The 72,089-nt window shown below is 41.0% G+C and overlaps 3 protein-coding genes and 1 pseudogene across 3 annotated transcripts; 3 read left to right on the forward strand and 1 right to left on the reverse strand.

Annotated features, from left to right (window-relative positions):
• Positions 1–7,484: 7,484 nt before the first annotated feature.
• Positions 7,485–10,626, reverse strand: LOC120433573 (annotated as a pseudogene).
• Positions 10,627–36,534: 25,908 nt separating this feature from the next.
• LOC120439180 (putative C-type lectin domain family 20 member A) lies at positions 36,535–50,335 on the forward strand. The gene is made up of 5 exons (XM_039609941.1): positions 36,535–36,581; positions 47,277–47,317; positions 47,539–47,910; positions 48,066–48,419; positions 48,869–50,335. The coding sequence occupies exons 1-5, from the start codon at positions 36,538–36,540 to the stop codon at positions 49,213–49,215; spliced, it is 1,158 nt and encodes a 385-aa protein (XP_039465875.1). The 5' UTR covers positions 36,535–36,537; the 3' UTR covers positions 49,216–50,335.
• A 1,341-nt stretch (positions 50,336–51,676) lies between these two features.
• Positions 51,677–57,637, forward strand: LOC120439181 (putative C-type lectin domain family 20 member A). The gene is made up of 5 exons (XM_039609942.1): positions 51,677–51,698; positions 54,854–54,894; positions 55,060–55,434; positions 55,582–55,941; positions 56,243–57,637. Exons 2-5 carry the CDS (start codon positions 54,861–54,863, stop codon positions 56,587–56,589), a joined length of 1,116 nt encoding a protein of 371 aa, XP_039465876.1. The 5' UTR covers positions 51,677–51,698; positions 54,854–54,860; the 3' UTR covers positions 56,590–57,637.
• A 3,435-nt stretch (positions 57,638–61,072) lies between these two features.
• On the forward strand, positions 61,073–66,606 carry LOC116310100 (macrophage mannose receptor 1-like). Its single transcript, XM_031726834.2, has 5 exons — positions 61,073–61,094; positions 64,381–64,421; positions 64,800–65,183; positions 65,332–65,679; positions 65,806–66,606. The coding sequence occupies exons 2-5, from the start codon at positions 64,388–64,390 to the stop codon at positions 66,150–66,152; spliced, it is 1,113 nt and encodes a 370-aa protein (XP_031582694.2). The 5' UTR covers positions 61,073–61,094; positions 64,381–64,387; the 3' UTR covers positions 66,153–66,606.
• The last annotated feature ends 5,483 nt before the right edge of the window (positions 66,607–72,089 follow it).

Raw genomic sequence — 72,089 nt, forward strand, 5'->3', positions numbered from 1 at the left:
GAACTGAGAAAAGTCAAGCGTGCAGCTGCCAAGATGCCACTTGCCACCAGTTTGGCCATATTTCAGAGCTGCAACATCACTGGAGTGCCCAAAAGCACAAGGTGTGCAATACTCAGAGACATGGCCAAGGTAAGAAAGGCTGAAAGACGACCACCACTGAACAAGACACACAAGCTGAAACGTCAAGACTGGGCCAAGAAATATCTCAAGACTGATTTTTCTAAGGTTTTATGGTCTGATGAAATGAGAGTGAGTCTTGATGGGCCAGATGGATGGGCCCGTGGCTGGATTGGTAAAGGGCAGAGAGCTCCAGTCCGACTCAGGCGCCAGCAAGGTGGAGGTGGAGTACTGGTTTGGGCTGGTATCATCAAAGATGAGCTTGTGGGGCCTTTTCGGGTTGAGGATGGAGTCAGGCTCAACTCCCAGTCCTACTGCCAGTTTCTGGAAGACACCTTCTTCAAGCAGTGGTACAGGAAGAAGTCTGCATCCTTCAAGAAAAACATGATTTTCATGCAGGACAATGCTCCATCACTGCGCGTCCAAGTACTCCACAGCGTGGCTGGCAAGAAAGGGTATAAAAGAAGAAAAACTAATGACATGGCCTCCTTGTTCACCTGATCTGAACCCCATTGAGAACCTGTGGTCCATCATCAAATGTGAGATTTACAAGGAGGGGAAAACAGTACACCTCTCTGAACAGTGTCTGGGAGGCTGTGGTTGCTGCTGCACGCAATGTTGATGGTGAACAGATCAAAACACTGACAGAATCCATGGATGGCAGGCTTTTGAGTGTCCTTGCAAAGAAAGGTGGCTATATTGGTCGCTGATTTGTTTTGTTTTGTTTTTGAATGTCAGAAATGTATATTTGTGAATGTGGAGATGTTATATTGGTTTCACTGGTAAAATAAATAATTGAAATGGGTATATATTTGTTTTTGTTAAGTTGCCTAATAATTATGCACAGTAATAGTCACCTGAACACACAGATATCCCCCTAAAATAGCTAAAACTAAAACAAACTAAAAACTACTTCCAAAAACATTCAGCTTTGATATTAATGAGTTTTTGGGTTCATTGAGAACATGGTTGTTGTTCAATAATAAAATTATTCCTCAAAAATACAACTTGCCTAATAATTCTGCACTCCCTGTAACAATACAAATCTAACATACTCAGCTTTATAACCTGGTAAAAGAAATATATTATTGTGTTTTTTTATGTGCAAAGATATTTACTCAGTCGTTTTATGAACACAATGTCTCCAAGTTGTGTAATTTTTGTAAATTTAAGTTTTCCCTGTGGATCAATGAAACCTAGCAGACATTTAAAGACACAGAAAAGTTTGTTTTAGATGGATGAAATGTAGATAAAAATACTAAAATGATAAAAAATAATGTAAAAGCAGAGTGATTATTGAAATACTGAGAAATGTAAATACTGCTAATTTAAAAGGAAAATATAAATTAACAAAAGAGGAAGTGATGTGGACGTGAAGACAGACATCATTAGGTGGAAAGGTCTGTCATGATCCCCGAGTCTTGGACTGTTTTTAAATTTTCTCTATTTTTGCTGAACTTTGGATTATGGTTGTGTTTTCTGGGTTGTTGATATTTAGCTTCCTATTATTTCCATTTTATTTTCTTTATAAATGATACAAATGTCTTTGAGATTATTTGATGTCTTTAATTCTGAGCTTCTTTTCCAAAGATCTTTAGATTCATTCAGTGGTTTGTGGGTTTATGACTTCCTCGTGGTTTTAGGTTTGTTGATCTCCTTTTGTGCTCCATTCTGTTCCGTCAGTCTCATGTTTGTCTTCTGACTCTGTCAACTTCATATCTTTCAGTCATGGTGTCAGTGTTTGTTATTTCCTGCACTGTAAAATGTAATATTGTGTTTAATTAAAAATATTAAATAGGCTGAACTCAATTTTTATCAATTTGTTATTAGAACTCAATTTAAATAAGTTACCAGTACTTTTTATGCAAAAACGCTGATAAACTCCATTTATTTGAGTTGTCTTAACTTAGAAAAACTAAGTCAGCTGGAAGTTTTGCTTCTCAGGGCGGAAGGATGAAAGATGTGTTTTGAAAATGCCACGTGACTACCGTCCTCCTCCCTCTCGGATCAGTCCACATGTTCACGGTGCATTTTTTTATGGAATATGTTGAGCAAACCTGGAGAAGCGTCAGCTCAAGATATTATTGTTGTCATTGCTGTGGATCTTTACCTGATACACTGACTTGGTGAGTAAATGTTTACTCTTATTCAAACTGATTTTGTGGCTTCTCTTAGTTTAGCACCAGGTTTAAAATCTTGCTAGCTAGTTAGTGTTAGCCTAGCGTTGCTGCTGCCGCTGGGCTCATGTTACTTAAAATTAACACCACAGCCTTAAAAACCTTATATAAAACTATGTCTGTGAAATTTTCTGTTGATTGTTTGAAATAAATAAGTGAGATAAGAGCCCAGACAAAATTCTTCGGGAGGTGCAGCCGTTAGGGGTGGGGTAGGTGTGGGATGTGGGGGTGGATAACAGAGCTCTCCAGCGTGGAAGCAGTTTTGCAAATATGTGATATTTTGATAAATTAAGTAGATATTTGAGCATTACATAGCTACATTGTCGCCTGAAAATATCTTAAAAGGTTTTTTGTGACCCAGAAAGGGTAGTCTGGGGAAAAGGAGGATCGCATTTGTCGGCCACGGTTGTCGGAGCCTGTGCGTGCTTGTAAGCGCGGCAATGGCGGAGGCGCCGCTGAAAAACTTATTACTTTTTCTGGGTCACAAAATAAACTTTTAAGATATTTTCAGGTGAGAATGTAGCTGTGTAAATTTCAAATATCTGCTCGATTTATCAAGACATCACATATTTGCAAAAATGCGCCGACGTTTCGGAGACATCTATTTTTTTTTTTCATGCTTTGTGGCAGCTTTAGAACATCTGTGGCATCTATTAATGTCAAATCTAGCCTTTATTTAACAACATAAGCAAACTCTATGTTACAATGATTGCACAGCCATTAAGGATCAAATCAGTTTCTGAAAAATGTTCTGTTTTTCTCCTCTGCTTGCTTCTTACTGTCTTTGAGGCTCGGGACCAGCACTCCTGTTGTTGGACAGAAAGACATCAGTAAGTATTTTGGTTTTCCAATATATTAGCAACTGTCAGTGACATTTATATTAATCAGGCTGAACTTTAATCATACTTTAGATCAGCCTGTTTTACTTATTGTTTTATTTGTGCTTTGGTTTGGGGAAGTTGTTTCTTTACTGATCTTTTCCTGTCTTCTGTTATTAGACTTGAGATATGACTGCACTATGCTGTTGCTGGTGACTCCAGTTAATTCTACAAGACATGCTGTGTAAGTAAACAAACAACAACAGTTTGGTCTGCATTTTGTTACGGGTTCAGAATTGGTGGAGAGTACAAAGGCAAGACAGTCCAGAAGATTTGGGTTAAGCGATCTTTATTGAAGTATTCGCGCGGGAAGACAGTCACTGCACATGTCAGCAAGGGTCTTCACCAAAATTATACTTCAGACTGCTTTTATAGCATCAGGGTATTATAACGCCCCTTCTAGCGTTTACAAGCACATAATTTGCATGTACAGAACATTCATGTATTTTAAGCATAAAGTGCAACATCGAGGTTCCTCTTTTTGGCATCTTCTTCCAAAAAAGGCAATGGACTCTGGCCTCTGCAGTCTCCAGGGGCTGGTCCTCTCCACGCGTCATCTGTTGTCAAGAAAGCTCAAGTGCAACATGTTTGCTCAGTACATTCAGGCCTATGGTTAAATCTAGTTCTAGGTTATATGTGATATATGTGTGTTTTGTAAGCATGTGTGCAAACTTTCCTAAGCTCCCGGCTTTTTAACCAATGTGTCACCCAGACAGTCACGCTGAATGAAGCTTGAGACCTCTAATTACCTGGGAAAGCTTCAACTCCTTATGAGCACAGGACTGCAATGTGTGTATAAAGACATAGTAATACTGAAAGTGATTATGCTGCACCTGTGATAAGGATTAATGTGGTGTCAGCGTGTTAAATGATTACTCTGGTGTTCGTGTATTAACTGTCATCTGACCAGTTTAAAGCTATACGAGATAATATTAATGCTGATTAATATGCTATCTAATATATTGTAGCAGTAGAGCAATTTCCCTCTTCCACAATCCTCCTTTTGACCTCTTGACCACAAGAGGTCACATACACCGTGTGCTGTGTCACTCCTCGGCCCACTCAGTCGTTTCCATCTCCATCAATGGCATCATGGACACCGGGGTCACTGCCCGGGATCCACTGCCCTCGTAATTACCTTTTCCAACAATCCTCTGACACAAGGAATGAGACAGCATCCACAGGTGACCAAAATCCCTAAAAAGCAGATATAGAAAGCATTGCAGACATCACTAACCCTTTCCACTGCCCGAACACGGATGTCAGCCAACCCTCAAAGGGATTCTCAATCCCTGAGTCTTCATGCATGGTCCTGGACAGAGTTTTAAGGCCCTCCAGCGCTCGAGTAACTGAGCCATCTGGGGCAGTATTGTTTGGGATGAAGGTACAGCACATGTCGCCAAACATAGCACAAACTCCGCCCCTTTCTGCGAGAACCATGTCGAGAGCTAGTCTGTTCTGGACCCCATTAGTGAGGTCGGACCCAACTGTTCTACTACTCCCACGAAGGCATCCCGGGTTAGGTTTGAGAGTCTCAGCACATTGTAATGAACGTAGTTTATCCTGTCCACATTCTTGTTTGGGGTCACTGGAAAAGAGCAGAGATTATTGGTAAGTTTTCAAAACCGGCTGCTATTGGGTCTACCAGTTTATACTGTTTGGGACTCCCCTGGGCACTCCTATGCAGTCAATCCATGTGGGTGAATCCATTCTGGGATCGTATACATGTGTTCCCTGAGTGCTTCTTTTACTCAATATGTGTCTCTTACGTCTGGCTGCCAATGTGCGTGTGTTTCTTTCGGGCATGACTTTCACTTTGTTGCCGATTAATGTCAGTGGAGCTCCCAACCTTACCATTGCACACGTCCCAACACTTCCCAGAGGAACACGGACCAAGAGAGTTCTCTGCCCACAATAATAATATAGCCCACTTCTTGCCCAATTGCCTATTAATGTATTTGAATGGTTTTTCATATTGGTGGTTCTCCTGTGAGTGTCACAGAGCACCAACTAGGGTCAATATCTCCCAGCGTGTATCTCACTTTGTCTGTAGAAAACTTAAAGCACGTGTAGTTGTCCTTTCTGGGTCTGAATGGTCCTACCTGTGTCTGCTTGTCAATTGGTGGGAAGAGGCTGGCCAGGATTGAACAGTTGCCAGTACTCACTGCTTCTCTCGTAAGTCGCAGCATACACTCGCACCCCCCATTTGTCCTCTGGATACAGTGGAGCGGGCTCTGTAAACAAACGCGGCCTAGCTGAGGCACAAGCAACACAGTTAGACACTTGTTGTTCTTTAGCATTTTGGGCCACCCAGTCCAGCCAGAGGTTACTGTCACTGAACCCGGTGGCACGCTCGATTAAATCCTGGGGCTTCAGCCTAGTGTAATCGACCGTCAACACTCGTCTACCTTTTGGTTCATGTTCCTCTGGTGTAGCGGTTGGCAACCCGTCCCCTCCTTTTCCTGTAATATTCGTACCAAAATTTGTGACATTATTAGACATGGGATTCACTAAGTTTATCCTAATTAATCCGATCGGATCTGTCCCGAGACATCTGCCCGATTACCAGGTAGAACACGTTTCCTGGGCTCTGTGACCTGGGCAGGGTGTCCCAGGGACCCAGAGAAAGTGTGATAGGGTTTTGGGCAGTAGAAAAATCCTCTGAATGGCTATTCCTTCAACCCCTCCGGCACCTGTGGCTGCCACCCTACTCCTGTCCAACTTACCACGTTCCCCAGCCAGGGCGCACCACTGTGCCGCTGTGTATGACGCCAGCACAGGGCGGATTCCCGGCTGGAGTGAGGATTCCCTCCCTGGTGCAAAGCGTAAGGGTGGCTGCACATCCACACATCATATCCTCCAGCTGCTGTTTGCTCCTTCACAGTTAATCACTTCGCATAGATCGAACGTGTATGAGCTTGTGGACCCTTTAACGTAGTCCAGTTCCATGCCATTATATGCGCTGAGACAATCATCCCTTTTACCTGACACCTCACGCTTGGGTCTTTTCATCGGCCACATTTCGGTATTCGGTTTTTCAGTCAGAGTTGGGCTGGGCTGACCTCCGTGCTCAGGTGGGCTACGCCGTGCTATCTGCCAAAAATACAGAAAAGACAAATACCCAAAACTAATACTATCTTATATAAAAGCCATGTGGTTGTGAGAAGCATTTTACCAATCCCTCTCCTCACGCTTCTTTCTGCGTGCCTGCAAGTCAAATTTGTGCATGGTGTCGTGTGAAATGTGTATTGCTGACATACAGATTCCTTTGTTTTCTTTTTTTTTTTTTTTTTACTTTGTTACCACTCCTTTGCGTTGGCGTGGGGATCTCCTCTTTGGCTGTTCTTCTTGCTTCGGCCTCCCAGGTAGACTGCTGGTCGGCCCGTTGCACGGGTGAGAGGATTTATTTTGCCTCTGGCTGTCGTCAGCACCCGTGTTCGGTGGAGCTGGGTTGTCGTCACCAAGCTCTCGTCCGCTGCAGCACACACTGCGTCCAATGGAACCAGGTGTCGCCTTTCCCTCTCAGTCGGACCGCTGTGTTCGTCCTGGCGGTTACCTCATACGGACCTGTCCAGCGAGGCTCTTTCCACTTCCGCTTGATGACTTTCAGCCACACTGCTTTTGCGTCTGGGACCTCCCCTCCTGCTGTGGGTCTTCCAGAGGTAACCTGTTTTGTGAAACTGGACACAAGAGCTTTCAACTCATTAAAATATTCAGCATGGGACCTGTTACTTTTTCTGGGCTGCTCCACGGGACCGCTGTCCAGGGGCCGGAAACGGCCGTCCTGTCAGCAGCTCGCACGGCGTGAAACCTGTGGATTGGTTAACAGAGCATCTTATGGTCATCAAAGCAATGGGCAGGGCTGCCAGCCAATTCAGCCCTGTCTGTGCACATATTTTAGCTAGTTTGTTCTTCAAGTTTAGGTTCATTCTTTCTACTTTCCCTTGCGATTGGGGGTGGTACACTGTCCCGAATTTATGCTGAACCCCCAACATTCTCTCCACCTCGGCTAAATCCTGATTTCTAAAGTGGGTACCGTTATCTGATCTAATTCTCTTAGGAAACCCATGCCTTGGAATGTAGTGGTTAATCAAACATTTAATCACACTCTTTGCATCCTCTCTTTTAGTCGCCCATGCCTCTGGCCAGCCGGTCAGAGCATCCACACATACCAACAAATATCTGACTCCCCCTGGACCTGGATCTACCATATCGGTGAAATCAATCACAATTTCTTCTCCTGGTCTCTCTGGCATGAGAAACTTACCTGTTTCTGGCTTTACCGCTGGCTTTGGATTGTGTGCCCCACAAATTAAACAGGTTCGGCTCTCTCTTTTATCATGTTTCTCAGATCTGGGTGCCACCAGTGACACAAGTTTCTCTCCATCTGTGTCACTCCTACGTGGCCAAGTCCATGCGCCTCGCATACTTTCTTTTCAGCCAGCTTAGCTGTCAGAACCGGTCGCCCGTGGGGTCCTCGCCACAGACCTTTTTCTTTTCGGGCTCCTCGGCTCTCCCACACCTCCTTTTCCTCCTGGGTGGCTTCTTCTTGAGCCTGTCTGGCTTCCTCTAAGACATCAATGTTTGGTTCCTCGTCTGCAGTAACCTCCACCATTTGCCTTCTTCCTCTGTAGCCTGCAGCTTCTTTTTGCGGCTTCATCTGCTTTCTGGTTCCCTTTGGCCACCATTGTGTTTTCTTGAGAGTGTCCTTTGCATTTTATGATACTTACCTCGCCTGGGTCGTTCAGAGCTTCTTCTAGTTCTTCCATTTCCCTCTTATGGCATATTGGGGCATTAGTTGCTGTTCTGAAACCTGCTCTCTTCCATTGAGCAAGTTCCACGTGAGCTGCTCCAAACGCATAAGCTGAATCAGTATAAATGTTCACCTTCATGTCCTTGGCCAGTCTGAGGGCTCGAGTCAGAGCTATTACTTCAGCTCTCTGTGCTGACTGTTGGCCCTCAATTCTTCCAGCTTCTTTCACTTCATAGTCTTGTCCTCTTCTGCAAACCACAGCGTAGCCTGCTTTCAGTCCTTCTTCATCACGGTGACAGCAGCCATCTGTAAACCAGTCTTCAGCTCCGGGGATGGGCTCCGCTTTCAGATCTTCTCTAACTTTCTCTTCAGCTTCAGCTCTTTTGGCGCAGTCGTGTGGTTCCCCTGACCCCATCAAGTCCGCCATGTTTATTCCCTCATGTGTAAATGTCAGATTTGGAGCGTCTAGGACTTTGCTCAACCTCTGTTGTGTCAGTGGTGTCATAGTGAAGGCTTGTGAGTTCACGTATGCTACTACACTATGTGTGGTGAGCACTTTAAGTGGATGTTCTCTCACTACATGTGCTGTTTTCTGGATGATTTTTGCTACCCCAGCTGCGTGTTGTGTGCACGTGGGATGCCTGGCCTCTGTTGGGTTTAGTCTTATGCTAACATACATAAGCACATCTCTACCTCCTCCTTTTTTCTGAAACAACACCCCATTCACCACCCACTTGTTTCAGAAACATCAAGATAAAATGGTTCATCATAGTTGGGCGTGGCCAGGTCTGTGGCCCTTGACAGGTCTTGTTTCAGTGAAATGAACGCTGTTTCTGTGGCTGGCGTCCAGGGCAATTCAGCCTTAAGGTTTCGAACACCCACCTTTTTTATCAGGTCCCTTAAAGGGGCCGTTTTGCCTGCATAGTTAGGAATGAACTGTCTGCTGTAACCTGTCAGGCCCAGAAAGGAGAGGAGCTCCTTTACAGTTCGTGGTTTTGGGTGTGTCAGAATCTGGTCTCTGTGTGTGTTCATCAAACCCACTGACCTGTGTGCGATGACTCGGCCCAGAAACGTTACTTCCGGTCGGACCAACTGCAGTTTTTCTTTACTTACTTTGAACCCACATTCTGCCAATCGGTTCAGAACCACAAGCGAGGCTGCTGTACAGGCCGATGCTGACGGGGCCGCAATGAGAAGGTCATCAACATACTGAATTAATGTACAACCTTCAGGCAGGTGGCATGGTGACAATGCATCTTTCAGCACCTGATTGAAAATGCCTGGGGACAGTGCAAAGCCTTGTGGCAGGCGGCGTGTATCTGTATTTCTGGCCTCTGTATGTGAATGAAAAAACATCCCTCAGTGACTCATGCAAAGGGAGACAAAAGAAAGCATTAGCCAGATCGATGCATGTAAACCACTTTTGGTCCCATGAGATGGCGGTTAAAGCCGTGTATGGGTTTGGCACCGGCACAGTGTCAGTGCGCAGTATGGCATTAATGGCCCTCAGATCATGCGCCATCCTGTATTTCCCTGTCCCTTGCTTCTCCACCGGCAAGATAGGTGTGTTCCAAAATGACTGTGAAGGCTCAAGCACACCTACTTCCAACAGCCCTTCAATAGTTTCTGCAATTCCCTCTTCCGCTTCTGGTCTGTGTCTGTACTGTGGTCTGTTGATTGGTGCCTCCGACTTCAGCCGAAACAGGACGGGCGAACAATTAGCCAGGCCAACGTCCGTGGGCCCTGTTGACCACAAACTGTCAGGGAGCTGTGAAAGCGCTGCGACTGCGTCAGGGTGGTCTGTTTTTTCCCTGCCGTGTGTTCTTGAAATTTCTTTGTGTTCTACAACCACCGCGTCATTAGACAAGCAGGTGATGCGATAGGTTTTGCACTTGGGTGCGTACCAAACGTTTGGAATTTGAGTACTTTGCCACGAGCCGTTCTCCAGGGCCCGCTTGACCATCGGTCCCATTTCTCTAGCCTGATGACCTATGTGGACCGCCAATGTGACATGGGGAGCTGAATCGGAACCCATCTCGTACCAAGGCAGTTGTTCTTCCGTTAATTTCACCGCAGCTGCTACTCCTTCCGGCCCAACATAAATGTTGTGGCAACGCACGTTCCAAATTTGACCTTCGAGGTCAGATTCAAATTGTTCTCGGTATGTGTCATCGTCGTCCCTATCATAAAACAGAGTGACGTGGTAAGGGTCACGCGGCGGGGTGTAGACGGCCAGGCTCATGATCCAGGGTCTCCACAGCTCATATTGTCTGAGAATGCCGTCTTCCACCAGCCTTCCCCAGTAAATGTCAGCGGTAGCTTGTTCAGAGTCTTGGATCAGATATTGAGTCTTTGAATGTGTCCCCAGGCACGGGAACTGTCTGCCTCCCGGAAGAGTAACTGTGAGTCCATCTGTAGAACACATTATGGTGGCTCCCAGTTTCACGAGCAGGTCCCTGCCCATGAGATTTACAGGTACTTGTGGTGACACTACATATCTGTGTTTCAAAGTCTGTTTCCCCAGCTTGGTCAGTGCTGGATCAGTTAGTGGCAGAGTCATGGGAACCCCAGAGAAACCAACCACGCTCACAGTGTGGTCTGAGAGTGTTGCACTGTTTGGTGTGGATATAAGCGTTGAGTAGGTCGCTCCAGTGTCCACCAGGAAGGTCAGTGGTGTTCCTTCCACAGTCATAGACAGCATGGGATCTGCCAGTCCCACACCGTCCGGTTTCTCAGGGCCCCGTCAATATTGCTCACCCTCCCAGCCCCAGTCTGCCACTGGATACTGGGCGACTGGCGCCGCGCCTGGGTTGGGAGCTTGGTGTCCGCCTCTGTATGCACCTCTTCCTCTGGGAGCTCCACGTGCCTGGGGTTGGTAACCTCGCCCACGGTAGTTCAGGGGTGGTTCTGGGCAGTCTCTCGCCCAATGTCCTTCTGCTCCGCATCTCAGACAGGCATTCCATGACGTGGAGCTGGGATTCCCCGTACCCCGCGCCCTTTGTCCTCTCCCGGCGTAACCACCACGCCCTCTGTATGGTCTCGCCGCCCCCCAATTTCCCGCGGGTTGTCTCTGCCTTGGTGCATTGACGGGCCAACGGTCATCAGGATACAGGTTGGGGTCCAGATCTGGCCACTCAGGCACGGGATCAGGCTGTGGCTTTGCCACCATCATTTTCTTTGTGGCTTCCTTATTTTCCTTCTTCTTTTCGCTGGCTTTATCTCTCGCCTCTATCAACTGCAGTTTCAAGAGCAGCGCCTGCGCTTCCTCTAGCTCCCTCTTCTGTTTGTTCACCTCATCCTGCTCCAACGTCAGCCGATGGGTTAAATGCCTCTCCCACTGGGTGGAGTCCGCGACCGCAAAGTCTGGATTTTTCTCTAAATCAGTTCTCACCTGCTTAGGCAGCCCTGCCAACACCGCAGCCCTAAACCAAGCTCGTGATTCCCCTTCTTGGCCAGGATGTATCCCTGTCTCTGACAGCCACTGCTCTTTTGCTCTCGCTAGAAACTCTAGGGGTGTGTGTTGTGGATCCCAAACTATTTTAGGAATGGCTCCAGTATTTGGGGTCGGTGCTTCTCACGCACTGCGTTCGCTAGGGCATTTCGCACTTCGCGGTATGGCCTGTTGTTGGCGTAGCTGGTGGTTCCTGCCATTTCCTCCACGTCCGCCAGCCCACATGCAATCATCGCCCTCCCCGCTAGGGCGCGGAAGTCACCAATGGCGATTTCCTCTCCTTCCGTCAACGCATCCAGTTTCCTCAGCCATCTTGCTCCTCCCTCAGTGACAGGTGGCAGTTGTCTGGCCAGTGCTTCCAGATCCCTTACCTTGTATGCCCGGTAGATCGGTTCATGTTTGGGGCCCACTATTAGCGGCAAGCTCCAGCCTGCTCTCTCAACTGCATCCTCAGCGTCCGCTTCCCTGCTCTTGCTGGTCTTCCCCGGTCATTGGGGCGTCAAACACTGATTTGCGTTCCGCTCTGGCGTCGCACTTCAATTTTTAGTTGGATGTCTGTGCACCGTTCTACTGCGCAAGTTCAGGTTTTTGTCCGGGTCACAGCCGTCTTTTCCTTGTATTTCCTCCTCTTCTTCATCCATGTCATCTTCCGATGAAGTCTTGCCCCCTTCCATGTCAACCTCCACAATTGTCTTAAGGGGCTTATGCCCTTTGGATGAAGTCTTCAGGTGCTTTAGTTCCTCTTCCATGAGTTCCTTCAGGGCGTTCTGCTTTACCACGGTCAGCGTTTCTACTACTGCCAGTAGAGCGCCTCGATCCCCCGTGCATCTGCCCATAAACCTGCCCATCCCACCTATTCTGCCTGTTAGTAATCTGCTTGCTTGCTTGGTGGTGTGTCTGTCTTTCCTGGTTCGGCGGCTCGACCAATTCTGACCTCCCGTCTTCCTCATCCTGCGAGGACCCCTCTTCAGTCCGAACAGCAGGTGAGGCTTCGGTATGAGGCACCCCCGACCCTGCTGCTTCTCCCAGTGAGTCTGGCGTCGTCCAGGCCCGGCTACACGATGTCAAACCGTGACCCGTGGCACAGGCCGTCTGCGTCCCTGCATTCTCCCTGTTGTGTGGTTCCACCACCGTCATTTCTGCACGTTGGGTTGGCCTAGTCGTGCCTGGGTACTCGACGTTTACGAGTCCTCCTGTCACAATGCCCGTCTGTCCATCAGGGCCCTGCACCTGTCCTCCGTCTAAGGACATCACTGGCATCACATAAGGGGGAGGAGTCCCTGCTCCACCCAGCTGCAGCGGGGCGCTGGGAAGTTGTGGGATCCACGGGTATATTGCTGGTGTGTGAGGGTTATTTACTTCTTCTCCCTTCAACGTGAGTTTTGCCATTTTGTCCTCCAGCTTTTCATTGTCTTCCTGTAATTTCTGCAGTAATTTCATCATACTCACCGTGTCCTCTTCCTTTGCTGGCTCAGGCTGTTCCACTTTGTCTTTCATCCAGGATGATACTGCATTGCACATCATCATCCACTTGCAGCAGTTGCCATGCATTGCCTTCAAAGCAGTCATTTCCTTTTTTATTTTCCGGTTGACTGAGCGGCCTCCTGATTCATCCTGTAAGTTTTTAGTTTCTTCTCACATCTCTCTCCTCTGTTCTAAGCACAACCTCCAGAGCTGTCCTGTCATCTGTCCCTTTGTGTTGTAAGTCAAAAATTTTGCTTACCTCTGCTTCCATGGCTCGGCACTCCTTTTCGGCTGCTTTAGGCGTACCTGTGCAGGCCATCCTTATGGCCTTTTTCAGCTCCACTACCTGATCCTTCAATGTCTTGTAACGTCTCTGTCCGTTGGCCGAGGTGTCCGCCATTTTGTGATTTCCTGCAAGACAGCACGTACCTCTTCAAAATGGCTGCTGTCGGCTCCTCCCTGCCAGTCACCCTCCGGCACTTCCCCTTTTCCGCCTCAGAGCTCGCTCTCTCCGCTCTAGCAGTCACTTCCCTTTTAATTCTGCTTGGTGACACAGAGAACAGTGAACTCAGGCCTCACCACACAATATTGTCTGCTCAGTCAACCCCTGAGCAACAACCCAGTTCCGTCGATGACATAAACCTGAAAATGATCCCCACCAATAAACTTAATAACTTTTATTTTAGTGTCTTGCCTCTAGTTTCATGTTTAACAATATTCACAAACCTTTACAGCCCTCAAGGGACCCTGGTGTGCCTGTCAGGAAACAGAGCTGCTGGCTTTCACGCTTTAGTGAACAAACAGGAACCACACCCTAGCTCTCCAGGGACCAAGCATTTCTCCAGCAAATGTCATCTAATATCCACCACTGTCTAACAGAAGCATGTATGGAGTAACTCCAAATGCATAGCTATTGTAACACAACATGAACATTCCTACATGTCTTCTCCACCCCTCGCATGGAGAGGCCCAGTGTACAGTATCGACCTCCTCGCACAGGTCTACCATTGTACTAAACAATGCAAAGCTCGTGGTCAACCACCATGCTGTTTGTGATTCTGTGATAGTGGTCGCGACTTCAATTTCAATTGGGTCGTCTGGTGCGTCCGCACGTTCTCCCCGAAACACACGACTGGCTCTGAACCGGCCCTCTCCCAGGGGAGTAATTGTTATTCTGCAGTGCCCAAAAGTCAGCATGTCACTGCGTTAATGTGGGCGCTGTAAGCAGTAAGATTGTATCAGATGAAACACAAGAGCAAATTTAGGTATGCACACGACAGCTACGTGGCACACCAAAAGCAAATACAATAAAATACAAAACAGGAAATGGGAAATGTTGCACAAACGTATAAGAGAAAATGTTTATCAGTTTATAGTTCTGCGGCCTCCTCACTATTCTCTTCCACAATCTCACGTAGTGTTGTTACCAAGCGCAAACACTCATGTAATAACAGGGGGAATTCTGTTTCAGTCAAGTTCACAATTAAAGTGTAGTCACGCTCCGTGAGCCCTACTTCACAGCAAACCCGCACTTCTGTCTCCACCCACCATGTTTGTCCGTCCGTTACTGGAGTCAACACAAGACTGAAAGTAAAGCCGGTGACATCCCTGCGCCCTTCTCCCAAAACCGTGTGGTATCTTTCAGCCATTAAATCTACACGGCAGTGCACATCAGTGTATTTACAAAACAAAGTTGTCTCGAGCAAAATCAAGCCGAAATACAAAGCAATCTATCTGGTCCACTGAAAATCAATATCAAAACCCCGAAAGGCGGAAGCACAAAAGGCGGGAAAGTCCCGTTCGGCGTCAGTGGGAGTGGGACCTCTGTCGGGATGACAGTATAAATCCAGCACCGAAATATAATAAGACTACGGCGGTAAAGTCTAATAACACTTGTGGCGAAGGCCTTACTACCGCAGTTACTGTGAAGCCATACTCAATGTTAGAAAACTCAGCGTTACAGCGACAAGCGACGTTAACAACGTCTCCTGTCCTGGTACACTCAACCACACAAGAACCGTTATCGAACATGCGAGCAAAAGGAGACAAGCAATTATCCTTGCCACTCGAACATAATGTCAAAATCCCTGAAAGCAATTCCACAAAAGGCCAAAAAGTCCTGCTCGGCGTCCGTGGGGTTTAAATTTCTCTGCTGTCTACAGTATAATGCCAACGCCCGAAAGATAACAAGACTACTACATGCAAAATCAACCAGAGTTTCCTCTGACGACCCTGTTACTGCAGTAACTGAAAAGGCATACGGAATCCCTAAAGTCACAACGCGACATCGACTGGTTACGACATAAAAATCCCCTGTCCGTGTGTATTCAAGTAAACAATATCCCGAATCTGACATGTGTATGTGCAGAAGCTTTACCGCAATATTAAAAGAGTGTCAGTATAGACAATCAAAAACAGAAGTCATATGAACTTCAGCAAGTGTTCTATCACTCAAGAATGAGTAAAACAAAACACACAGGATAGATCATTCATTATTTGTAACAAAATGGAAATCAAAGCAAATCTTCCCTGATAACCCCAACACACGTCTTGCTTAACCCAGGTTCTGCAGTCAGTCATTACTCGCTCATTAGTAAACAGGAAATATCAGTCTAAATCAGTCAGGCACCTCATTTACATAGACACAGACACCTCCTTAAAATAACCAGGCTGCTGCAGTGCCTGTCACAGACAGGGCTTACACACAAACAAAGAAATTATAACACAGAGACGTCTGATAAATGAAACAATATTTACAAGGCCTTAACACAACCTACATAATTTAGACAAAATTTAATTAACCCTCCAAGGGAGAAACTCCAAGTTTTTGATCATCAATGACAGTCTCAGTTCTAAACTGTATCTGCTCTAATCCCTAAATATACTAAGTGAATTTTAAAAGCGTCCAACGCCCAAGCTCCAAGCTTTGCTACCCAAAAAAGTGCATAAACCGTTCCAAACGGTGAAGTGGTCCAACCACTGGCTATTTAGGAGCGTCGTTGTTCTCCACACTTGCCAAGTGAACTATCCCTCCCAGAGGAAGATGTCGATCGTCACCGACAAATTGGAAGCGTTACCTTCCGACAATGCACTTCCTGGAACATCCCACAGTTCCGTTCTACAGAATTTTACTACTATTTTAAAGACATCCTAAACGACCACCAAACCAACTTTAATGATGTCCAAGCCCAGCTTTGTATTCAATTATAACTGTATGACCATATACAGATTTCAAATGACCTATGTCCTAAATTCAGTAGTCCAACTACTTTAACTTATCTATTTCCTATTTCCGTTACTTTTACCTTTTCCTATTCAATGTGCACACTACAAAACATGAGATCATAACCACACAAACAGTCACCAGTAATCTAATGAGTAGACATTAATTTAAACATCCAATTCGGCACACTTCGGAACAATTCAACAGGTAGTGCCTACCTTTTGAGATGGGCTGCCCGTTTGTCCACTCACTTCGATAACTGGATCCCGTCTATGGACCCTCTTGGACGTCCACAATGCCAACAGCGTCTCTCCCTTCCAATCGCGGCCAATGCACCAATTGTTACGGGTTCAGAATTGGTGGAGAGTACAAAGGCAAGACAGTCCAGAAGATTTGGGTTAAAGCGATCTTTATTGAAGTATTCGCGCGGGAAGACAGTCACTGCACATGTCAGCAAGGGTCTTCACCAAAATTATACTTCAGACTGCTTTTATAGCATCAGGGTATTATAACGCCCCTTCTAGCGTTTACAAGCACATAATTTGCATGTACAGAACATTCATGTATTTTAAGCATAAAGTGCAACATCGAGGTTCCTCTTTTTGGCATCTTCTTCCAAAAAAGGCAATGGACTCTGGCCTCTGCAGTCTCCAGGGGCTGGTCCTCTCCACGCGTCATCTGTTGTCAAGAAAGCTCAAGTGCAACATGTTTGCTCAGTACATTCAGGCCTATGGTTAAATCTAGTTCTAGGTTATATGTGATATATGTGTGTTTTGTAAGCATGTGTGCAAACTTTCCTAAGCTCCCGGCTTTTAACCAATGTGTCACCCAGACAGTCACGCTGAATGAAGCTTGAGACCTCTAATTACCTGGGAAAGCTTCAACTCCTTATGAGCACAGGACTGCAATGTGTATATAAAGACATAGTAATACTGAAAGTGATTATGCTGCACCTGTGATAAGGATTAATGTGGTGTCAGCGTGTTAAATGATTACTCTGGTGTTCGTGTATTAACTGTCATCTGACCAGTTTAAAGCTATACGAGATAATATTAATGCTGATTAATATGCTATCTAATATATTGTAGCAGTAGAGCAATTTCCCCTCTTCCACAATTTCTTGAAAGATCACATCCCCCAAACTTAGTTTAGAGGGTCTACACTGTATATAGTGAAGTCTGCAAGTTTTCTAACAGCAAAATCTGTTTTGTGCCCAAAATCATTTTGCACATCATTAGAATGAAAGTTATTGGCCATGTTTGCATAGCCCTTTTTTAAAATGATGCTTTCATGACATTATTGTGTGTTGGGTGGTGGTCAGGGCTATCCAGACTGACAATTGGGACATTGAATGTCACCTGTCCGGTGGGGGGGGGGCTGAGATTGTCTAAATTGGAGTCTGTTCTATACCAAATGCAGAAAAAAATGTTTTAAGAAAGTTCATGTTCCAAAAATATGATTGTTTGCTTGCAGGACAACAGGAGAGATGAGTCCTCCGTCACAGATGGTGTGGTCAGTGAAGATGGTCGCCTGCAGGTTCAAGCTCATTGCATCTCCAACCCACATCCACTGCCACTGTACTTAGGGAAGTTAAAGACTTTCTTCTGCACCTACATTTGGATCACCTCGATCCATGACAGTCATTCAGGCAGTAATGCCTGGACTGGAAACAAGCATCCTTAAAATAATACAACATTCCAGCTCCTGTGTTGGAATGAAAAACAAATGTGTTGTTTAAATTAGAGACTGCACTTGTGACAGAACAATAAATATTTTATTTTGATTATATAAGTAATGTAAGTACAAAACAAACTTGTGGTAGGCCTAAACTTATTTTCAGAATAATTACATCTGAGACTTTGTTTCATTGTATGATTATAACAGTGATGGCAATATAATTGTTTGTTGTTCAGCAGAACAGTGTCCAGTATGTTGGCTGTTATACTTTGTTGTTTGAAAATAAAAGTTGGGCTCATTTTAACATCATTACAAAAATTGTTGTTAATTATTTTTAATCATAATCAGGTTAACACCAATTGTTTTTTCATTTAGTTGAACTTAACATGTTTGTCAGTAGATAAACAATTAGTATTGTACAGTCAGAAATATCAAGTTATTGTTAATACTGCAGACTTGCAATGTATAAGTCGTCCTAACAGTCATCTTAAGTAAGCTTTACTTAGTTTTTTTGAGGCAACGAGTTTCCATAATTTTTTTGAGTTCTGGGAACTAACACGGCTGTACAGTGTACTCAAAATGAGTAAGTTGCCCTAACTTGGTCATCTTACGTAAACTTGATCCAATTTTTTTGAGTTCTGGGAACAAATGAGCTTGTACAGAGTACTCAAAATAAATAAGTTGTCCTAACTTAGTCATTTTAGCTAAGCTTTACTCAATTTTTTGAGGCAACGAGTTTCCATAATTTTTTTGAGTTCTGGGAATTAATTAGATTTTACAGTGTGTTTTATTTTGATGTTCTGTTGTCACTTGTGTTTTGTGTTTAGTTCTACTTCTCCTGTCTCATCCTCTGTGATTAGTTTCAGCTGTCCTGACCTGTTTCCTCTCCCTTCATTATCTGCTGTGTATTATTGTCTCAGTCTCTCCTTGTCCTTTTTTTTTTTGGAAGAGTTATTGTTTTGGATTCTTTGTGTCTGCTCTGTGGGGGGTTTGTATCTTATGAAAACTTATCATTAAAGATGCTTAAGTTTATATCACTCTCCTGAGTCCTGCATTTGGGTCCACACAGTTTTGACAAAGTTACAGAATCCAGTACACTGCTGATTGATGTGCAGCTGCGTTAATTACTGGCCTGCAGGTGGCTGCAATGAGTGACTTATGACTATTAAGGCCTTTCAGCAATTCACTTTGTCACCAGTGGCGTCTCTAGAAAATTTTTGTTGGGGGGGCCAGGTAGGGGCACAGATTTGGAGAAGGGTGGCAGATGTAATTGGCAGATAATGTTTAAAAAAAAAAATCTACCAACCGTTAACCATAATTCAATAACCCTATAAACCTAATAACCGAATACGCTTTTGACTCTTATTAGAATGAGGTTTTAACCACTACGGTGCAAAGTTTTTAGATACTGCATTGATAAAGTACAAGAGATACAATCAGTGCTTTGTCAGTGTTTATTCAGCATTCAAGGACAGCAATATTTGCATAGTATTTTTACTGACATATAATGCACATATGTTTTGGGCAAAAACATTTTTGAATATTAAAATACGAACATTTTTAACATACAATTGGCAAATTAGCCAATGCAAAACTTTATCTGCCTATTAAAAAAAGAAGATAATCTTCTCACAAACTGGTGTTTGATTTTGAAACAGGAAAAAAGTAGGGAAACAAATGAAAAGACTAACATTTGAATGAAACCTGAAAGCAAGTAAATACTTTCTATGCTGCCTTATGGTAAACTTTGGTAATATTGAAGAACAACACTGGCTGATGATGAAATACAGTCAGCTGGCATGGTGACACTGCCAGTATTAACCTGCAGGGCTGGACTGGGACAAAAAAATTGGGCATTTTGACTACAGACCGGCCCACCAGGTATTAAAGCCATAAAGCCTTTGAATGAAAACAAACGCTGTTGTGACAGTGATGTACACTGTCTTGTTGGTATATGTATGATCTCTATACATTTTACGTCAGATAAAAACTTTGTTCGCAAGATTCAGATAATTATTTAATAACAGCTAGACATTTTAAATGACAATAATAAAGAAAAGTATTTCTTTGTGCCCCCCTTTCCCTGTTAATGTCCTACCTGCCCCCCTGGCAAAACTTTGCTAGATCCGCCCCTGCACAGTTACCAGCTGTCAGCTACATAGAAAAGGATCCTGGTGTTATTTGTCTCTCAGAAACAGTTCATAACTTCCCTTCAACTCATTCATGTCACCTAAAAGGTAAACCTGTTTCTCCATCACCTGTTCAGCTCTGATGATTCAGTAAGGACATCTCCTGGTTTCATCTTCATGTTTCCCTCTCACCAGATAACCAAACCGATATCATGACCAGCAGCTTTACAGCTGTGGCTCCAGCAAACATCAGCTGATACTAGAAAGTAATATTAAATAAATTCTAACAACAGCTGATCAAGCTTAAACGTGCTGCTGTTGTTTAGCACGATATCTGCTGGTTTCCTCTTTCTGGCACAAAGTGGGCGATAAACAAACGAGAGAGAAAAGCCGATCAGCTGATCATTGATCAGTTTCATGATTGAAGTAGCAACAGGAGAGGGAGGGGAGAGAATGAGAGAAGAAGAGGCAGCTGTGCAGCGTAACGACAGAATAACTCCAGCTTTGTGTCTTTGTTTCATTATAGCTAAAGTACGGGACAAACTGCGTCTCTTCTCAGCTTAATACGAAACACGTAATATTTTCTCTGAATGAGGGACCATTCCATTTTTTTATGGGACGGTTGGCAACTCTACTAACTAACCTTAAGAATAAAATAAAGTTCAACATCAGTAACATCACAGCACCCACCCAGCTGTATATAAACTCCGTCATGCTAGCTAGCACGCAGTACGAGTTATTGTAACTGACTGTAAAAAGTCAGCACAACGAAAATAAACTCCACCTAAACTTGGTTTATATCTGACCCAGATAGACTGCAGGTCATAACTTCTTACCTGAAGTTCAGTTCACCTGACACTCGGACTGGCGGCTGCCTCGGGTCTCTCCTCCTCCTGCCTCCCCTTCCCTCATCCACCTGCTGGCCTCTGTGGAAGCTCCGCCATAGCCACCACCAAACAACTGAGTTATTTTTACACATCGACCAGAATCTGGCCAATCCACCACCTCTCATTGTTCATGCCGTTACAAAAAAAATAAATAAATAAGTCATCAGCCCACTGGGCAAAGGCCCGGTATGCCCGATGGCCAGTCCAGCTATGTTAACCTGCAACCAAATCTGCAGCTCCATACAGCATTGTTACGACTTAGATTATATCTTATAACTCATAACTCTTATGCTAGCTCCCCCCAGTAGCCTACTGTCTGAAATATTCGATGGCTGCAATAATTCTTTAAGTGTTATTTTTTCCTTGGTATTATAATTTCACCGAAGTTTACTAAACTCAACAAACTTAATATTACTTACCGGGACATTTATTCTGTCCTCATTTTCTTTCACCGAAAAATAGTTTTCTGCGGTGCTGTCTTTCTCCTACCTTTGCTAACGTGATGCACATAGTGCAGAAGCCGATGCCGCATTCACTTACACTCGGATATCTGAGCTTCACGGTGAAAACATAATCGTACATTTGATATTTGATTGAATTTTATTGTTTTAGCTTTGGGGTGGCACCTCGGGTGGCCAGTCTGGTTGGGACACGCCACTGTTTGTCACTATTGGTGACAAAGTGAATTTTACTTATTTAGAAAAGATCTTTAGGTAGAGCAGGACAAAGAACAAGTAAGAAGGCTCCTCACATCCCAGACATGAATTGTTCATACCTGCCCTGTCAGGTGCCTACTCATCTTTAGATATTCAATCTCTTTGTTCACATAAAATCCATGTTACCAAGCCAGGCCCTATGATCCTCTCCATCTCCAACCATTGTCTTGATCCGGGTGAGTGACTGGAAAATTCCACTAGCTTCCTTAGTCTCCTTGGTATCCGCCCCTGGCAGGTAGTGATGGCGTATTTGCAGCTGAAGCTCTGCTCGTGTGTGAAAAAAAAAAAAAAATCAACACACTGCTTCAGAAACACTTTGCAGAGGCTCGGTTCGTCTGAGCAGAGTCACGTGATAAGCGACATCCGAAGCTTTATTCAGCACGTCACTGCTTTAGTAATTTAGCGGGATTTGTGCTGTGTTTTGGTGATTTTGTGCGAGAGATAGCGAGATAATTGTGTGTGAGATAATTAGAGACATCTAACAGGCTCTGCCTATTCCTGAATAAAAACCATTTCATCAGCAATTTGGCTCGCTGGTCAGAAATAAGAAATAATGTATAATTATAGAAGTTATTTTATTATACATAAACATTTCTATTATTAAAAAACATCAAGAAGTAACAACCAAAAGGAATAAACACAGTGGTACATGTTTCAACAAGGGTGGTTTATTCATCTAAGGGATTTAATATGAAAACAGACATAACACAACAACACCCCCCCCCGCCAAAAATGAAATTAAAAAACAAAACAAAACACACATACAAAGCACCATATCAGCCTAATATCAATCTAGGTTGTACATTCAAGCTGCTCTTCATATTATGGGCCACCAGAGGTCACCAAAGAGGACTGTGTTGACAAGCTTTGAGTAATGAACCATTTTTCAATACATGCTTCAATGCTTCAGAAAGCTTAATTTGGCCATGACTACTAAAAGGCTTACCATTATGCCTATCCATTGAATAATTAATTTCCATTAAACACAACAAGCGGAGGCTTCACATTGGATAATGTCACAACAATAAAACAATAAAGAGAGCACAATCATTCATGATCAAGCAACAATAATTTGAATTGGGAAAACGTTCCTTCTCGAGTAATTTCTTTTTCCAGTCGAGTATTCACATCAACTATGACAGTCTAACAGTGCCGTCTAGTGGCTATACAGGTTAGCAGCAGCGTAAACATGTATTACATTTCTAATGTGACTACAGATTTGACTGTTACACTTTATCTACAGCAAATACACATAACACACAACACTAATGTGATTTTAGAGGTATCTACTACAGACCACCACAATGTCTTAAAAGTTTAGAAGGAAACAACTGAAGTCTACTGAATGCTGATGTACAAGCAAACAGACAGTTTATTCTCTATGCTTCATACACATTTGCTGCTGTGAGAGAGGTCAGGAGAGAGCAGTCAGATTGTTGGAGCTGACTGAAAATCAAACAGGACTTTTTGGAACTGTGCTGAAACACGTTTAAGTGTGAGGCTGACGGGACCAAAGTTATTATAATCAAACAAAACTATAATATAAACCTAGATTTGGGGGAAAAAAAATAAAAATAAAAAAATGAAAAAAATTATCCCTCCTTCTTCTCCCACATGTCCTTTTCAGGGCCCTGTGTGGTGCTAAAGGTGATCCCACTTGCTGTGGGGCGAGAGTGCAGCATATCTGAGTACTGTTGCTGACAAGCTGCTTCCTGTTGTCTCCATATTTTTGATTTCTGTATTAAAATTCTTTTGTAGATGTAGAATGGGAAAAGTAAAGCATGAATGTCTCAATTTAGAGTTTATTTTCATGTACGTGGACATTTTCATGGGTTTTCAATGTCTATCATTTTATTTTATGTCCTTGATGTCTCTGTATTTCATACTGAACCAGTCTTATATTTTATTTTTGAACCTATGATTTCTGTGCTCTAAGGGAGAGTTAATTTTATGTGTTTTGTTTTCAGTTTCCAGTTCAGTCATGTTTAGAATTTACTGTCCTTACATTTTCTGTTAATTGTCCTCGTGTCTCAGCAATTAACAGAAAAATCTAACAGTGTGTTAAAATCTCCCAATTCTTTTAATCTTTGGGCTGAAGGAAGGACAATACTCGGTGTATAAATGCTCAATCAACAATATTTTATTTCCATATAATTCAACACTTAAGAGCATAAGAACCATCATGATGGGGAGACCTGCCTGCAGAGGGTCACAGCAAGTCTCAAAATGGTGACGGGTTACTCAGCCTTTTATAGCCCCTAGTGGCCCCCACCTAGTCGTAAAAAGCCTAAACATTCACATGTTTTTCTCTCTTACGGCGCCCTAAGTTATGACCTCGGCTCCTTGTTTTCTGCTCTCCGTAAAGGTGGGGGTATGGAATGTGGTCTTTCTCTTCTATTATAGGCACAAGGTCTTCTGCACACAACATTCTCTTCATGATTCAGCAGTATGAAATGTCAAGAAACAGTGTAACACATTCAACAGTGTCGAGTAATACAGGTCACTCCAATAGATCTAATGATTTTCACACTCTTTTAAGTCAGAAGTATAATGCAAACTAAAACTACATACTGATCACACACTCTATATTAAGGGGTATAATATGATCTACAGCAGTATCATAATTCAACTACTTTGATTACATATATAAGGTAACATATGATAACAGAATAATCTCACAATTCCCCTTTTGATCTCTTAAAAGAGATCACTTATAACATACACTCCAGCGTTACAAGGTCCAGTTCTTCTTGGTCCTGGCCCTCTGTCCCCTTTACTTGGTGGACCATATGTGGGATGACCTCTGTGTTTACGCAGTTCAGATGCAAGAAAAACTGTGATTACAACAACAAAGTACAGATGACACTCCCATTACTCTCCAGTTCTCCCACAGCTTTATTTTGGTGCTACAGTTTCCCACTCCCATTTTTGGTGCCACCTTATACCTTTCAAATGTACTTAGACTAGAACCTCTGTCTAAGGAGCTTTTAACCTTATTTTTATTGCTGCAGCTACCAGTATCTTCCAGTTGGGTGATTCTCAGCTTCTTTCTTCGACCTCCGGGTTAGACCACCCTTTAGTCGTTGCACAGATCAGGGATTATTCTGCCCCTATTTCAAACAAAGATCTGTGTATTTTGGGGTCACCGCCGTGTCCCCTTTTACCAAGAGCCTCTCGAACCTCGTTGGTCTGGTGTTCCTAGATTTTGGCCAACCCTTCATGGTTATTGCTGTGTTTATGGGATCCATCTTCTCAAGGAGCCCAAACGCCATGACACTTGACCCCAGTTGCTGTCTCGGCAGTCCCTACATCTGTCTCTGCTGTGAAGGGTCCTCATATCTCTGTGTCCCCGTCTGGTGTCTGTTCCTTTCTCTGCAAGAGACAGAAAACCAAAACACCTCTCTCCCTACCCTTGATAATCTAATGTTGTTATCCATTGTTCTTCCGGTGATGCAAATTTGGTTTAAAATATTATGTTCAGGACTCTCTGACCCAGGGACTTATTCTAATCATAATTTATGTGTGTGTAAGCGTGTTGGCATTTAGCCCTCTGCACTCAAAGTCAATACCTACAATTTATCAGTCCGGACAGTCATGCCGAACGAAGCTTATGACCTTCAAAAGACTGAGTGTCAACTCATTATGAGCACATTTGCAATGTGTTTATGAAAGTGATTATAACCACTTAGTTTAGTCAAGAAATCAAAAACAAAAACAAATTAACCATTTTTTTTTTATTCTAACACATTATAAGCTTACCATACCTAAATTATTAACCACACAAATAAAGTCATAAAAATTTTTATATAACCATTGTTTGATGTTCAAACTCAACTTCCATTGTTTGATGTTCAAACTCAACTTCCACTCCCCCCTTTTTGACACACTCCCATGTGTCAATTCACCGGAGCTAGAAAATTAAAAAGGTTAGTGACATCATATCTCAGAAAGCGTCATAAATTCTCCTCTCCCGTATTGTTGCCCCAGCCTTCTATCCTGTGTTGGGGAATGAAATCAGTTTAGTTATTATGTTATTATGTTAATTCGAGTGCTTAAACATCAAGTAGACTGCATCCACAGTAAGTCAATACAACTGTAAATGTGGCCAATTATCAGTCAATTAACATTCAATCAGAAAATGGTTATTTTATGCATACTTTAGTCAACCACTCACCCTGAGGATCTTCAATCCCAGAAAATTCCCTTCTCCTCATGTAATAAAGTCTGTCATCCTTCCATGCCCTGGTAACTGATCCATCCAGAGCTGTATCATTTTGAAATATACATACAACAAGCCAAACCACACCTTGGTCACACCAACTCTCTTCCATCGTGAGGATGTCCAACGCCATCCCATTCCGGACTGTCAAAGGTGGCTTTAACGCCGACTGTTCTGACAATCCTCTTTATCCCACTTATGGTGATACTCTTCCCTCGAATATTCGCAATTACCCTCCTTTGGTGGCGAAAACTGTTGGTGTGTTCAAGTGGGTGCTATAGGAAACAAAAGCTCAGGACAGAACAGTTATCAGTCATGTACTTTATACAAAACCTGCATGTTTTATTTCATATTGATTCTCTAAGTTTAATGGTACATTTTAATTTGAATTTAATTTTGAATGTGGCAAGACATTCATAAATATTGTTAAAGTTTTGGTACTTTTCCTTTATAAACCTTAATTAACTTTTTACAGTGGCCTGCTATGGTTAATAGTAACATATTCCAGTCATGAGTGATATCAAAAGTTTTCCCCACTGTAGCATTTGGCATTCCCAATAATATAACATAATAGCGTAATCAAAACACAGCTAACAAAGCACAGTTTTTCTTAATGCAAACATCAGTAACTCAAAATTAGCAACCAAAGGGTTAAATCTGCAGTTCCACACTCTCATGTGAAGCTACCGTCTCCTCCTCCAGTCTCTCTTATCCTCCTGCTCCTGCAAAAACAAAACAAAACAAAGCGAAGCATCCACCCTTCTCTTGCCGGCTAGGTGAATTGTTTGTTGGCATTTACTAATCCTAAAGTTGGTGCAGTCATTGTCTCAGTATCAAGTCAGTCAAAACTTTTAGTCCGTCCATCACAGTCCAGTCACATGCATACATTCACACACCTTCATACCAGATGTTGCTGATAATGGAATCTCACGCGCGACCTATTCGAGCATCCATCACCAGCAAGATGACGTCATCATTTTAAAAAGAAAACAATTCTTTGTTCCTCCTGTATCCGAGGTTCGACTAGCGGACGAACTCTCCTTTCCAGCACCCTGGCATAGACTTTCCCAGGGAGGCTGAGGAGTGTGATCCCCCTGTAGTTGGAACACACCCTCCGGTCTCCCTTCTTAAAGATGGGGACCACCACCCCGGTCTGCCAATCCAGGGGTACTGCCCCTGATCTCCACGCAACATTGTAGAGGCGTGTCAACCAGGACAGCCTGGGGTGTCCTGTGGGAGGTGTTGCGGGAGTATGGGGTGTCTGGCCCATTGCTACGGGCCATTCGATCCCTATACAACCGTTGCAAGAGCTTGGTTCGCATTGCCGGCAATAAGTCGGACTTGTTCCCGGTGGGTGATGGGCTCCGCCAGGGCTGCCCTTTGTCACCGGTTCTGTCCATAATTTTTATGGACAGGATTTCTAAGCGCAGCCAAGTGGCGGAGGGCTTCGCGCCCGGTGGCCTCAGAATCTCATCTCTGCTTTTTTGCGGATGATGTGGTTCTGTTGGCTTCATCAGGTGAAGGCCTCCAGCTCGCACTGGAACGGTTCGCAGCCGGCGTGAAGCAGCGGGAATGAGGATCAGCACCTCCAAATCTGAGGCCATGGTTCTCAGCCGGAAAGGGTGGAGTGCCCACTCCGGTCGGGATGAGTTCCTGCCCCAAGTGGAGGAGTTCAAGTATCTCGGGGTCTTGTTCGCGAGTGATGGGAGAAGGGGCCGGAGATCGACAGACGGATTGGTGCTACGGCTGCAGTGATGCGGACACTGCACCGGTCCGTCGTGGTGAAGAGGGAGCTGAGTGTAAAAGCGAAGCTCTCAATTTACCGGTCGATCACGTCCCTACCTCACCTATGGCCACTGAGCTGTGGGTAGTGACCGAAAAGAACGAGATCGCGGATACAAGCGGCAGAAATGAGCTTCCTCCGAAGGGTGGCTGGCCTCTCCCTTAGAGATAGGGTGAGAAGTTGGCCATCCGGGAGGGGCTCAGAGTAGAGCCGCTGCTCCTCTACATCGAAAGGAGCCAGTTGAGGTGGTTCGGGCATCTGACAAGGATGCCTCCTGGGTGCCTCCTGGGTGAGGTGTTCCGGGCATGTCCCACGGGAGGAGGCCCAGGGGCAGACCCAGGACACGCTGGAGAGATTATATCTCTCGGCTGGCCTGGGAACGCCTTTGGTGTTCCCCGGATAAGCTGGAGGAGGTGGCTGGGGAGAGGGAGGTCTGAGCTTCTCTGCTTAGGCTGCTGCCCACGCGACCCGGCCTCGGATAAAGCGGATGAAGATGGATGGATGGATGGACAATTCTTTGTTTTTTGGACTGGATTGACTCGCTGCAATCCTTTTAGACTCAGGACTTCTCACGTGATCAGTGTCCCCCATAAGTGAATTTCTCTCAAGCCAATTACAATCATGGAGAAGCACACTTTGCAACTGTTTACAGTAATAATATTTTATAGCGCTTTAAATCTCAATCTTTCAGGCCTGGTTTAAAGAGCTGATTGTTAAATCATGAACTCACAAAATATCACCACCGGTGGATCACACCTCTCAGATTTTCTTATCTCAGTGCACTGTAACGAAAACGAAAACAGACGTAATCAACAAAATACTAATAAAAACAACACAAACTAGGGCCCGTTGCAGACATGTCCAAGCATAAAACTATCCCTCTCTCGCTTACGAGAAAGAACACAAGCCAAAGCTCACTGATAAAATCAAGCTAGCGCTAAGCAAAACAAAAAAATCAACCAGAAATTCACAGGAACGTTTTGCTTCCTGCCGGGACAATATTGTGTGGGAATGAGAACCTCAGGTGCCGTAACACCTTTTGTTCCTCCTTGAATTAAGTCTCAATCACAGAAAATGTGGCGCTCAGATATAAAACTTACACCGTTAGTTCATCATTTTCACTCTGTACCACTGTTCCTCATCAGGGCTGTGTGAAGCACAGCAAAGAATTCAGTCAAGGCCTTGAGCCATAAACAGATATCACGCACAGACATTGTTTTCATAACCAAACTGTTTCAGACCTTACCCCTAAAATCTACATAAATGTCCTCTGGGTGACATAAAACACATTTTAAGTAATCAATGGTAATCAATGGCTCCTCATAAAAATTATGTATTGGGATATTTGTGTGCAGCATTTTGCATATCAGCATAAGCATTTGTTAGCAAAGCATTCTTCATTGCATCAGCGTGTGTGTGTGTGCGCATCACTCTTCGTTGCACAAGCGTGTGCATGTGTATGTGTATGTGTATGTGTGTGGATCACTTCTCAGTGAATCAGCATTTCGATGTGTGTGTGTGTGTGTGTGTGTTCATCACTTTCCTGTTCTGGTGTTCTGGGTAAACCACAGCCTGAAGCGTGCCCTGGGGTCCTGCCCTCCTCCTTTTCAGTCTGTTTGCGACCATTGCTGCTGCTGCTGCTCAAAGTTCTGTCCATCCTGGTTCTGACCCCAATTGGGGCAGTCCTTTCTCCAATGTCCATGCTCACCGTAGGTGAAACCTGCATCTTCTTCTCCTATATTTTTGTCCATTCTGAGGTGCCTTCTGACCTCACTTGCTCCTCCTGTCTCGGCCACGCCCCTTTTGCTGCCCGATCATGCGTGTTGGTCCATCACTGTCCTGCACCGTGTTAATGCAGAGTTATCAAGATCAGCATTCTTTTGTTCGGCCTTACTTTTCATTCGGGCTTGGCGGGCGTCTCGTCACAGCTCTGTCAGCTGAAGCTGTCTGAGAATTTTCCCCCGTGTAGTGAAACGGGCCTTAGGTTTAGTGCTCTCCGTCTCTGCTGCATGAGATCCTTTTCCTACAGCACTGTTGACATTTTCAGGTTATTGTTGTGGGTCCAGCTGTTGCAGCATTTGGTCAGGGTCACGTAGAGGGGAGAGCAGGAGTCCAGGTCAGCCTCGGCTTTCAGGGCCGGCAAAGCCGACCAAGATGGCGGCGCGTGAACAACGCGAGGCTCAGTGTCTCTCCAGAATCTGCTATTTAGCGGTTTTTTATCTACTTTTAACCGGATTATTCATCCAGAATTGCTGTGCGTTGCTGACCTACAGCAGACAAGAGATTCTGGACATCTGGACTCATAACTCCAACAGTTTTATCGCCGATCTCCGACTCATCCCAGAGATCTCCAGAACACCGAGGCTGCCCACTCTCCCGGCCGGGCGGAAGTGCACGCAGACGGCGCCGAGAACGTAAACAAAGGCGAGGTAGGCGCGGAGGGCTACGGGCTAAGCTAAAGCTAACACCACATCGGCTGCCTTTACCCAGTATTTTCCTCGCCAATGTCCGTTCTCTGGCAAACAAAATGGATGAGATACGGCTCTCCATCACTAACAACAGACGGATTATGGACTGAAATGTCATGTTTTTCACCGAAACATGGTTGAACAACAGCTGCCCAGACAATGCTATCGAGTTAGCAGGACGCCACACACACCGAGCTGACAGGCTAGCAGATGACTCCGGCAAGACCAGAGGTGGAGGTTTGTGCATTTATATTAACAATGCTTGGTGCATGAACTCCACTACTACTGAGAGTCATTGCTCACCTAATGCGGAGTTTTTAATGGTCAAATGCAGACCTTACTATCTCCCCAGAGAGCTCACTTGATCATACTCACTGCAGTATATATCCCCGACGCTAATGCTAGGTTGGCCATGAAAGAACTTTCTGCAGCCATTAACAAACACCAGAATAAACACACCCCGAGGCTGCTTTTATTGTTGCTGGCGACTTCAACCACACCAACTTAAAGACAGTCCTCCCTAGATTCCACCAACATGTCTCCTGCCACACCAGAGGAGACAAGACTTTAGACCATGTTTATTCCAACTTGGCTGGAGCCTACAAAGCAACACCCCTCCCCACATTGGACAATCGGACCATCTCTCCTGTTCCTCACACCTAGTTATTCACCACTCATCCAACGTGTGAAACCTGCTGTGAAGACAATTAAAGTGTGGCCAGAGGGGACAGATGCAGTGCTCCAGGACAGATTTAAAAACACAGACTGGAATATGTTCACCCACACAGACCTGGACCAGTACGCCTCATCTGTACTGGATTACATCTCGAAACCACAGACAGTGTCACCACCCAGAAACGGATCACCATGTACCCCAACCAGAAGCCTTGGATGAACCGGGATGTTCGTCTCCTCCTGAAGGCCCGCAACACCGCCTTTAGGTCAGGAGATGCACACGCCTACAGTACAGCCAGGGCTAATCTAAAGAAGGGCATCAAAAAAGCCAAACACCATTACAAAAAGAAGGTAGAAGAACACTTCTCCAACTCCAACCCCGACGCATGTGGCAAGGACTCCAGACCATTACAGACTACAGGACCACCAAACCCTCCCCACATCCTCTGATGCCTCCTTCCTCAACGAGCTCAACAACTTTTATGCTCGTTTTGAGCGAGGGAACCCCACAACCACAACCATAACAGACATGACGCCAGACCACCAACCTCTGACTCTCTCCCCACCGATGTAGGAGCGGTGCTGAGCAGGATCAATGTCCACAAGGCTGCAGGTCCTGATGGTATCCCAGGCGTGTTCTCAGAGCGTGTTCTGGGGAGCTTGCAGGAGTGCTCACAGACATATTCAACCTGTCCTTGGCCCACGCTGTGGTAACGGCCTGCTTCAAATCCACCTCCATCGTCCCGATACCCAAAACTCCAACCCATCTAGCCTCAATGACTACCGCCCAGTAGCCCACCCCCATCATCACTAAGTGCTTAGAGCAGCTGGTCTTAGCGCACTTCAAATCCTGTCTCCCCCACCCTGGACCCCCACCAATTTGCATACCGCCAGAACAGGAGCACAGAGGATGCAGTCTCCATTGCACTGCACTCTGTCCTCTCACACCTGGACAACAACAACACCTACGCCAGAATGCTGTTTATAGACTTCAGTTCAGCATTCAACACAATCCACCCTCACAACTCATCAGGAAACTGACAGACCTGGGCATCAGTTCCCTCATCTGCAAATGGTTACTGGACTTCCTGACCAACCGCCCCCAACATGTCCGACTGGATAACCGCTGCTCATCAACAATCACAATGAACACCGTGTACCACAGGGCTGTGTGATGAGCCCTTTCCTCTACTCCCTCTTCACCCACGACTGCAGACCTGCTGATGGTTCCAACACCATCATTAAGTTTGCAGATGACACCACGGTGATTGGCCTCATCAGTGACAACGATGAGGCCGCCCTACAAGGAGGAGGTGGATCGTCTGGCTGAGTGGTGCGACACAAACAACCTGCTGCTTAACACCGAGAAGACTAAGGAGCTCATCGTGGACTACAGGAGGAATGCTGACCCACATCCACCCATCCACATTAAGGGATGGCTGTGGAGCGTGTGAGCAGCTTCAAGTTCCTGGGAGTCCACATCTCCGAGGATCTCATCTGGACGACCAACTGCTCCAAGCTGGTCAAGAAGGCTCACCAGCGCCTCTTCTTCTTGAGGACTCTGAGGAAGAACCACCTGTCCTCAGACATCCTGGTGAACTTCTATCGCTGCACCATCGAGAGCATCCTGACCAACTGTATAACAGTCTGGTGCGGAACTGCTCTGCCTCGGACCGGAAGGCGTTGCAGAGGGTCGTGAAAACTGCCCAGCGCATCGCCGGAGCACCACTTCCTGCCATAAAGGACATCTACAGGAAGCGGTGTCTGAAAAGGGCTGGGAAAATCATCAGAGACCCCAGTCACCCATCACATAGACTCTTCACCCTCCTGCCCTCTGGGAGGCGCTACAGGAGCCTCCGGACTAAGACCACCAGGTACCGGAACAGCTTCTTCCCCACAGCTGTCAGACTCCTGAACTCTGCCTCCTGACATCTGACCCACGTTAAACTCATGGACTGAACATACACACACCCACAACCACTAGCACTTTACCACTACTGTATAGTTCTGTGTAGATAATCATTCTGTACATACGATAATTTTTAATCCCACAACTGTTTATAACTTACATAGTTCACATTCTGTATAACTGTATATCTCAGATTTCTGTATAGTTTTTATTTCATATTTATATCCTGTTCATAGCCTGTACATAGCTTGTACTCACTACAGCCTGTACATACTTATAGTTATAGAATATTCATAACATACTTCACACTGTGTACATTATAACATACCACAATAGACCCATTTCTGTAATATACTTACACATCTCTATTATTGCTAATTTATATTGTAATATATCTATATCACGACTAAAGCACTTTCTGGATGGATGCAAACTGCATTTCGTTGCCCTGTACCTGTGACATGTGCAATGACAATAAAGTTGAATTCTATTCTAATTCTATTCTATTCTAATTAAACATAAAGAGAATAAACAAAAAAACCCAAAACAAAACAAAAACAAACCAAAGTGTACAAACAGGAAAATGATGTTGTGTTGGCTATGTTACAACGAGAGGGGAGAAACACCGGGCCAGGCCCTGTGTCAGCTTCTCTCTCCCCTTTTTTTTTTTTTTTTCACAATATAATCAACTCATAACCCACCAAGTTGACAGGACAACATGCACATGTTCAAATTCTTAAGATCATGTTTAAACTCACAAAAGAGAATTTTCTTTCCATCAGTAATCACTTGTGTTGTTGAATCAGCAGAAAACATCTCACAGTTTGACTCTTAACCACTAAATTTGTTGTTTCCTCACTGGTTGGTCATACCAGTCTCTTTATTTTCTTTTTCTTTGAAGCTAAATTGTTGTCCTGCAACCCAGAGGGTTTATTTGTTAGTAATGGATAAACTTCATCATTAAAAACAAAAAACAGGTGTATGTTAATTTTTGCTGCTTTAACCTTGCTGGAAAATCTTCACATGTTCATGAGTGTAAGCTGTTTTTTCATTGCATGTGTGTACATTTATAGGCAGGTTAATTTTAACTTTTTCTCAAACTAGGCGTTACCTTAAAAGGAGCCTTTCTCTCACATTTCTCTGCTCGTGTGTGTTTTTGTTTCACCTCTTGTTGTGATGCTCCGGACGCCTTCCCAACCTCCACAAGTCTGTTGGCCCTAATTTTGTGTTAAAACTTCTCTTAATTTCTCCTCTAATTCTCTGCTCGCTGCTGTCTGTTTCACAGCTGCTGATTCTTGCTGGGTGTGGTTCCCATTACTATAATTTTGCTTCGGCCGCTGTGCTTGTGGTGGGCAGTTGGTCCAGGTCCGTAGCTTCCTGTATTAACACACTAAGAGATTTATTTAATATCATTTTCATCACTGTTAAACAGATAAGCAGGCAACACGCCCACCTTGACAGCGCAAACTGCACGTCAGTCTCCCAACACATTCCTCTCTCTGCTTCTCAATAATTCTCCACTACACACCTCTTACTCTCTCTCTCTCCTTTTTTTTTTATTATTTTTATTACACCACAGAGTAATACACCCAATTATGCCCGTCTATCTCTATGTGGCTCCAAATTCCCTCTTTATTTAATTTCACACTCGTCAGGGGACAGGCACACAACAATTTCAACCACTGAAACGAGGAATTCAACCTTTTTCTTTGACTACTCTAGAGCTCAACCTTTGATCGCAAAATGTGTCTTGGTCTAGTCCAGAATAAATGTGAACCCGTGATTACACGGCCGTTCCAGTGTTATTCTGTAGCTATGCGGGAGTCCTAAGTTCCCAAGTCGCCACCTCGGCACCCAGACGACGCTGGACCGGCCTGTGCGTCCACAGACAGGGGGGTCGCCACACCATGAACAAAATTAATTTCCACAGGTACACTAGGTATCAACCTTTGATCCTAAAATGTGTCTTTACTCTAGTGTCCTCCTAATCACACATCAACCACCACTGTCACTGTGTTCACTCTTCACACACAGAGCGCGCCCCCACACAGAACTGCACCCAGAGCGCTTCACACACACTGGCGCCCAGAGCGCCTCACCAGCAGTGAGACCCACAGAGAGCGCTTTTCACCAGCGGAAATTTACACAGAAACCTCTGAGCTCAACTGTTAGAACTCTTCCGAAGCACAACCGCACCATACACCAGGTACCCCTTTCACTGCGCTTATGGCCGCCACCACGGGGCAAAATCGCATCATAAAACAGAAGTGATGCACACGTCCCCGAGGCTCAAAACCGACACCATAAACCAGCATCTGCTTTACCTTTAATCGGGGTGAAGTAAATATTTTACTTATAATTCTATGACCGCAGCCCTCGAGGCTTAACCGACACCATAAACCACCGTCTAACCTCTATTCAATGTGCTGAAACCAGCTACCACTCATGCTGCACTTACGACCGCATCACCAGAACACGGCCGCATCATAAACCAAAACCTACGGACGCGTTACGCGTTACTGGCGCTTAACCGACACCGTAAGCCAGCATCTGCTTAACCTTAATTTTATACTAATTTCATGGCCGCATCAACGAGGGCTTAACCGACACCATAAACCAACTTCAAAACCTCTATTCAATGTACTGGACTTATGGCCACATCTCCAAAAAAGCTTCTAATGTATTATTGCTACAGAAGCCAGTCTTAGACAAAGTTAAATGTGGAAGGTAAAGTGGGCTGCAACTAGCTCAACGTAGTATATTATTAGTTTCTTGGTAGAAGCAGTTCAACTGCAACTAGCTCAACGTAGTGTATTATTAGTTTCTTGGTAGAAGCAGTTTATCTAACACACTGGAATTCGGCCTCAACTTATGTTGTTAGTATCTCATGCCAAAAACCAGACACCGACAAATTTAATGTGAAAATACGTGTAACTCAGCGAACAGATTAATTTGGAAAGCCCAATATGCACATTTGGTATTTATAATACAACAGGCTGTGCTTACCTTTCTGTTTAGGCCGGCCCTCTGTTCGCCTCGCCCCACGATCTCACCACAGGCCAAATCTGCCCCTCCTCAGCACACCAAAGATCCGGGTCACGGCACCAAGTTGTTAAAATCTCCCAATTCTTTTAATCTTTGGGCTGAAGGAAGGACAATACTCGGTGTATAAATGCTCAATCAACAATATTTTATTTCCATATAATTCAACACTTAAGAGCATAAGAACCATCATGATGGGGAGACCTGCCTGCAGAGGGTCACAGCAAGTCTCAAAATGGTGACGGGTTACTCAGCCTTTATAGCCCCTAGTGGCCCCACCTAGTCGTAAAAGCCTAAACATTCACATGTTTTCTCTCTTACGGCGCCTAAGTTATGACCTCGGCTCCTTGTTTTTCTGCTCTCCGTAAAGGTGGGGGTATGGAATGTGGTCTTTCTCTTCTATTATAGGCACAAGGTCTTCTGCACACAACATTCTCTTCATGATTCAGCAGTATGAAATGTCAAGAAACAGTGTAACACATTCAACAGTGTCGAGTAATACAGGTCACTCCAATAGATCTAATGATTTTCACACTCTTTTAAGTCAGAAGTATAATGCAAACTAAAACTACATACTGATCACACACTCTATATTAAGGGGTATAATATGATCTACAGCAGTATCATAATTCAACTACTTTGATTACATATATAAGGTAACATATGATAACAGAATAATCTCACAAGTGTCACTGAACATTGTATGGTGAAATTAACCTGGAACAGTTTCTATAAATGGGAAAGATTTATTTATAGTTTTATATTTTCTTTCTACTTCCTGCTCTTGAATGTTCAACAGACAACAGTGCAGCGGTTTATTTCTGTTTTCCACAGCATTACATAAAATCCCCGTTTCATATCTGATATATACATTGGATCATTCTGGTGAAATATTTTAATATTCAAATGTTGATCTTTGGGAAACAAGATCTCTGTGTAGCATACAACCTTCTTTTGACAGCAGTCTCTATGAACACACTGAGGAGAGACATCAAGGAGAGAACTAACCAGATGTAAGTTCAGTGTTTTTTTTATGTCATTTCATCTTTGTTTATATGCACAGGTCGAGTTTAGATTGTGTCATTACTCAGTATTTCTGATAGTATTTCTATTTTTCAGTTTTTTTACATTTTATGACCAAATATAAAAACTAAAGTATTTATCAAAATTATTTTTTAGTCCAGCTGACACACTGAAATATGCACACTACACTCATCTTGTATGAAAGGTATTCAGACTACAAAAGCTAGAATGTGAGACTTGAGAATGATTGTGGATAAAGTTTCACTCATGATTAGCACAAAAACACAGGATCAGACTAAATCACAAAATGAGTCTGCACTTCATTAACCAAGCAAAATTTTTCAAAGGATTATCTTCATATTTAACCATCATGTATATGTATTAAAAACTTCACAACCACTGAAATACACATACAAGTAAATTTTAAAGTGCACATTAAGTTGTGTTTCTGAATGACCTGTGTTAGGTTTATATGGTTGATTGTCATTTATGCTTAGAAATATTTACTCATATATGCTTAGAGTTTTATAATCAATTGCATATTGATAGAGGTTTGATCCTTAGCAGTCTGTAAAGACTCTGTGTGCCTTCCAGAGTGTTCTGGCATACACACTCACATCCTGGGGTCACGAGAAGAGGTCGTACCTTCTTTTTTTGTTTTATGGTATAGCAAACATAAGTATATCTGTTTTAGTCTAAGTGCCTTTTGTTTAGATGAACTGCTGGACTTCCAGGCCAGCAGATTTTGGGAAGTCATTTATGGGGTCACGTCTTGACCCCACACACACACGGTACGCTCTGGTTAAATGTATATCTATGTAAGACTCATATGTTAATGAACCTATGCATATGCATGTAACCTCAATAAAGGAGCAGTGTTACGAGGGAGCAGACGAGAGCGACTGAGGTCAAGCGAAGGAACGGCACTTGTCGTAGTTCTCTCCCTCATATATGAGTAACACAAAGAACTTTGCCTACTTGTGTCTTGCTTTTGCTGTGTAGTAGAATTGTCTTGAACCAGTGGCGTGTCCAGCGGGATGGCTGTGCCCCCCCCAACCAGACTGGCCACCCCAAAGCTAAAACAATAAAATTCAATGAAATATCAAATGTACGATTATGTTTTCACAGTGAAGCTCAGATATCCGAGTGTAAGTGAATGCAGCATCGGCTTCTGCACTATGAGCATCATGTTAGCAAAGGTAGGAGAGCTAAGCACGAACGACGGCACCGCAGAAAACATTTTTTCGGTGACAGATTAACAGGTTAACATTGCTGGACTGGCCATCGGGCATACCGGGCCTTTGCCCGGTGGGCGGATGACTTCTTTATTTATTTATTTTGTAGCGGCATGAACAATGAGAGGTGGTGGATTGGCCAGATGCTGGCCGATGTGTAAAAAAAACTCAGTTGTTTGGTGGTCGCTATGTCGGAGCTTCCACAGAGGCCAGCAGGTGGATGAGGGAAGGGGAGGCAGGAGGAGGAGAGACCCGAGGCGGCCGCCAGTCCGAGTGTCAGGTGAACTGAACTTCAGGTAAGAAGTTATGACCTGCAGTCTATCTGGGTCAGATATAAACCAAGTTTAGGTGGAGTTTATTTTCGTTGTGCTGACTTTTTACAGTCAGTTACAATAACTCGTACTGCGTGCTAGCTAGCATGACGGAATTTATATACAGTTGGGTGGGTGCTGTGATGTTACTGATGTTGAACTTTATTTTATTCTTAAGGTTAGTTATTAGAGTTGCCAACCGTCCCATAAAAAACAGAATCGTCCCGCATTCAGAGAAAATATTACACGTTTCGTATTGAGCTGAGAAGGGACACAGTTTGTCCCGTACTTTAGCTATAATGAAACAAAGACACAAAGCTGGAGTTATTCTGTCTTTGCTGCACAGCTGCCTCTTCTTCTCTCATTCTCTCCCCCTCCCTCTCCTGTTCCTACTTCAATCATGAAACTGATCAATGATCAGCTGATCGGCTTTTCTCTCTTGTTTGTTTATCGCCCACTTTGCGCCAGAAAGAGGAAACCGGCGGATGTCGCGCTAAACAACAGCAGCACGTTTAAGCTTGATCAGGTGTTAGAATTTATTTAATAATAATTTCTAGTATCAGCTGATGTTTGCTGGAGCCACAGCTGTAAAGCTGCTGGTCATGATATCGGTTTGGTTATCTGGTGAGAGGGAAACATGAAGATGAAACCAGGAGATGTCCTTACTGAATCATCAGAGCTGAACAGGTGATGGAGAAACAGGTTTACCTGTTAGGTGACATGAATGAGTTGAAGGCTTAATGCAGAATTTTTTTGTACGTTTTTGTCCTTGACAGGTTAATCCACAATAAATAGCGACAGCATACATGTGGTGTGTGTGTAGTTGTCTTATAACTCCAGTGATTTCCCTGCAGTTTGACATCTCGTGCGATCTTGTTAATTTCATGAGTCCAGACACTAACCACTCTTACTAGATTGTATCAGGTCATCTCAACAAGAACAAATTAAGTTGTTGAATTTCGTACAGATCCTACATGATTTAATTACGTTCATAGAAACATGAAATTATTGTGTTCAAATTACAAGTTAGACTTTTTTAATGTAACATCCACCCAATTTACTTTTTTCGGTATCCCGAAAAAAGTAGAGGCGGCTGCTCGACTTGACTGAGATGGATGCCTTCCTGATCCAAAGCGTACGAGACTGAAAGTTATTGACTTACTTCACTCGAACATGATATGAACAATTTAATCTAGCCTCTCTGCATATCATGTAGTTTCTACACTATATAGTTACACTTGACTTTAAAGCATGAGGCACTTATGTTAAATGCACACAAGATACTTACATAGATCCAAGAACTGGCCAATCCCTTTTTTTCAGTGTGGCCCCCCCAACAAAAATTTTCTAGACACACCAGTGTCTTGAACGGTCCAGTGAATAGGTTTATGCTACGAACCTATCAACCTGCATTTGGCACTAATTTACAAGCATTTAGTTGCAGCTCTTCTTTATTATTTCCCTCTGTCCTCCTCCTTTCTTTATTCCTCTAGATTACGCTGGCGACTTGTTTAATGTAATGTGTGGAGAAAGTTTAAAGTATTTCAGTTATTTTAATATTACTTCTATAATAAATGCGTGATCAACAAAAAAGAACCAGATTTAGAAAAATAGATGAAAATAAATATGTTTCTGTGTTTATTGTTTTGATTGTGGTTTACATATTTCAGCCTGACATACGCCGTTCATGGAGCACAGAAAAGAGTTGTTACCAAACTGTCTCTGTGTCAGCTCCAACATATCTGACATACAGTTTTTTCTAATTGCTTAAGCACATTTTTTGTAACTATTGGCTATTTTTGCAAAACTCTACACACAAAACATTGTAGTTCTCTTGCAAAAGCGAACACAGCTAGATTAGCTCTTCACACCTTCGTAAAAATGGTGTTTTCGTATCAAACAGTACACACAAGCCATCATCTACTAAGCACACAATGCGCCACCTGCACACTGATGGTACGAATACAAAACACATCTGGCTTTTGCATTCTCTGTGTACAGATGTCAATTTGAGGTCACACTTTTGTCATAGTGTCATGTAAACATACAAGGATCCAAACTTCAAGTATTGGTGTTTATTCACACTCATCAAAACCAAGACAAAGTCAAAACACAAAATAGGAATTTCAAAAAAAAAAGGAAAAAAAAAGAAATCAGTCTACATCATGTCGTCTTTCTGGGTCCGGCCACAAAATTTCGTCCACATCGCATGCGATATCCTCCAGTCCAAGGCACCGGGGAAAATATCTCCTTGAATGCCGTATCCAGGCCTGATATGATGCCTGGTCAATATCTCCACATGCCTCCTCCATTGCCTGTAAAAGGGCTACCTGTTGATGAGGATGACGGTCGTACACTTTCCAGCGCCAGGCAGAGAAGAACTCCTCGATGGGATTTAAGAATGGAGAGTATGGAGGGAGGTTGAGTGCCATGAAGGATGGGTGGTCTGTAAACCAGTTGCAGACCAAAGCAGCCCTATGGAAACTAACATTGTCCCATATGATGACATATCGGGTCTGCTCTGGTCTCTGAACAGTGAGTATGTCATGCGAGGTGTCCAGGAATGCAATAATGTGTGCAGTGTTGTATGGGCCTATGGTTGCATGATGGTGAACAACACAAGGTGTTGGCTTATAGCTGCACACATGGTTATGTTACCACCACGTTGTCCTGGGACATTGATGATGGCACAGTGTCCAATAATGTTCCTGCCACGTCTCCTGGTTTTACTGAGGTTAAAACCGGCCTCATCCACAAAAAGTAGCTCATGTCCCATTGCATCTGCTTCTAGTTCCATCACTCTCTGGACAAGACAAAACAAATGCAACACATCAGGCTCATGCACAGCACTACAGTATGCACTTCCAAATTCAGAACCAATGACACTAGCTTACCTGCACATAGTCATATCACAGTTGCTTTACACGTTCTGTGTTTCTCTTGAAAGGAACTCTGTAAATTTGCTTCATTCTTATTCTGTGGCGGCGCATAAGTACGACTTAAGCGCAGAAATGCTTGCACTGTGTATATTTTGAAAGATGGTGTCATTATCAATTATGCGCTGCTGTATTTCGCGCAGTCTTATTGCATTATTGGCAATCACCATGTTCACTATATGGGTCTCTTGCTCTGGAGTGAACGTTCTGCCTCTGCCCCCAACATCTGGACGTCTAGCAATTCTGTAAAGTAACAATTTCAGTACTTTTGCATGTATGGTACTGTTGTGTTTCTCATTAGAGTATGGCAGTGCTACAAAGTACTTACCGATTCTCATTTCGAAATGTCCTAATGATGCCTGCCACAGTGTAGCGGCTCAGTTTAGGCTGAACCCGTTGGCCAGCTTCCCTCAGGGTCATCCCATGGTTGATTACATGGTCCACTGTTGTAGCTCTGATGTCATCAGCAATTCTATTTCTTACTCTTCTTACCCTTCCTCTCACCCCTCCTCGTCCTCCTCTTGCTCCTCCTTGTCCTTGTTGTCCTCTTCGTCCTACTTCTTCACCTCCACGTCCTCTTCCTCGGCCTCCTCTACTTCTCACTCTTCCTGCTCCCTCCACTGTACTCCACACACACAGCTTACCTGTATTGTTGTGCTTAGGCTGATTGGAAAGTGAACTAATTATCTAAAACAGTTTTCACATGTGACAGTGTGCCAGACAGTTGATAAAATAGTGTAAATAATGGCCATAAATGTGTATAGTTTTGCTAGGAGTGTGTTGATCCTTTGCAAATTGAGTGTAAAGCAGTAAGTTGTGTTTACAGTTCTGCAAAAAGAGTGCTGTGCAGTGGATTGTAGCTACAGGTTTGCAAAGTGTGTGTTACAAAATGGCAAACTGAGTGCAAAGCAGTGTTTGTGCTTTTAGTTTTGCAAACTCAGTGACTGGTTTTGCTATAAGTATTAATAGTTTTAGAAATTGTGCTATAAGAATCACAGTTAGGGTTTAAGCATAGTGTTTAAATGCTTACATATACACACACAGTTTCTGTCCCTCCACACATACGACTCGGTTCTGCTTCTATGCCCCATCTTTGTTTACTATTTCCCACCGAGGCTTCTAGACTTGTGATTGGCCAACATTTCTACACGGTTAGGAATATATCGCCACCTGTTACTTTGGCATGTTCCTAGCAGTGTTTTCCTTCATTTTTGCGTTTACGTGTGGACAGGATTATTTTTTAAAACGAAAACGGAAAATCTCCCTTTTCAAAAATACCCGTGTATGTGTGGACGTAGCCTGAGATGGCGTTTTCCTCAAGGAAAAACGCAGCGTTTTGAAAACGCTCTCAAAAACGCATACATTGAGCTGTCCCGTCGCAGTGTGGACACTTGAAAACGCAGACTTTCTAAAACGATGATGCATTTTAGTCATATGATGCAGTCATGTGACCAATTAAACAAAGATAGCGGAGGGCATTACACAGCAGTTGTTTTGATTGCTCTCAATTTTGACAGCCCTAAAAAAAGATTAATATCAGTTTGTACATGCTCCAGATAGCTTTTCTTCAAATTCTTTAACTCTCACTCGCTTTTGCGCATGCGCAGGGCTGGAACGTAAGCGCTTTGGGCCGTTTCAATGTGGATGCATAACTCTGTGAAAATGACTGAAAACGCTAGTGACAACGCAGAGCATTTTCAGATGAACACACCGTTTTCATATTTATCCGGGTTAGTGTGGACGTAGCCAAAGACCAGATATCCCACCTGCTGTGAATGTTTTAATGCAGTACAGTTGTTATTATTATCACTCCTCACATCCTGTTTATGACAGTTAAAATAAATAACATTCATATAAGAAATAAAATTGTCTGTGTAAACTGGATGTGGTGTTAAATAGGCCTATACTACTGTACTTTAACGTCGGCCATAAGGGTGGTACTTCCAGAGCCATATATGTTATGAGGTGGTACTCATTGTGAAAAGTTTGAGAATCACTGATTTAACAGATAACTCTAACAGTGTCACTGAACATTGTGTGGTGAAGTTAAACTGGAGCATTTTGTAACAACTATAAATAGGAAAGATATATTTACACTTTGTTTCCTCTTCCTGCTCTTGTTCATTTGACAGTCAACAGTGAGTGTTATATCTATGTTTTCCCACAGCATTACATAAAATCCCTGTTCCATCCCCGATATCTACACTGGATCATTCTGGTGAAGTATTTTAACATTCAAATTTTGGCCTTTGGCAAACAAGATCTCTGTGTTAGCAGTCTTTATGAACACAATGAGGAGAGACATATGGGAGAGAACTAACCAGATGTAAGTTTAAACTTTCTCATTTAATTTAATATTTGTTTATGTGCAGAGGTCAAATGTAGATGATGTCATTACTCAGTATTTCTGACAGTGCTTCTATTTTTCTGATTTTTATATGATTCAAACATTATAATTAATCGATTTATACTTTGTGTCCAAATATTTTTTAACATGAGTAATTTTTGAATACAGCTGAGCACTGAAATGTTTACACTACAGTAAACACTACCCAGACTACCAAAGCTAAAATTTGGGACTGATTGTGGATAAAGGTTCACTCATGAGACTGAATCACAAAATGAGTATGCACTTCTTTAACTAAACAAAACATTTTCAAAGGATTGTTTTTGTATTTACCATCATGTATAAGTATTAAAAACGTCATAGTCACTGAAATATATCACACAATATAAGACACATATAAGTAAATTGTTAAATGCACATTAACTTGTGTTTTTGAATGACCTGAAATTTGGCTCTAATTTACGAGCCGCGGCTCTTTTTTAATCTTTCTCTCTGTCCTCCTCGTTTCTTTATTATATTATTATATGATTATATTGTAATAAAATATAATACTTTCTTTATTATACTTTATTCTTGGCATAATATAAACACAGTGAAGCTGGAAGATGAATGCTAACTTTTTTCCACTCAATAAAAGTTAACTTGACATAACGTTAACAGGTTCTTGATGGTTAGGGACAAATGTAATCGCATGGCAGGATGCTGTAAACAGACCAAATCAGGATAACAACTGCAATATGAGGTTGGTTATTAATATACTGCTGCATGGGCTGGGCTGTACTTACATTGTAAGGTTTTAAAAACTGAGCTTTACAATGAATTGTAATGATAAAAACCGAGAGAGGCTAAAGGTGATGAGTGACTTTTTAGGGGATTGTTCAAATTAAATAGAACAAAATACAAAGCATTAAAACATGTTAAAAGCACAACAGCCTTAATAAATACAGAGTAGTTTAAACCCGCAACCAGGTTTCATCAGGTCATCACTTAAAGATTGGATATCCCACCTGCTGTGAATGTTTTAATGCAGTACAGTTCTTCTTATTATTATTACTTGTCACATCCTGTTTATGACAGTTAAAATAAACATATTCATATAAGAAATAAAATTGTCTGTGTAAACTCTATGTGGTGTTAAATAGGCCTATACTACTGTACTTTAACGTCAGTCATAAGGGTGGTACTTCAAGAGTCATATATGTTATGAGGTGGTACTCATTGTGAAACGAATCACTGGTTTACAGAAAAAGTATGAAGTATTTTCACAAAGTCTTTTAGACAAACTTGGTAAAAATATGAAGTCTGATGACCTCACAGTATCATATTAAAGTCTATGTGCATAATGATAGTCACCGTTTCACTGAGAGTGATATTTGTTTCCCGCTCACAGAATTTGTTTACAACTAAAAGCAGAAGTAGAGGAAGAACTCAGCCTAATTTGCATCAATACACAAATTTATTAAAAGTTTTGAAAACAAAGACTTTCTATGTGTATAAAAGTGTAGTATAATCAGAAATACTTGGAAATAAACATAACCAACCTCTCACACAGACAGCTGGAATATCCTGCAGGCTAACCTGCAAGTCTGAGTTGGATAGGTGCTTAACAGGATGGATGTATCTTAACATTATATATTAAAACTAGTTTTTGTATTTTATTCAATAATCTTCATTTACCTGATAGTCTGTATCTGAGTAACTGGAAGTGGTCAAACCTAGAGTTTAAGTTATTGTTATAAACACTTGCTTCAGATCATATCATGTCACCGGGCTCATATCTATGGGGCTGATAACATCCAGAGTGTGTGTATATAAACCATTCTTGTACATTCTTGTTTGGTCAGTAAAATCCCACTTTTAAGTGGAGTTTGGATTAAAAATGAGTAGCTGCAGCTGAAGTAATGATACTCTCTACTTTCTAGAGCAGTGATTCTCAAACTTTTCACAATGAGTACCACCTCAAAAAATATATGGCTCTTGCAGTACCACCCTTATGACTGATGTTAAAGTACAGTAGTATAGGCCTATTTATGACATGATGTGAGGAGTGATAACAATAACAACTGTACTGCATTAAAACATTCACAGCAGGTGGGATACCTGGTCATTAAGTGATGACCTGAAGAAACCTGCTTCCAGGTCCAAACTATTCTGCATTTATTAAAGCTGTTGTGCTTTTAACATGTTTTAATGCTTTATATTTTGTTTTATTTAATCTGAACAATCCCCTAAAAAGTCACTCATCACTTGTCCGAAGTGATAGCAGTGCTGTATGTTTTAATTTTTGCTGTGGTGGTTAAGCTGCTGGATTTTTGGCTTCGTGGTTCGTGCGTCAGCGACACGAAATACCATCATGTGGTAGCCTCGCTGGATCCGCTGTCCACTCGCTGTGTGATGACCCTCCTCTGGGATACCATCACCCAAGGGAAATACACCGCTCTGAAGGCGCTGCTGCTGTGGGGCTCCTGAGGGCCAAGAAACTCCTCTCTCTCTCTCGGGCCTGGGTGATGGTACCACTCTCGAGCTCATGGAGAGCACGCTGTCCTTGCTATGAATGCATGACGGCGGATTCCTCTTCACTCTCGTCTTCCTCCGATAGTTGCCGGTGCAAGCTGGTCTGGCCAACTCTCCACTGCTGGCTGCTGCTGGCTCACAAAAGAAGTGGATTGCATTCTCCTGACTACTGGGAGCTTTGGCAACCAGGCGATAGTTCCCGACTTACTGACAGCATCTCTCGCGCCCCCACCAATTCTCCCGGGCGCCTCCGATTCATCAATGGTGGTTGGAATCGCGGCACCGCGGAAAAGAGCTGTGTTTTTACCATAAGCGTGACAGCGCTGTGCCACCTTTGCAGTTTTAAGGCCCAGGGAAACGAGCCAGCTAGCGCTCTGTAGCGGTCGCGACAGCTGGCGATAAGGAAAGGCTGCTTTTCATAGTAGACTCACACTCGGGGAGACATTTTCTGGTTGACTCCAGCTCCCAGAAAAACCTCTGGAACTCTCGTGTCATCTTTGCACACCTCCAAGATGTTATTATTTTATCTTAAAAAACAAAAAACAAACAAACAAAAAAACTGGAGATAGCCTGCGTACCACCAGCGAGAGCCCAAGTCCCACTAGTGGTACGCATACCACCATTTGAGAAAGAGTGTTCTAGAGTATATCAAGTTCTCCCTGTGCCTCACACCCAGTTTAAGATAATGGATGAAGTTATTAAGCAACCCAAACAAGATAGACATGTTTATGTTTTTGTTCATTGGACAGTAAGCAGTGTAGTGGTTTCTGCCCCTTTTCTCTTTACTTCTAAACATCTTTGAATCATATTTGCAAATAAACCGTTTCACAACTGGAATATAAAACAAATCCCTCCCACCAGTCGATCATTCAGGGAAATTTCAGGGAAATAGATGCACTTTTGTATTTCAATATTCAAATATTCAAATCCTGACCAGGACAAAAAAAAGAGCTCCTTTTTACTGTAGAGAAGAAATTATCATATGTAAGTTTAAAACTTGTAATATCATTTCATGTTTGTGGTACAGCGGTGATGTGCAGACAATATCTGATGTATTTTTGTCTTGTGTTGAAAAAAAAAGAGATTATTATGGGCAGCTCTCATTGAAAAGGTGAACAGGCTTAAAATAACCAGAGCTTTCAAAATGAGTAACATAAATAATTTCATCAGCTTGTTAATGAGAGCCTGAATTAATAAAAAAAAAAAAGAATTCATATCTTTTTTGGTCATAATGGTTCACTATTTATCTTTAACTAGCTGAAAGTGCATAAAGTGTCCATCGAAGGAGTTCTGTTCAAATCTTTGTTTCCTTGAGCAATAAAACATCACTTTCATCTGTCAGATCAAAGATGCAGTGGAGTCTGTATCTGCTTATTCTGATGGGTAAGTGGATTGTTTTAGCAAATATACCCTATGCAATTTATAATGAATATAGATTACTACTTCACATATTTTTTTTTATTATTATTTAAACTTGATTTGTTGATGGGATGATTAGTTTTTCCTATCTGGAGTCACTCAGTCTTCTCATGTCTGACAGTTTTCATCTGTAATGTTTGATTTACAAATCAGATTTTTATCTATATCATATTTCTGTATTTCAGGTCAGTGTTGCTTCTTTACATGCCGCCTGTATGAGTACCACTTTATTGCAGAAAACAAGAGCTGGTATGAAGCACAGAGATACTGCAGAGAGAAATATACAGACCTGGCCAAAGTGTTTGACATGACAGACATGAGCAGACTCTGTAACTCCACACAGAATCAAGGAGAAGCCTGGATTGGACTGAACAACAACACAGGTGGAAACAGGACGTGGCATTGGTCTCTGCCAGGAGTGGAATACATTCAAAATGACAGCAGCTGGAATCTGAATGGAAGAACTGATAATGAAAAGCCTGGAAACTGTGGGAGGAAAAGAGACAAGCTGGCAGATGCTTCCTGTGACTATCCTATGTGGTTCGTCTGCTATGATGGTGAGGAGATGTGGACAATAAGAAATAATATTATGATATCATGATATACAAATATAATTAATCACATAATTGTGAATTGAGAAAACATACAGAAAGAATTTCAGGAGACAAATTATTGAGGGATGTCTTTGTGCTTTTTTCTGTTTATTTCACAGAAATGAAAAAGGACAATAAAACATTGTATTTGATAACAACACCTATGAACTGGACACAGGCTCAGAGCTACTGCAGATACCATCACATTGACCTGGCCAGTGGACTCGATCAGGTAGATGGAGGAGAACTCACGATGATGAAGAAAAAGAGAGACCCGAGTAGAGCATGGATCGGTCTGTTCAGAGACAGCTGGAGGTGGTCAGATGGGAGTGATTTCTCTTTCAGATACTGGGATATGCAGTTATTCAATGATACACAAAGCAACAAGACATGTGCTATGACTCTGTTAAACAGATCAGGAAAATGGAGCTCTGATGAATGTGACAAAGAAAAACCCTTCTTCTGTTATGATGGTGAGTTTTTATCAACATTTTTCTGACTGGTTTTCTCTAAAAGGAGGATCACTGGAATCACTGACAAGATCCAGCTGAACATGTTGTATATTTTTCTGCAACCTATTTATAGATGATGGATGATTTTCTTTTACAAATGATTTTCTAAGTCATGAATGTATTTATGAATTTATGAATTCAACCAAATCACTTTAATTATCTGTGGGATAACTGACAGCAACTGTTGAACCACTTTCTCTATTGTCTGTAAAGAAGTTGAATATTTGAGGATCTTGTTGACTTGAGTGCAGATTGTTACTATTATCACACTTTGTTCTGCTGTGGGTAGAGAAACACACAAACTTTCCATAGTTTCTGTTATTTTTAGAACAAAATAAACAGTATAAATAATATCTCGTTTATACAGTTCAACAGCTTCAATTGAACCTGTTATTTTGTTTTTATGTTAGATAAATTGATCCTGATCAAAGAAAATAAGACCTGGGAGGAGGCCTTGGATTACTGCAGAAAGTCTCACAGGGGACTGGTTTCCATCACTAACGATTACCAACAGAGATGGGTGGAGGAGAGAGCCAAGAATGCCTCGAGTCCTTTTGTCTGGCTCGACCTGCGCTACTCCTGCACTCTGGATCTGTGGTTCTGGATCAATGACAAGCTGGTCTGCTATGAGAAGTGGAGCAAAGAGGGAAAGACTGAGGATTGTGGCAGGGCTGTGGGCATGCAGAGTGGAGGACAGCATGAGTGGTTCAGTCAGAGAGACAATGAGACATATAATTTTATTTGTTCTGTCAAATAAGATTTAATCATAACTTAAATATTTCACTCTGAGTTAAACTTCTTTGATTGTTTAGTTTCGTATTTTTTAGACTTTTCATGTTCTTCATTTAATTTGGTTTCCTTCGTTTCTTCTTGACTGTCTGATTCAGTGATATTATACTTACTTACTTCAATATTACTGCATTATTCAGTTTTTACACTTTTGTTGTTAGATGTTTTGTTTGTTATATTTGCTGTTATCTTTTGAGTAAATAAATAGCAATCGAGTAAATATAAATAAACTATTTTAATGTTTTTAATCTTTAATGTTTACTATATGATACAAATCAATCTCACTGAGAATTCAGGACGATTCATGTCACAAAAGACTTAAAACTACTCTTTTTTTTCATAATGATATATTTGAAGTGACATGTTGTAAACTGATCATCTGTGTCTGTGAAGACAAATAAACTGAGTTGCAGCTGTAACAGTCTACACTACTAACAGTAGTTCTCTGAGCACCTATTTCTACACAGATTAACATATTAATATTTATTTTAAATCATTAGGAAACCAAATGCACTGTGTTTTCAAATAACATTTAAAATTCGCCAACACACAGAATGAACTAAGACTTCATGACAACATTTTTTCTAGTGTTTTATGACGTTTTCCACCAATAGAAACCTTCGACTTGTGGGTCATTCACGGCAAGCTTTCACCTGGGGTGAGAGTTGAATATTTCAGTAGTGAAGCTCCACCATTTAAAACCATCACATTTAAAACAAAAAAAAGGAGTTGAAAAAGCAAGCATCAACCACAGACCTCTCTAAAGACAAATAAGAGCTATGAAAAAGAAAGCCCTCATTTAAATCAATGTATTTAATTGTTATTTCACTGGAGTGTAGTTTAGAAACCAAAACAAATTCGAAAGTGTTCACATAGACTATGACAGCCAAACACCACCATCTAATGGCTATACAGGTTAGCAGCAGAGTAAACATGTATTACATTTCTAATGTGTCTACAGATGTGACTGTTACACTTTATCCACAGCATAAAGGTGGACTGTGGGATGTGGGAGAGATTAGTAGGTTGCAGTTTTGGAAGTTGTTGTGTGTGTAAAAGATTGGCCAGTAAACTAATGTTGTTCTCTGTTCAGTGTGATGTCTGCTGTTTTTCACGCCACACCTCTCTGTGTAACAGTGGTGTCAGAATTAGGATTATTTACACCTGTGAATTAAAGAGGAAAACACACTAAATGAGAGGAGTAGGATGCAGAAAAATATGTGGGACAAGGAAAAGCCCCCTTGCTGACAGGGAAGAAAGAAAAAGTGAAAAACAATTGAGCCAGATGGCTGATGAGGATGATTTTGAACCAGTGGTACGACCAAAGCAAATAACAGTTGGGGTTGTGAGTAAAGAACTTTCTGAACCTGATATCTTTGATGAAATTAGAGAATTTACGTGATGATCCAAAAAAATAGAAATAATACTGTTTAAACAGATGAAACAGCTGAGTGATAATACACCAAAGCTGCAACATGATGTATGTTCTGAACTTCATCAGCCTTCTGTCCAGAGGGACGTTTCTACAACAGCTGTTTTCCCAAAGCGAGAGACTGAGTAACTGCCTCAGCTATCAGCTGTGCAGCTACTTCATGGAGCCGCTGAGCACCAAGCTGAGCCTCCTTCTCCAAACTGCTCTGGTACAGAGAGCAGAAATCATTCATGTAGTTGAACCAATAATACCTGACTTCAAGGAAGGTGAGGATCCTGAAAGTTTCTTTGTACGATTAGAAGACATAGCTTAAACCCACCATAGGTGAGATGGGAAAGGACTTAGTGCTGAAGCTGCAGCGGATCCCACATGATGTGGGGTGAGAGGCAGATTGCAGCATATCTGAATGCTGATGCTGGCAAGCTGCATCCTGTTGTCTCCATAATTTTGATTACTTTATAAAAATGTATTTTCATGGACATTTTCATGGGTTTGGTCTACTTTTCGTGTTTATTGATTTATTTTAGAGTTTTTATCTGTCCTTGATGTCTCTGCATTTCATTGTGAACCAGTCCTATATTTCATTTTTGAATCTATGATTTCTGTGCTCAAAGGGAGAGTTAGTTTTATGTGTTTGGTTTTCAGTTTTCAGGTCAGTCATGTTTAGTATTTACTCTTCTTACCTTCATTGTGTCCTCGTGTCTCAGTGTCACATTTTGTAGCAACCATAAATGGGAAAGATTTATTTATAGTTTTAGGATTAGGGTTTTCTTTCCTCTACCTGCTCTTGCTCGTTTGACAGTCAACAGTGCAGCGGTTTATTTCTGTTTCCACAGCATTACATAAAATCCCTGTTTCATCCCTGATATATACACTGGATCATTCTGGTGGAATATTTCAATATTCAGATGTTGACCTTTGGCAAACAAGATCTCTGTGTTAGTGTAGCAAACAACCTTCATGACAGCAGTCTTTATGAACACACTGAGGAGAGACATCAAGGAGAGAACCAACCAGATGTAAGTTTAAACTTTCTTATGTCATTTAATCTTTGTTTCTATGCACAGGTCGAGTGTAGATGATGCCCTTACTCAGTATATATGATTGGGTTTCTATTTTTCTATTTTTTAAATATATAACAACTAAAATATTTTACATGAGTATTCTTTTAGTGCAGCAGAGCACTTAAATTTTTCCACGACACTCATCTAGTATGGAAGCGGTCCAGAGGACAAGAGCTAAAATGTGGGACTGATGGTGGATAAAGTTTCACTTATGATTAGCACAAAAACACAGGATCAGACCAAATCACAAAATTAGTCTGCACTTCTTTAACCAAACAAAAGTCACTGAAATATATCACACAATATAAGACGCATACAAGTTTATTAAGTGGACATGAACTTGTGTTTTTGAATGACCTGAAATTTAGCATTAATTTACAATCATTTAGCTGCAAATCTTTATTCTTCCCCTCTGTCCTCCTCCTTTTTTATTCCTCTGTGTTACTCTGGGTGACTTATTTACTGTAATGTGTGGAGACAGTTTAAAGTATTTCAGTTATTTTTATATTACTTCTATAATAAATGCCTGATTAAAAGAAAGGACTAGATTTGGAAAATAGATGAAAATAAATATGTTTCTGTGTTGATCTATTTGATTGTGGTTTACATATTTCAGCCTGACATACTCTGTTCATGCAGCACATAAGAGTTGTTGCCAAACTGTCTGTTACGTTCCCCTAAAAAGGTCCAGGCAAATAGGGAATGTAACAAAAAGTGTTCAGGTAAGAAAAAAGGAGACAGGGAGGCAAAAGGGTTAAATTAAAGAAGTTTATTAAAGTTTCTATTACAAGCCGCTATCACCATTTAAAGAAATAAAACAAAACTTAAGCATTGGTCAGTAAACTGAAAAGTAAGCCAAAAGAGATTAGTGACCAAACACACTCCTCTCCACCGAGGAGGAGCAAACAATCACAAAATACAGCTCACTAGCTGCAACCACCAACATGACTCTCTGGCACCAAAGCTCACCTTTCTCCTCCCTTAAATACTTTTAATTGTTGATGGGAGTGAGCTGGTGAAGCTCTGCCAGAGTTGTGAGCTGAAGATCTTGAGAGTTGAGAGCATGTCAGGCACCTGTGTTTGTGCCTGACATGCGCGCCCTGTGGTGTTTGTCATCACATCTGTGTTATACCTGTGTCGCTGGTGTATTTTTCTCAGCTGTGTGGACCAGTTCAGCTCAGTTTTCTCCGTTTTTTCTTGTCTGCTCTTTGCAGAACTTGCAAGACTTTTTTTATATGAGATATTCAGATTTGATAAGCTCTTTCAAATTAGAGAAACAAGTATCTACTGTGGTTAAATCCAGCTTCTATCAGTTACGTCAAATTGCTAAAGCTAAGCCTTTCCTCTCCCACAAGGACCTTGAAAAGCTTATTCATGCATTCATTACCTCTAGACTGGACTATTGTAACTCCCTCTATTTAGGCCTCCCTCACTCCTCTCTTCACCGGTTGCAATTAGTACAGAACTCTGCTGCACGCCTTTTATCTGGTGCGAGAATGCATGATCATATGACTCCAGTTTTAGCCAAGTTACACTGGCTCCCTGCGCATTGATTTTAAAATTCTTTTACTCACTTATAAAATCTTAAATAACATGGCCCCTAGCTATTTAACAGAACTTCTTCATTTGTATAATCCCATAAAAGCACTAAGATCTTCTAACCAGATGCTCTTAATGCAACCTAAGTCTAGGTTGAAAACCAGAGGTGACCGTGCCTTTGCCATTGTAGCTCCTAGACTGTGGAACAACCTCCCTATTGCCATTCGCTCTTCTAAGACTGTTCAGTCTTTTAAATCTCGTTTAAAGACCCATCTTTTTACTCTGGCTCTGATGTAAGATAGTTTGATTATCATTTGGTTGGTTTTTATGGTTGTCTCCTCCTGCGTTGTATCTTTCTTATCTTATTTTTATCTGTCTTATTTTATCTTTTAATTTGTGAAGCACTTTGATCATAACTGTTGTTTTTAAATGTGCTATATAAATAAATTTTGATTTGATTTTGATTCTGACAGTCACACATTAAAGTCTGTTTGCCTTACACATTCAGATCTTCATCTCCCACTGCCAGCACAGAATTTATTACAACTAAAAGCAAATTAGAGATAGAAACTCAGTCTAATTTGCATCAATTTAAAAATTACTCAAATTTTTATGTATTTTTATGTATATAAAAGTGCAGTGTAACCAGAAATACTTTAAATTTATCATTTTGATTTGATAGTCCAATATCCCACCTTAACATTACATGTCTTGTTAAACAATATAAGAATAATAATAAAATAAATGTGAGCAGCCTCTCACACACACACACAGCTGGAATATCCTCCAGGCTGGTCTGCAAGTCTGAGTTGGATAAGTGTTTAAGAGGATGGACGTTAACATTACATAAAATGAGTAGATCATGCTCTCCCTGTGCCTCACTCCCAGATTAAGATAATGGATGAAGTTATTAAGCAACATGAATATGGAAGACGTGTTTATATGTTTTTGCTTCTTGGACTGTTAGCAGTGCAGTGTTTTCTGCACCTTTTTTCCTGTTTCCTCATCATGTAAATGACACCTTTTATAACTCTCATATAAAATTCCTCCCCATCTGTGAGTCAGTCTGTCAGAGGAAATAGATACACTCTTTAAAAATTTAATAGTCAAATCCTGACCAGCACAAAGAGAGCTCTCTTTTAGTGTATTTTAATATTTACTTGAGAGCTGTCTTCATGAGCAGACTGAATAGAGGAGAAATGATCACATGTAAGTTTAAAACCTTTAATATTATTTCTTATTTGTGATACAGAGGTGATGTGTAATGTACATTTGTGTATTCAACAAAGAAAAAAAACATAGGTTATACACAATTATTACTAATAACAGTTAAAATACCAAGAGATTTCAAGATGAGTAACATTAATGGTTCTGTCAGCTTGTTCATGACCTTCTGAATTATTAAAAATACATTAAAGTCTATTCTGGTTCATAATGGTTCACATATATTTCATATTTCCTACCATCATATATTGATCCATCTTTTCTTTCCTGACATAAAGTTTGCATCAAAGAAGCTTCGTTCAAATCTTTGTTTCCTTGAGAAATAAAACATCACTTTCATCTGTCAGATCAAAGATGCAGTGGAGTCTGTATCTGCTTATTCTGATGGGTAAGTGGATTTTTTTCCAAAATGTACTTTTTTAAGTTTAAAATGAACACAGATTAATGTTGATTTATTAAACATTTGCAATATTTTACCAGAATATTCACTGAATATAGATCAGTGTTTATCTGACCAAGATTTTTCTATCCTCTAATTTTTGTTTTATTTTAGGTCAGTGTTGCTTCTTTACATGCCGCCTGTATGAGTACCACTTTATTGCAGAAAACAAGAGCTGGTCTGAAGCACAGAGATACTGCAGAGAGAAATATACAGACCTGGCCAAAGTGTTTGACATGACAGACATGAGCAGACTCCGTAACTCCACACAGAATCAAGGAGAAGCCTGGATTGGACTGAACAACAACACAGGTGGAAACAGGACGTGGCATTGGTCTCTGCCAGGAGTGGAATACATTCAAAATGACAGCAGCTGGAATCTGAATGGCAGACAAAACTGGGAGCCATATCCTGGGAACTGTGGGAGGAAAAGAGAGAAGCTGGCAGATGTTTCATGTGAATATCCTATGTGGTTCATCTGCTATGATGGTGAGGAGATGTGAATAATAAATAATATTATTATAATATCATAATATAAAAATATAATGAAATTACCGAATAGTTTTTTGAAGAAAAAAATTGCAGGAGATAAATTGCTGAGGGTTGTCTTTGTGTGTTTTTCTCTTGGTTTTACAGAAATGAAGAAAGACAATAAAAGATTGTATTTCATTCAAGATACAAAACTAAATTGGACACAGGCTCAGAGCTACTGCAGGTATAATTACACTGACTTGGCCAGTGGACTCGATCAGGTAGATGGAAAAGAAATGAAGGCCCTGATTAAGTCTAAGGACTCCAAGTTTAGTGCATGGATCGGTCTGTTCAGAGACAGCTGGAGGTGGTCAGATGGGAGTGATTTCTCTTTCAGATACTGGGATATGCAGTTATTCAATGATGAACAAAGCAACAAGACATGTGCTATGACTCTGTTAAACAGATCAGGAAAATGGAGCTCTGATGAATGTGACAAAGAAAAACCCTTCTTCTGTTATGATGGTGAGTTTTACAAAAGTTTTTCTCAGTTTTCCCAAAATTAAATACCACTGCTATTACTGAGAAGATTCATTATGATGTGTTTGTGTAGTCATTATTGTGTAGTTATTTCTGCATTCATGCCGAATTTATTTTAAAAGACCAATTTTAATATCTGGTAGAAAATTCTCAGGAAGATCTGTATAAGTGTAAACCTGGTCATCTATAATTTTCTTCTGCAGTTAACTTTTCTAATTTTAATAAACTGAAAATAAAAGGAAAAGAACTGAAACTGAACTTTAATTTCTCCGTTTAACTATTACAGATAAATTGATCCTGATCAAAGAAAACAAGACCTGGGAAGAAGCCTTGAATTACTGTGAAAACAACTACAAGAGGCTGGTTTCTATCACCAACCCTGAGGTGCAGCGATGGGTCCAGGAAACAGCCAAGAATGCTGACAGTCCCTATGTTTGGATCGGACTGAGCTACAAATGCACTCTGGGATTATGGTTATGGGGCAGTGACTACGTAGTCTGCTATGAGAAGTGGGCCACAGAGGGGAAGACTGAAGGGTGTGACATGTCTGTAGGTGTGGACAGAGGAGGACAGCATGAGTGGTTCAGTCGCAGGAATAATGAGACGTATAATTTTATTTGTTCTAAACAGTAAACTTTCTGATTTCTTATAAACCTAAAAATATCTAAAATCAAACAGTGAAATATTAGGATCATTTCTTGAAATCAATTTAAATTTGATGCTAATATAACTAACCTACACTATGCTAATGGTAATTTCTGAGTTATTTAGACCATCAGAGGGAGGAATACCCACAAATGTAATGATGTAAACATTAAATCTTGACTAATATCAAGTTCAGTCACAATGGTTACAGGGGGATGCCATCTGTCACTTTGAAATGATCATGAACAATACAACATCTTTGTGTTTTATTATCATTTAAACATAAATCAAAAATGTGCTTCATCTCTAAAACCGGGCAAAATAAAAATTACTGTCTATTTGTGCAGTCTTTTTTACTATTGTAACCAAAACAATACTGACATTTTTAAAATTTTAAAACTAAATGATTTCCCCATTCATGTCTCATTTGCATGTCTCTGACAAAGGCTGCCATCAAGGAGATGATAGAGGTTAATGTATAATCTTAAAGACTGTTTTAAGATTTCCTCTGTGTTTGTATTTTTGCTGAACTTTGGATTATGGTTGTGTTTTCTGGGTTGTTGATATTTAGCTTCCTGTTATTTCCATTTTATTTAATTTTTTTTTATAAATGATACAAATGTAATTGAGATTATTTCATGTCTTTAATTCTGAGCTTCTCTTCCAAAGATCTTTAGATTCATTCTGTGCTTTGTGGGTTTATGACGTCCTCGTGGTTTTAGGTTTGTTGATCTCCTTTTGTGCTCCATTCTGTTCCTTCAGTCTTATGTTTGTCTTCTGTCTCTGTCAACTTCATATCTTTGAGTCTTGGTCTCAGTGTTTGTTATTTCCTGTTTTATTTTGATGTTCTGTTGTCACTTGTGTTTTGTGTTTAGTTCTACTTCTCCTGTCTCATCCTCTGTGATTAGTTTCAGCTGTCCTGACCTGTTTCCTCTCCCCTCATTATCTGCTGTGTATTATTGTCTCAGTCTCTGCTTGTACTTTTTTTTTTTTTTTTTTTTTGGAAGAGTTATTGTTTTGGATTCTTTGTGGCTGATCTGTGGGGTTTTGTATCTTATGAAAACGTATCATTAAAGATGCTTAAGTTTATATCAGTCTCCTGAGTCCTGCATTTGGGTCCACATCCTGTCTGCCACACACGGTTTTGACAAAGTCACAGAATCCAGTATACTGCTGATTGATGTATAGCTCCGTTAATTACTTGCCTACAGGTGGCTGTAAGGAGTGACTGATGATTATTAAGGCCTTTCAGCATGAAATAGTGCATTTATAAATGTATATAAATATAAATGTTTTCTGTAATTTGTTGAATAATTGTGTGAGTCAGTGTATAAAATAAGTAAAATGTTAAATACCTGCTAGACTGAAAAAAAGTCTGCTCTGATGATTGGTGACAAAGTGAATTTTACTTATTTACAGAAGACCTTTGGGTAGAGCAGGACAAAGAACGAGTAAGAAAGGCTCCTCACATCCCAGACATGACTTGCTCATATATCCTCTGTCAGGTGCCCACTCATCTTTAGATATTCAATCTCTGTGTTTACATAAAATCCATGTTATCTAGCCAGGCCCTATGATCCTCTCCATCTCCAACCATTGTCTTGATCTTGGTGAGTAGCTGAAAAATTTCACCAGCTTCCTTAGTCTCCTTGGTATCTGCTCCTGGGCAGGGCCATCAGATCTTCAATAGCTCCACTTGCCTGGAGGTGATTTGATGTAATCAGGCTGGAGAGATTTAAGCCCTATGCTGACGTTCCTCCTCGGCCAGTTTGTCAACTACTTTATTTTTGTAGCCAGCTTTAATGTTCAATGTTCTCTTTGCCAAGTCCCCACCACTTTTACCTCCAAATTAAGCTCATCTCTTGGACCTTGGATAATCTACCTTTCCTCTGAAAATCTCTCCATGCCTCACCTGCCTGCCCTTCTTCCATCACACTCCCTTGGAACCTACGGAAATCAAGTCAGCCAACTCACACTGTCTAACTCACCTGGACTCACGCCGCCTCTCCCTCCAAGCATCTTTCACTCCGCCTGCGAGTAAGCTTGAAATACAACTGTGATCACCTTCTCTAGGGCTCATTTTTTGTCACTGTTCTAACACTGCTCAACTCTCTCCTCAGTGTGATCACTGAACGTAACCAGCCACGCTCCAGTTACTCTTCCAAGCCCAATTTTCCCCACTCAGCCCCCACAACCACATTAACACGCTACGCCAAGCCCCTTTTACATTCTGAACTTTGTTGTATTCAGTTACAGACAAATATTGACTTGTGCTAGTACAATAAACACATTGTTAAAACTTTCTCGCCACCTCTGCTCTGGGTTTCTGCGTTTGGGTTCAGTTCTAGTACCGACCTTCTGCCCCTGTGACAACCATTCACCCACTTTTAATTAAGGCAAAGGTTTTTTCATTTTACATCTTCATTTAATGCTAGTTTACAATCCCATTTTTACTATATCATACACCTTAAAATTCAGACAGTCAGAGATGAGTGTGTCCTGTGCTGTCAGTCACACAAACACACATACACTTATATATATATGTCTTACAAAGTCGTTCTATTTCATTGGAATGAATTTTAAAATCCAAAAATAATTCATAAAGTAAAAGGTAGTGATGGTCTGTTGGCTCATGTGTGGAAAAAAAACAAAAACAATCAGCACACTGCTTCAGAAACACTTTGCAGGGGCTTGGGTCGTCTGAGCAGAGTCACGTGATCAGTGACGTCGGAAGCTTTATTCAGCACTCCACTGCTTTAGTACCTGATCCATTGGTTTATAACAAATTGAATCATTGGTGGGATTTGTGCTGTGTTTTGGTGATTTTGTGCGAGAGAGAGCGAGATAATTGTGTGTGAGATAATTAGATGTCTCTAATTATCTCACACACAATTATCTCACTGTTATTTTATTATATATAAACGTACCTGTCCACTGGTTAATTACATAATCATGTGAAGGAAGGGGCTTCATGGCACAAGCAAACTCCCAAACTATTATAAGATCATGTTCAACATTATTAATATAGTAGAGAACACACAATGGCACATGTTTCAACAAGGGTGGTTTATTCATCTAAAGGATTTATTATGAAACTAGACATAACACAACCCCCCCCCCCCCAAAAAGGAAAAAAAATACACGTTCAAAGCACCATATCAGCCTGATATCAATCTTAGTTGTACATTCAAGCTGCTCTTCATGTTATGGGCCATCAGAGGTCACCAAAGAGGACTGTGTTGACAAGCTTTAAGTAATGAACCGTTTTTCAATACATGGTTCAGAAAGCTTAATTTAGCCATGACTACTAAAAGCCTTACCATTATGCCTATCCATTGAATAATTAATTTCCATTAAACACAACAAGTGGAGACTACACATTGATAATGTCACAACAATAAAACAATAAAGAGAGCACAATCATTCATGATCAAGCAACAATAATTTGAATTGGGAAAATGTTCCTTCTCAAGTTACTTCTGTTTCCAGTCGAGTGTTCACATTGACTATGACAGTCTAACAGTGCCATCTAGTGGCTATACAGGTTAGCAGCAGAGTAAACGTATTACATTTCTAATGCGACTACAGATTTGACTGTTACACTTTATCTACAGCAGATACACATAACACACAAAACTAATGTTATTTTGCAGATATCTACTACAGACCACCACAACGTCTTTAAAGGTTTAGAAGGAAACAACTGAAGTCTACTGAATGCTGATGTACAAGCCAACAGACAGTTTATTCTCTATCCTTCATACACATTTGCTGCTGTGAGAGAGGTCAGGAGAGAGCAGTCAGACTGTTGGAGCTGACTGAAAATCGAACAGGAGTTTTTGGGACTGTGCTGAAACACGTTTAACTGTGAGGCTGATAAGACCAAGGTTATTATACTGAACTAAAACTATAATAAAAACCTGGAATTGAAAAATTAAAAAAAATAAAATAATAAAATAAAAATAAAAACTGACTTTTGACAAAAATAAATAAAACTTATTGAAACAATTTCATAAAGAACAGAAAAATTATCCATCCGTCCACACATTTTCTCCCACTTGTTCTGTGTTTCGTTTTCAGTTTTGAGTTTAGTATTTACTGTTCTTACCTCCTTTGTGTCCTCGTGTCTTAGCATTTAAGAGAAAACTCTAACAGTGTCACTGAACATTGTATAGTGAAGTTAACCTCGAGCATTCTGTAGGAACTATAAATGGGAAAGATTTATGTGTAGTTATACATTTTATTTCCTCTTCCTGCTCTTGCTCATTCGATATTCAACAGTGAGTGTCATATTTCTGTTTTCCACATGATTACAAACAATCCACGTTTCATATCTGACATATACACTGGATCGTTCTGGTGGAATATTTTAATATTCAGATGTTGACCTTTGGCAAACAAGATCTCTGTGGTAGTGTAGCATACAACCTTCTTTTGACAGCAGTCTTTATGAACACACTGAGGAGAGACATCAAGGAGAGAACCAACCAGATGTAAGTTTGAACTTACTTATGTCATTTAATCTATGTGCATATGCACAGGTCGAGTGTAGATGATGTAATTACTCAGCATTTCTGACAGTGTTTCTATTTTTTGGTCTTCATATGATTCAAAAATTAAAATTAATGAATTTATATTCTTTGACCACATATAAAAACCAAAATATTTTACATGAGTAATTTCTTTAGTACAACTGAGCACTTATATTTTTCCACTACACTCATCTAATATGGACGACTAAAAAAGCTAAAATTTGGGACTGATTGTGGATAAAGTTTCACTCATGATTAGCACAAAAACACAGGATCAGACCGAATCACAAAGTGAGTCTGCACTTATTTAACAAAAAAGAAAAAAAGAAAAAAAAGAACTTTTCAAAGGATTATCTTTATGTTTAACCATCATGTGTAAGTATGAAAAACTGAAATATTAGAGGAACATTAAACTGGCATTTGGCACTAATTTACGAGCATTTAGCTGCGACTTATGTACTGTAATGTGTGGAGAGACTTTAAAGTATTTCAGTTATTTTATATTACCTCTATTATAAATGCCTTATCAAATAAAAACAGGGAAAATTTGGAAAAAAAAAAAGATTAAAATAAATATGTTTCTGTGTTGATCGTTTTGATTGTGGTTTACATATTTCAGCCTGACATACGCTGTTCATGCAGCACAGAACAGAGTTCTGTGCTGCATGAATGGCGTTCAGTTATGTTCAGAACGTCACCAAGGCAAGGACAGGTGGGAAAAACAAAAATACATTCTCCAGAGTACAAAAATGGCTTTATGTAGACCTCTGGCTTGTGTTTTTTTTTATATATATATTTTTTTTCCCCTTGTTTAGGCAGCAGCTCCGCAAGGACTGTCTGCATTTCTCCCTGTCTAGCATCAAAAAGAAGGAACAACCCGATTGGGTGTGGCTGGTCACAGGAGTCACTCTGCAGCGTGCCCTTTCACAATAAGACTGAACACATATTGTAGCTATTTTACCTGAATTAACATAAAAACACCATGAATTAGCAGGTTTTTTAACCTTTTAACATGTTTTTAAACAAATGAAATCCTATACCATGAATTATATCATTGCCGATGTTTTTTAATGAATTTTTTAACCATTATGATCTATTTATTGACTATTTATCACCTCTAATATATTTCTTATGACTGTTTTTACTAACAGGCTATGTTAACCAGGGTTACACTTTATTCCTTTTTTTTTTTTTTTTTTTTTTTTTGCTTATCAGCTCTATTTCAGCTGGTTTCATGAAAACATTTGGACTACTGAGACTATTTATGAATCCTGTGGCTCATTTATGGCCCCCTTTGATGAATTGAGTTCATGATTTATCAGACTGCTGACAATTAGATTGCCTTAATTAGCAAAATTATTGAAAGCAATGTATTCAGTTGTAGGTCAGTGCTGCTTCTTTATGTGTGCTGAACATTACACAGACCTGAGTGTTTGACAGGACAGACATGATCAGAATTTGTAACTACACACAGAATCAAGGAGAAGCCTGGATTGGACTGTACAACAACAACAACAAATACTGTAATGTAGCATGACATCTCTTGGTGTGTGCTTTTATATAGCAGTTCAACAAAAGCAGATTGCACCTGGTGTGTGTTTACAGAAAACAGAAGTTCAACTAATGTTCACAGTTTTCAGACAAATTTGGTAAAAAAGAAAAAATATGAAGTGTGATAACCTGACAGTATCAAAGTCTATATGCACAATGAGAGTCACCTTTTCTTTGAACATGATATTTGTTTCCCACTCATGGCACAGAATTTGTTTACAACTAAAAGCAGAAGTAGAGTTAGAAACTCATCTAATTTGCATCAAAACACAAATGTATTAAAATTACTCAAGTTTTGAAAACAGACACTTTTTATATTGTAGCGGGCCAGGGCTGCAGGGGGATGTTATGGACATTTATGTTCTCTTTTGCAGTTACGTTTGTTGTTATGTTGTCATGGTAACAGGTGACGCTTCCTCTGTGTGTGTTTTCCGGTGAGGGAGCGCCTTTTTGTGTTGTTGTTGTTTTGGTTGCCGCGCTGAGCAGTTGCTAGCGGCAGTGTTCTCCAGAAAAGGCATAATAAACGGCTGTGCTTTCTGGCTAGCTCGCTGAAAGCAAGACCAAAGAAACCTCTGTCTCCTCCGTTTCCTGAGCTCGCCACAATATATTAAAATTTGGTGTAATCAGAAATACTTGGAAATAAATATAAGCAGCCTCTCACACAAACAGCTGGAATAAGCTCCAGGCTGAGTTGGACAAGTGGTTAAGAGGATGGATGGTAACATTATATATTAGGAGCACTGTTTATGTGTTTTATTCAATAATCTTCAATTAGTTGATCGTCTGTAGCTGAGTAACTGAAAGTGGTCAAACCTAGAGTTAGAGCTATTGTTATAAACACCTGCTTCAGATCATATTATGTCATGTGGGTCATATCTATGGGGCTGATAACATCCAGCGCAAGTGTATATAAAGTATTATTGTACATAGACAGATTTGTTTGCTCAGTAAAAAGTTACTTTTATGTGCAGTTTGGATTAAAAATGAGTAGATATCTTACTAGCTGCAGCTGAAGCTGTGATATATTCTCATTATTGAGTAGATCAAGTTCTAACTGTGCCTCACACCCAGTTTAAGATAATGGATGAAGTTATTGAGCAACACAAATAAGGACGACATGTTTATATGCCTTTTGTTGATCTGCGTATTTTATATTCTTTAAATTATTTACATTTGATCTTTTACATTTTGTATAATGTCTATTGATTGTATTGTTTATTTTAATATTTGTGTACAGCGCTTTGTGACTGCCTGTCTGTGAAAAGCACTTAATAAATAAATTTTACTTACTTACTGACTTATATGTTCTTGCTTCTTGGACAGTTAGCAGTGCAGTGCTTTTTTGCCATGTTTTCCTGATTGTTCATAAACATCTTTGAATCGTATTTGTAAATGACCCCTTTCAATTCAATTCAGCTGGAATTTTTTGAGAAAAAAAAAACGCTCTCATAGGTCCATTATTCTTTCAGCGAAAATAGTCACACGCTCATATTTTAATATTCAAATCCTGACCAGGACAAAGAGAGCTCTCTATACTGTAGAGAATAAATTATAACATGTAAGTTTAAAACCTGTAATATTTCCTATCATCATATATTAATCAGTTTTTTTCTTTTCTGATATAAAGTGTGCATCAAAGAAGTTTTGTTCAGATCTTTGTTTCCTTGAGCAATAAAACATCACTTTCATCTGTCAGATCAAAGATGCAGTGGAGTCTGTATCTGCTTATTCTGATGGGTAAGTGGATTGTTTTAGCAAATATACTTTGTTTTTAATCTAAAATATCTACAGATTAATGATAATTCATTAAAGATTTGCAATATTTCTACCACTACATTCACTAAATATTGATCCATCTTTATCAAGCAAAGCTTTTATCTGTCATCTAAATTTGATATGATGAAGGGATGATTAGTTTCTTGTATCAGCACTTTTTTGTCAAGAAGACAGTCAGTCTGTCTTCTTGACATGTTAGCTGGATAATTATTGTTTTACTGAAGAAGCTCCTGGAAAGGAATTCAACGATACGTTTGACTGATTTATTTCACAGTTTCAACCTGTAATGTTTAATTTCTTCATTCAGACTTTTATGTATATCATTTGTCTGTATTTCAGGTCAGTGTTGCTTCTTTACATGCCGCCTGTATGAGTACCACTTTATTGCAGAAAACAAGAGCTGGTATGAAGCACAGAGATACTGCAGAGAGAAATATACAGACCTGGCCAAAGTGTTTGACATGACAGACATGAGCAGACTCCGTAACTCCACACAGAATCAAGGAGAAGCCTGGATTGGACTGAACAACAACACAGGTGGAAACAGGACGTGGCATTGGTCTCTGCCAGGAGTGGAATACATTCAAAATGACAGCAGCTGGAATCTGAATGGAAGACACAATGAGCCGCCTGGGAACTGTGTGAGGAAAAGATACCAGCAAGCAGATTTAAAGCTGGCAGATGTTTCATGTGCTTTTACAACATGGTTCATCTGCTGTGATGGTGAGGAGATCATTTTAAATGATATTATAATATTGTGATTTGAAAACATAAAGAAATCAAATAATTGTGATTTCAGAAAAACGCCATAGAGTTTCAGGAGGCAAATAATTGAGGGGTGCCTTTGTGTGTTTTTCTGTTTGTTTTATAGAAATGAAACAAGACAAAAGATTTTATTTGATTGATAAATTTATGAACTGGACACAGGCTCAGAGCTACTGCAGATCCCAATACACTGACTTGGCCAGTGGACTGGATCAGGTAGATGGAGAAGAAATGAAAGCCCTGTTTACCAACTCTACCTTTAGAGCATGGGTCGGTCTGTTCAGAGACAGCTGGAGGTGGTCAGATGGGAGTGATTTCTCTTTCAGATACTGGGATATGCAGTTATTCAATGATGAACAAAGCAACAAGACATGTGCTATGACTCTGTTAAACAGATCAGGAAAATGGAGCTCTGATGAATGTGACAATAAAAAACCCTTCTTCTGTTATGATGGTGAGTTTGTACAAAGGTTTTTCTCAGTTTTCCCAAAATGAAATGCCACTGTCATTACTGAAAAGATTCATTATGATGTGTTTGTGTAGTCATTATTGTCTGTTGTACATTTTGTTTTTATGGCAGATAAATTGATCCTGATCAAAGAAAACAAGACATGGAAGGATGCCTTGGATTACTGTAGAGAGCTTTACAAGGACCTGGTCTCCATCACTAACGGTTACCAACAGAGATGGGTCCAGGAAACAGCCAAGAATGCTGACAGTCCCTATGTTTGGATCGGACTGAGCTACAAATGCACTCTGGGATTATGGTTATGGGTCAGTGACTACGTAGTCTGCTATAAGAAGTGGGCCACAGAGGGGAAAACTGAAGGGTGTGACATGTCTGTAGGCGTGGACAGAGGAGGACAGCATGAGTGGTTCAGTCGCAGGAATAATGAGACGTATAATTTTATTTGTTCTAAACAGTAAGTTTTAAACTTAAACTCACTTACTGATTTCCTACAAAAACCTAAAAATTATCAAATCAAATAGTCACATAGTAGGAATCAAGTCAAGTCAAGTCATCTTTATTTATATAGCACATTTAAAGGACATCATGTGTCGGCCAAAGTGCTGAACAGGGAATAATATATCACTTAATAAAATCACCTGTAAATATACTAGTTTAACTAATCTATATTATGTTAATGTGTCACACTGGTCTTGAGATAAATGACAGAAAATAGAAAAGGTTCTCTGGTGAGCATGTGGTGCAATCTCAGCTTTTGAATCAGTTCTATTAAAATGTTTTTTCTAAGTTAGTGACGCTTATATATAACAAAGTTATTAGACAAGCAGATGGAGAAATAGCCACAAATGTAAAGACTCTTGAACTCTTGACAAATGTCAGGCTCAGTCACTATGGTTACAAGTCACTCTGAAACCTTGGATATATATATATATATATATATATATATATATATATATATATATATATATATATATATATATATATATATGTGTGTTTAAATTGGACATTTAAAGACACAGAATAGATTGTTGCAGATGAATGAAATGCAGACAAAAACACTACAATGATAAAAAAAATAATGTAAAAGCAGAGTGATTGTTGAAATACTCTGAAATGTAAATACCGCCAAATTAAAAGGAAAATATAAATTAAAAAAGAGGAAGTGATGTGGATGTGAAGACAGACATCATTAGGTGGAAAGGTCTGTCATGGTCCCCGAATCTTTGACTGTTTTTAGATTTTGTCTATTTTTGTATTTTTGATGAACTTTGGATTATGGTTGTGTTTTCTGGGTTGTTGATATTTAACTTCCTGTTATTTCTTCTTTATTTTCTTTATAAATGAAACAAATGTCTTTGAGATTATTTGATGTCTTTAATTCTGAGCTTCTGTTCAAAGATCTTTAGATTCATTCAGTGCTTTGTGGGTTTATGACGTCCTCGTGGTTTTAGGTTTGTTGATCTCCTTTTGTGCTCCATTCTGTTCCTTCAGTCTCATGTTTGTCTTCTGTCTCTGTCAACTTCATATCTTTGAGTCTTGGTCTCAGTTTTAGTTATTTCCTGTTTTATTTTGATGTTCTGTTGTCACTCGTGTTTTGTGTTTAGTTCTCCTTCCCCTGTCTCATCCTCTGGGATTAGTTTCAGCCGTCCTGACCTGTTTCCTCTCCCCTCATTATCTGCTGTGTATTATTGTCTCAGTCTCTCCTTGTCCTTTGTTTCGTGCTCTTGCATAACTGTGTTTCTCCTCCTTTGTGGTTGTTTTGGAAGAGTTATTGTATTGAATTCTTTGTGCCTGATCTGTGGTGGTTTTGTATCTTGTCAAAGTTCATCATTAAAGATGCTTAAGTTTATGTCAGTTTTCCGAGTCCTGCATTTGGGTACACATCCTGTCTGCCACACGATTTTTGATAAAGTCACAGTATCCAGAGTACTGCTGATTGATCTACATCTGCATTTGCATTAAATACTAGCCTGTAGTTGGCAATAAATAGTGACTTTGATGACTATTTACCCCTTATGGCATGGCTATTCGACTAAAAAGTGAGTTGGGCCAAATTTTCAAACGGAGGAATTTATCTGGGCCAGATATTTTTTGCAGCCAGTAAGCAGCAGATCATGATCAATTTCAAACCCATACAACTGTATTGAAAAACAAGTAATTTTTTATTCTTTTTTCCCCTGTAAATCTGGTGACCTCTCACAAATGCACACCAAAAGGTCAATTTTAAAAAAGGGAGCTATAACCAAACTTTTTTTTTTTTTGCACATTTCAAATAATAACAAAAAACATTTTGATAATTCCCTTTTAAATTAAAATAAATATTTTGCTGACCACTCATTTTTCATGCCATGGATGGAGCCCAATCCGTCACAAGTATACAGACACACTTCATTTCCAGACCATTTTCCTCAATAGAAGCTGAAATCTTCTCAAACATTAATTTCCCAGCTGTGCGTCCCTCTAACGGTAGTAAGCCGAGCAATTTGCCATCCAAAAAACGGACATATATGCACAACTGTGCATTATCAGTTCTATAATAATAATAATAATAATAATGGATTGCATTTATATAGCGCTTTTCAAGGCACCCAAAGCGCTTTACAATTCCATTATTCATTCACTCTCACATTCACACACTGGTGGAGGCAAGCAACTGTTGTAGCCACAGCTGCCTTGGGGCAGACTGACAGAAGCGTGGCTGCCATATCGCGCCATCGGCCCCTCTGGCCAACACCAGTAGGCGGTAGGTGAAGTGTCTCACAGTGTCTTTCTGTGAATGAATGTCTGTCCTGCTATAGACATTACATCAGTTTTCTTCAGGTCATCTAACAGCATTTCAAACTCGTCTGAAGCCAGAACTTCAACTCTACAAATATTTGAATATATCTGACAGGGGTACGTTTTCAATAGCAGATGTCACACTTACTTTAATTTTCTTGTCACTTATCACCGCATCCACCTTGGCCAGCATGCAGCATTTCACTGTTTCAGAATCTGTGAAAGGCCTTTTCTTCTTCGCCAAGAAGCAAACACGAAGGGAAGCTGCTGCAGCTCTCCCTTAGGCTTACAGGACCCTCACCATGGTAGCACAACTCCGGTTGTAAGATTATTAAACTCACAATTAAACTGTACTTTTGCAGCCCTGTCCTGAGATTTCTCTGGAAAGTTTGTGCAGAAAGTCTGGTGTTTGTCATTGTGGTGCCTTCGTAAGTACCGTAACACACTCACTGCAAATTAAACACAAAGGTTTGGCATTTGGATTTGGCGGTAAAATGAATAATATTATAGTATTTGTCAGTACAGGCAGGGTTAAACTGACGGTTTTCATTGTCAATTTTACGCTTTTTGACTGAGAAAGACACGATGTTGTCACATCATACATTACGATGATAGTTTAATATGTTTACATCACGGTGCATTGTGGGTTAAATATTGCTAGGCTACTAGGAGTGTAGCATTCACAGACTACACTACGCTGTAGGAATTTAAAAAAAAATTTAATTAATTAATTTTTTGCGTTTTCTCTGTGTTTCTGCCAGGACCACAGGCAGGGTCACTCGCAGGTTGCTTCTGGGTCACATGTGGCCCGCGGGCCGCCATTTGAATAGGCTTGCCTTATGGCATGAAATAGTGAAATTGTGAATTTACACTTTTTTAAAATAATTTGTTGAATAATTGTATGAGTCAGTGTATAAAATAAGTTGAGAAGTAAAATGTTAAATAGCTGCTAGACTGAAAAAAGCTGCTCTGATGATGACAAGGCTGCAAATGAAATGATCAGAAAACCAAAATAGATCTGTGGGCTTGTGTCAACTGTGAGTGCTGAGTGTGATGTAATAACGTGGGAAATGTTTTCTTAGACTCGCAGCATATCTGAAAACTATTGGTGACAAAGTAAAATTTTTTTATTTAGAGAAGACCTTTGGGTAAAGCAGGAGAAAGAAGGAGTAAGAAGACTGACACTTCCTACATGCAGTGAAGGAGAACAGCTTTAAGATTGAAAACGGGTGTAGGTCACACTCAGCCAAGGTTTTGGGTGAGCTCATTGTGAATCCTGGCCCCACCCTATCATGTGATTTGCTGAGGTCAGATGGCCCAGGATGTGAGTGGGCGTTAAGGCGTCTGGGAAGGGATCTCAAAACTGGATTATAGATGGCAGACAGTTGGTGTCGTAAACCACCGACTCTGTTCAAAGATGGTCGCTCACAGTGAACATAAATGGCTTCTTTTACTCCTCTTTCAAACCATCTGTCCTCTCTGTCCATGTGAACATTGGCATCCTCGAAAGAGTGAACTTTGACCTTTAGATGCAGATGGACCCTAGGAGGTGGCTCTTTTATGCTGTGCCATGCGTTTATGAAGTGGCTGTTTGGTCTCGCCAATGTAGAGGTCTGGGCATTCCTCGCTGCAATGTACAGCATACACCACATTGTTAAATTTGTCTTTAGGATGAGCCAGTTTTTGTCTGAGTGTGTTGCTGGGTCTCAAGTAAACTGGGATGTCACACTTGGAGAAAACTCTCCTGACTCAAAGAAAATTCATTTTAGCAAAATGCCTTTTAAACCAGTTACACGGAATACTTTTTCTTCAAAATTGTTTGTCAATCCTACTTTACTTAATACACGATCACATTATTACTGAATCCTATAGCTTAAATGTCAGAGAGTCAGAGATCAGTGTGTCCTGTGTGATCTCATTCACTCACAAACCCCCTCATACACACTAGGTTTATTTTTCCTTTTGAAGCAGGCTGACGACTTAGTTATGGCCTGCAATCCATTCAGAAGAACAAGCAGTCAGTCACATATCAATCTTGCATCTTCCTGAGAAAGCTTCTCACCCACCTTGATAGGCCTTGCATTAATAGGGAGTCTTTCCATGCCAGATCCTGGGAATTCAACTCTCAAGCTCTTCCTCTCCTCCAGGTCTTCTTGTTGGTTTCCTCCTAATTACAAAGTAGGCTTTCCCTCTTTATACTCATGTAATACACAGCAAGGGTGTAGATTTGGTTTTGGCATTGGTGGGGACGGATGATTCAACCACCGAACCCCGCCCTGTTTCTTTTTTTTCCTTTTTGTCTTTGCTTCTTGATAAAAAAAAGGAGAAATACACTTGCCTACATATGCTATTCTACATGCTTTTAAACCATTTAAAATTACAATTCATAGTTTTATATGTGAATTATATAATGTTAAATTACTATTAAACAAATGACTGACTAAGTATTTTAGGCTTTAGTTTCCTTCAGCCATATTCCATATAAATCAGGTATCATACAAAAATAAAAATAGTTTCAAATACAGTCATGACAATAAAAGAACATGACTTTAAGGACTTAACAACATTACTTCAGTTATATTGTCTTGATGCATGCTCAATCATCCAGGTAATTAATTTTTCAAAAGCTGATTCAAAGTGACTTCTTCAGTCTCAGCTGACTGCAGGTTTCCCCAATCTTATAAACAGTACATTTGCATAATGACTTAACTTCAGTTATAGTACACCAACATCTGTTATACATTAGCACTGAGGGAACACTGAATGACCTGGTGGGTTTTGTCCATAAAACTACTCATCTAAGATTACCACAAAGTAAAAGATCTCTCAGCAAAATTATGCAACATTTTAGGCACTATTGCCCCGATCAACTCAGTGAGCTGGGACTTTTGATTCTAAACATGAACTACTGTTACAGCAACAGACATGGACTACTGGTGCCCCACACAACAACTCAATGTCCACTATGTGAAGGAGCCAAACACATGCCTTCTCCTCTCGTTAATCTATAGCACCACATCATCAGTCAGTCACCCGTGACCTCGCCTCTTCACCTCTGTCCGAGCTACAACATGGCAGAGCTGCCTCTGTCACCTGATAAATAACAGTGAGACATTCCAAATACATGCAGTCACACATGTGCTTCAAATACAGTCATGAACCAACAAGTCATCATCCAATTTCACCTGTGATCTTGTATCACCATTACTCTCTGAGCTTTGTGTTGGTTCTTCTGTCACCTGACAAATAGGACATACATGACAATAAGAATAAAATGTGTAGCTGCTTCAGTGTTTCTGTCAATTTGTGCAGATCTTGACTCATCAGTAATGTTTGTAGGATGAGTGCATTTAAAAAAACAATTTGTGCAAACTGCACTACAAGGTGGAATATTTCCAAAATCATGACTACCTCATGATATTTTGTCTCAAAAATTAACCCTATGAATATGTCAGTGCCATTAGGATGAAATTATTGTGTCACCAACATTTTAACGTTAAACATATAATTTTAACAGCCTCTGTAAACTAATATCCTGGCTTGCTCGAGGCTGCCGTTTTCTCTGACACTTTCAATCAAAATTAGAAATGCTACTCTGAGACTGATATAACTAATAG

This window comes from Oreochromis aureus, linkage group 3 (genome assembly GCF_013358895.1).
Source record: "Oreochromis aureus strain Israel breed Guangdong linkage group 3, ZZ_aureus, whole genome shotgun sequence".
Lineage (NCBI taxonomy): Eukaryota > Metazoa > Chordata > Actinopteri > Cichliformes > Cichlidae > Oreochromis > Oreochromis aureus.

Excerpts from the sequence above, each read along its gene's own strand:
- LOC120439181 (XM_039609942.1), top strand. The coding sequence starts at position 54,861 with ATGCAGTGGAGTCTGTATCTGCTTATTCTGATGG. Across the intron at positions 55,435-55,581 it reads GTGGTTCATCTGCTATGATG|AAATGAAGAAAGACAATAAA; the intron begins GTGAGGAGATGT and ends TTGGTTTTACAG. Across the intron at positions 55,942-56,242 it reads ACCCTTCTTCTGTTATGATG|ATAAATTGATCCTGATCAAA; the intron begins GTGAGTTTTACA and ends TAACTATTACAG.
- LOC120439180 (XM_039609941.1), top strand. The coding sequence starts at position 36,538 with ATGAACACACTGAGGAGAGACATCAAGGAGAGAACTAACCAGAT. Across the intron at positions 47,318-47,538 it reads GTATCTGCTTATTCTGATGG|GTCAGTGTTGCTTCTTTACA; the intron begins GTAAGTGGATTG and ends TCTGTATTTCAG. Across the intron at positions 47,911-48,065 it reads GTGGTTCGTCTGCTATGATG|AAATGAAAAAGGACAATAAA; the intron begins GTGAGGAGATGT and ends TTTATTTCACAG.
- LOC116310100 (XM_031726834.2), top strand. The coding sequence starts at position 64,388 with ATGCAGTGGAGTCTGTATCTGCTTATTCTGATGG. Across the intron at positions 65,184-65,331 it reads ATGGTTCATCTGCTGTGATG|AAATGAAACAAGACAAAAGA; the intron begins GTGAGGAGATCA and ends TTTGTTTTATAG. Across the intron at positions 65,680-65,805 it reads ACCCTTCTTCTGTTATGATG|ATAAATTGATCCTGATCAAA; the intron begins GTGAGTTTGTAC and ends TTTTTATGGCAG.